At 39.9% G+C, this 71,310-nt stretch overlaps 2 protein-coding genes and 2 long non-coding RNA genes across 5 annotated transcripts; 2 read left to right on the top strand and 2 right to left on the bottom strand.

Annotated features, from left to right (window-relative positions):
• Positions 1 to 14,226: 14,226 nt before the first annotated feature.
• On the top strand, positions 14,227 to 38,618 carry bpnt2 (3'(2'), 5'-bisphosphate nucleotidase 2). Of its 2 annotated transcripts, XR_004564020.1 has the most exons (9): positions 14,227 to 14,707; positions 18,075 to 18,147; positions 19,908 to 20,054; positions 23,419 to 23,578; positions 32,467 to 32,562; positions 32,874 to 33,032; positions 37,193 to 37,327; positions 37,519 to 37,964; positions 37,996 to 38,618. XR_004564020.1 is itself a non-coding variant. In XM_034183017.1 (8 exons), the coding sequence occupies exons 1-8, from the start codon at positions 14,589 to 14,591 to the stop codon at positions 37,659 to 37,661; spliced, it is 1,032 nt and encodes a 343-aa protein (XP_034038908.1). In that variant the 5' UTR covers positions 14,227 to 14,588; the 3' UTR covers positions 37,662 to 38,618. The 2 variants fall into 2 exon arrangements, 1 of the variants encoding a protein (XP_034038908.1); XM_034183017.1 differs by having other exon boundaries at positions 37,519 to 38,618.
• Positions 38,619 to 39,627: 1,009 nt separating this feature from the next.
• LOC117521685 lies at positions 39,628 to 44,327 on the bottom strand. The gene is made up of 2 exons (XR_004564021.1): positions 40,405 to 44,327; positions 39,628 to 40,239 (listed from the first exon to the last, which is right to left on the bottom strand). It is a non-coding gene; the product is annotated as an uncharacterized LOC117521685 (long non-coding RNA).
• A 2,808-nt stretch (positions 44,328 to 47,135) lies between these two features.
• Positions 47,136 to 60,500, bottom strand: LOC117521543. Its single transcript, XR_004563965.1, has 3 exons — positions 59,617 to 60,500; positions 48,106 to 48,111; positions 47,136 to 47,145 (listed from the first exon to the last, which is right to left on the bottom strand). It is a non-coding gene; the product is annotated as an uncharacterized LOC117521543 (long non-coding RNA).
• LOC117521542 (tRNA selenocysteine 1-associated protein 1-like) lies at positions 48,752 to 70,876 on the top strand. The gene is given in 10 exon segments (XM_034182864.1): positions 48,752 to 48,910; positions 54,098 to 54,195; positions 55,938 to 56,037; positions 57,496 to 57,548; positions 58,170 to 58,298; positions 58,741 to 58,815; positions 58,817 to 58,855; positions 64,855 to 65,188; positions 67,285 to 67,330; positions 70,586 to 70,876. Coding segments are annotated over 10 exon segments (1,047 nt in total). The 5' UTR covers positions 48,752 to 48,874; the 3' UTR covers positions 70,723 to 70,876.
• Positions 70,877 to 71,310: the final 434 nt, after the last annotated feature.

The raw sequence follows: 71,310 nt of genomic DNA, 5'->3' as shown, positions 1-71,310 counted from the left end.
TCAGACTACAAGTGAGGAGCATGACACAGTGCCACTACTTAAATTATATTATACTGTGTATTGTATCTGTACTGCACAGATTAATAAACATTATTTTTCTCGACCTCTGTTTGAGGTTGATGTTCTCCAGTCAAATTAATAACTCCTCAGCACATGGAAAGTCCAATTGTTTACCTGAGCTCAGGTGACCCATAAAAAAAACAAGTAGTTAAGCATTCAGTTACAGAGCTTTTCTTGTACAGTGCATCCGGAAACTCACAGCACTTCACTTTTTCCACATTTTGTTATGTTATAGCCTTATTCCAAAATGGAGAAAATTAATTTATTCCCTCAACATTCTACTCACACAACACCCCATAATGACATGAAAAATGTTTTTATTTTTGCAAATTTATTAAAAAGAAAAAAAAAATTACATGTACATAAGTATTCACACCCTTTGTTCAATACTTTGTTGATGCACCTTTGGCAACAGCACAAGCTTGGTACACCTATCTTTGGACAGTTTTGTCCATTCCTCTTTGCAGCACCTCTCAAGCTCCATCAGGTTGGATGGGGAGCGCCGGTGCACAGCCATTTTCAGATCTCTCCAGAGATTGTTCAATCAGATTCAGGTCTGGGCTCTGGCTGGGCCACTCAAAGACATTCACAGAGTTGTCCTGAAGCCACTCCTTTGATATCTTAGCTGGGTGTGTAGGGTCACTGTCCTGCTGAAAAATGAACCGTTGCCCCGGTCTGAGGTCAAGAGTGCTTTGGAACAGGTTTTCATCCAGGATGACTCTGTACATTGTTGCATTCATCTTTACCTCAATCCTGACTAGTCTCCCAATTCCTGCCACTGACAAACATCCCCACAGCATGATGCTGCCACCACCATGCTGCAAACTAGAGGGCTGCATTGGGACTGGGTCCCACAGGACCCAATTCGCTGCATTTGGGAGCGGGCAGTTAAAAAAAAAAAAAAAAAAACACTGTGGAAACAGAAGTAACGGGATGACTCAGTCAACAAAGGAGAATAGTGTAAAATATGCGGTGTCCACACACTGCTTTCATCTTAAATAATTTAACAGGAGTAAAGAACATTAACAGATGCAATCAGAGAGACAGACACAGCAAGTTTGTCTCTCTGTGTCACGGCGGTTCAGTTTCTGCATGCAGTAACTGAACTGTCACATGAAATTGTATCAAAATAAACAATCACATGAATCTCTATAAGCCTCAATGGTGTGTCTTCTCCTGCAAGATGGGAGGAGACACAAAATGAATGCATCTCTTATTGTACGAGTATACAGTTGTATGCTAAAGGTTGGGCACCCTTGATAATTTTCATGATTTTCCTTTATAAATTATTGGTTGTCTGGATCAGAAATTTCAGTTACATATATCATATAGCAGACAAACACACTGATAATTTGAGAAGTGAAATGAAGTTTCTAGTATTTACAGAAAGTGAAATAATTATTTAAACAAAATTGGACAGGTGCATAAATTTGGGCACCCTTGACATTTTATTGATTTGAATACATTGTTGGAACACAAAATTGATTTGGTAAGCTCATTGACCCTTGACCTCCTTACACAGGTGAATCCAATCATGAGAAATGGTATTTAAGGTGGTCATTTACAAATGTTTCCCTTCTTTGAATCTCTTCTAATGCATGGCAATATGGGAGCCTCAATACAACTCTCAAATGACCTGAAAACAAAGATTGTTCAACATCATGGTTTAGGAGAAGGATACAAAAAGCTATCTGAGAGATTTCAGCTGTCAGTTTCCGTTGTGAAGAACATAGAGAAGAAATGGAGGACCACAGGCACAGCACTCGTTAAGGCCCGAAATGGCAGGCCAAGAAAAATCTCAGATAAGCTGAAGCGAAGGATGGTGGGAACAGTCATAGTCAACCCACAGACCTGCTCCAAAGACAACATGATCTTACTGCAGATAGCGTCTCTGTGCATCGTTCAACTATACAGTGCACTTTGCACAAGGAGATGCTGTATGATGTTGTAATGCAGAGGAAACCTTTTCTGCATACACGCCACAAACAGAGTCGCTTGAGGTATGGTAAAGTACATTTGGACAAGTCAGCTTCATTTTGGAATAAGGTGCTGTGGACTGATTAAAACTGAGTTATTTGGACATAACATGGGGCGGTATGCATGGCTGAAAAAGAACACAGCATTCCAAGAAAAACACTTGCTACCTACAGTAAAATTTGGAGGTGGTGCCATCATGCTGTGGGGCTGTGGGGCCAGTGCAGGTACTGGGAATCTTGTTGAAGTTGAGGGTCACATGGATTCCAGTAAATATCAGCAGATTCCTGAAAACAATGTTCAAGAATCAGTGACAAAGTTGAAATTGCACTGGGGCTGGATCTTTCATCAAGACACTGCTCAAAATTTATTAAGGCATTCATGCAGAGGAACAACTACAACGTTCTGGAATGGCCATCTCAGTCCCCAGACCTGAATATTATTGAGAATCTGTGATGTGATTTTAAGCGGGCTGTCCATGCTCGGAAACCAACAAACCTGACTGAACTGGAGATGTTTTGTAAAGAAGAATGGTCCAAAATACCTTCAACCAATCTAGACTCTCATTGGAAGCTATAGGAATCATTTAAAGGCTATTATTTCTGCAAAAGGAGGATCTACTAAATATTGATGTATTTTTTCTGTTGGGCTGCCCAAATTTATGCACCTGCCTAATTTTGTTTAAAGAATTATTGCACACTTTCTGTAAATCCTAGAAACTTCATTTCACTTCTCAAATATCACTGTGTTTGTCTGCTATATGATATATTTAACTGAAGTTGCTGATCCAAACAACCAATGATTTATAAAGGCAAATCATGGAAATCATCAGGGGTGCCCAAACTTTTACATGCAACTGTAAGTTCTCAGCGTGTCACGGTACAGGCAGGACTGGACAGGCACATGGGCGGGAGACGTTGCGGGTGCAGGTGGTCACGGACTGAAATTCAGCAGGGGAGCAGGAGTGGGATGGAGAAATTTGTCCTGCGCAGGGCTCTACTGCAAACCATGCCACCACATATGGGCCTAAAATGGACATTTATTGAACCCCATATGTCATAGGGACAAGATTTGAAGGGTCATCATTATTGTAGACAACACACTGAAAATGAGTACTTACGTAGGATGCCAAACACATGAGGACATTACCAGCAATCCCAAAGTGGTTCTCAAGCCTAACCTGTAGTAGACAGTGATCCACTGTGTCCAACCTTTCGCAGCGATCTAACAGTAGTAACACTGTAATGAAATCAGAGTCCATTACAAAGAGAAGGTCATTCACCACTTAAGTGCTGTTTCCATGGAATGGTGCATTCTAAAAGCAGACTGCAGTGGCTTACAGAGGTTATTCTCAGTATAAATTATAGTATAAATCCAAAAATGATTTGCAGAGGGGATCAGAAGGCTTATTTATATGGATACTGAAGTCACCAACTGTTGTGGGCGTGCCCTGTTAGTCTCTCTGTCCTTTTCTTATGTTATGTGTTAAGGTCATGTCTGTCTCCTATGGCACTGGGTCTGGGTATGTGTGCACTCTTAAACATTGCAGGCTAATTTTGTTATGTTCACTTGCTACATCTCTTTAACATAAAGAGCTCTTACAAGTTTTGGATGTTGAGTTCAACATCCAAAACTTGTAAGAGCTCTTTATATTAAAGTGATGTAGCAAGTGGACAAAACTAAACAAAGCTGCAATGTTTTAAAGTGTATGTCTTGTCTGGATCTCATGTCTGTTTGTCCTTTGTGTGTGTATATGTGGGTGGGCACGGCCCCCAGCCTGCATCTGTGTTTTGGTATGTGGGTGTGTATATGCTTCTCTGTCTGCTTGTTGTCATCTGTGTCCGTGCTGGGTGTTTGTGTATATACGTGTGAGTGTATGTGTGAGCGTGTCTCGGTATGGCTCCCTCCTGCATGTCCCAGTTCCTGCGTGGATGTTCGTGTCTGGTTTCTCATGTGTCTTGTGTCAGTGTGTGTGGATCTATCTGTCAGGTGCATGCGTGGAGTTGTGTCCATGGTGTTTGTGCCCCTGCGTGTGCGCGTGTCTTGTCAGCCGTCTGTGTTTCCAGGCCATTATGTTTTCCCGTCCAGTGGTCTTTTATTTATTTGTGCTATTCTGTTCTTTAGGGACCCTTCACACATAACATGATTGAAGCCGACTGGTGCACGAAGGAGGAATTGCATGCCACTCATGAAAAATCGGAGCCGCCTCAAATGCCTAGTCCAGTTGTCGCCACAACCATTCGCACAAACCAGCGGCCGAGAGACAGCAAGTGCCCTGCGAGTGCTCATTCGACCCCCTCTCGGCAGGTGTCGGCCAAATTCCAGGTGCCACACACGAACATCCAACACCACTTGCTGGGCACTTGTCAGGGTGGGCGGGAGCCCGTCACCAGGAGCAGCTGGACCCGCAATACAGACTCCCAGAATAGACTTAGGTGAGGAAGAAATCATGGTCTTTATTCCAGCATCAGGTTCGGTACACATGTAATCAGTCAACGCGGCAGAGGTACAAGCAGGGTCAGCCTGAGACGCAGTCATAAACAGGCAGGGTTCTGAGGCACGCGCAAACGCCGACATCTGGGATGAGGCAAGAGGCATGGTCAAAGACAACAGAGCAGGATTCGGAACACGGCAAGACAAAATCAGGACTGTGAAAGGCGCTAGAATGTGTACAAGACAACAATCTGGCGGGGAAGTGAAGGACTGTGGGATTTAAATACATGTGGAGAAGTGAGGGACAGGTGGTGTAAATGAGGCGCATGTGAGGAACAATCTAGAAAGGGGAAGGGCTTCTGGATAAAGAGTATGAATGGGGCAAGAGGAAGGGAGTGCGCAAAGTGGAGCGATGAAATAGACAAAGACACGTGAGCAGGTGTGAGAGCAGGAGTGAAATGGAAACACAAAGCAGACAATCAAAGTGAGGGAAAAAAACAAAATGTCAGGTGCAGGGCGTGAAGTGAACATAAATAATTGGGCAGACTAAAACCAAAACTGAAAAGCAAACCAGAAGATAATAAACAGAATAATAGGAAATAAAACACCATGACAAAACTACAAAAACTATACATATAACAGAAATAAGAACAGCAAAAATAGGCAGACAATAACTAAATTATAAACCATAAAAACACAGACTGATTGAACAAAACCAGAATGGAACTGAAACATGACCGAAGTATAAAAGTAACAAAGAAAGAAAGTGACAAAGCAAAAATAGAACATAGAATAACTACATAATGAAAATAACAATTAATAAAACAAAGCTGGGGCAGAAGGAGAAGCACTAAACGAGCCTAGATCAGGGCGGGGCATGACAGCACTTAGAAAAGGTGGAGCTATTCATGCTCCCAGCACGATAGTGGAGTGCAGATGACCACATTTGGGCTGTCTGTGAAAAGTGCCACACTAGTTTGCCGCTACCAAGCAACACACATGGGTGTGACTGTGCCGAACTCCCCCCCCCACACACACACAAATGGCATGTAAGAGTGCAGCTAGTGTCTCCCCAACACAAATGGCTTGTGGAGTGTGCCCCCCCACACACACACACCATGATCCAACATTGTCAGTGCACAGCTGGAACAGCTGACCGCTGGAGGCCATATGTCTCTCCATCAACAACATGAACAACACTCCAGTGCACATGTGTGGGCGGGCTCCCATGCGCTTGTCAGTTCTAGCTGACAGCACGGCTCAGTGCACGACGTGTTAAATTAAAAACACAGAGAACAGGACAACTAAATAAATATATACAATAATAACTACATACATAATTACATAACAAATATTTAACATCAATAATCACATATGTTACCACAGGTAGTACATAGAATGGACCAGAAACAGAATAAAGTTTAACAATATTTATTCTTTACATAGACAAGGAAGCCCACAGTAAGTTACATTTCATCTTGATCTGACCAATCCAAAACCATACATTGAAAACGTGGATTCACAGCAAAACACTACAAACGTAGGTAAACCCGCAGTAACATGCATTAAGATTCACTTTAACCCAAAAACACTGCAGGCAAATGAGGTCGAAAATGGTCAGAACCTGAATAGTGTAGCAAAAAATGGGGAACTGACAAAACAAATACAACCAAGAAAAATAAAATTAAGAAACTGAGTTAGTCCGTTCATATAAACGCTATGTCACAGCAAAACAGATGTCCTACTCTGAACAGACTAACTCGAACCAAAACACCAAACTTAAAAACACAAAAAGACAGCAGGCAGCGGTACCAGTTAAAAATGAAATAACAAAACAGAAGAGACAACATTACAATCAATAAAACTACAAGTTTAATTACACATTAAAATATCAAGCACTGCATACCTGAGTTGTTCTTCCACACCCAGTCATGCATACACACAATCCCTCCAGTCTTCCTCAACAGTAAAAGACCCTATCACACAAAATGTATTTACACCCCGAATCACACCATAAAAACACACAAGAAGTTAAAATCATATTTACCAAATTGTCCAGACAACCTTTTCCACATGTGGGCCCAGAAAACACTCTGGCCACCCCACTGGAAACTGGCATCTCCGTGGCAAATCTACTACTTCCATTTTTGTTGGAAAATACTCAGGGGGAGGGTGACACCTAGTGGTGCCCTACGTTACACATAACAAAGGAAAAGAGAGTGAGGCCTTTGTCTTTGAGCTGAGTTCATTCTATAAGGTGGGCGTGTCCGTGCAAGCCACTGTTGTTGAGATCTGTGTACCTGCAAGTCACAGTGTCACATAGCGTGTTATGACGGACATGACCTTTCAACTCTCCACTGTGAGGCACGTGCGTGTGCAGGCTGTCCTCACATGGAAATACATAAAAACACATACCGCCTTTGCAACGAGCTGGAGTGACAGCACAGCGCGCACATCGGCAGGCTGTGCCAGATGAAAAGGAACATCTGATCATGTGTACACTCAGCTGGTGTTCTGAATGTCACATCACCCAAGCTATGGTCCACATGATGCGGTGTCCTTCGGCGCCCCGAAGGATGTATGTATGTCTATGTATGTCTATGACTATGGATCATATACTATGTCTATGGCTATGGGTCATATACAGAGGAACAGAAGGATCATACTTGTATTGTCTGCTCGATAAAAGGGATTAAATATTAGAAACTGCAATGTGTTCTTTTTGGTGTGTGGTCCCCCCCTAGCATTGGCGCAATGTGGTGCCACACGCTCCTGGTGCTTGCACTGTTTGTGCACGCTCACGAGTGTGCATAAAACTGTCGCTGCGGTATCGTACACACCTGTCCTGTGTGTCCCCCCCGACCGCAGGTGGAATGTTTCGCAGTTCCCCATTTCGTTTTTTTGCTTGCTGTTTTTCGGCCGGTTTTGGCTTCTTTCGCCCAATTTCGTGTTATGTGTGAAGGGGCCCTTATGTAGTTCTCAGGATGCTCTTGTGTCCCTCGTTCTTACCTTGTTACTGTTTAAGTTCCACATTTATTTCTGTGTGTATTCATAACGTGAGGTTTCAGGTCTGTTGCACTGTTCATTATTTTGATCCATGTTTGAGTTATTCATCTGTGATTCAGTTGTCTGTATGTTCCCTGTTTGATGTTGCAGTCATGTGCTCTTTATGTTGTAGTTTGTTTTTTCCTGTCTTGGTTTTATTTTCCACACTCCTCGGGTTGTTTATTTTGGATCTCTGTGTATTCTTTTATTTTCCCCTTGTGTCCCAGTTCTTCCGTCTGCCCTTCTGTTACACCTGTTGTTAATCAGTTGTGTTATTTATGTTGTGAAAGTGTCGTGACACGGACCCACAACAGGGGGCGTTAATGAACGGACAATGGATAAGCCAAAAGTAACAATTTAATGTTGTGAATCGCACAACGACGTACAGACAATAACAATATGGTGGACTGTCAATCATACACCAGGTGACGTGTGGGCAGGCTCGACGATAGAAGACGCCTGGCGAGAGAAGAGCCGGATCCCACACAGCTTCCACCACCAACGGAGCTGAAGAACACCGGAGCTGCCAAGCCTTGCGCCCCAGGTGGCCGCTGTCTTCAGCAGTCAGACCCGGTACTGCTGGCAGAAAACCGAGACAGTCCTGATGAGTGTGAGTTCGCACACTCAGTAATCCCACAGTCAGTGTTTAGTTAGGAGGGAGCACCTCCACCTCCAATCACACACTCGTGCAGCTCCTGTTTCACCACTTATCTGGTTTGGGGTGTGAGGCGAAGCCGTCGCAGATCACACCAAACGCCAATCCCACAGATAAGGACACACCAGGAAAACGGCTGCAAAGAAGTTCAGATTAATACTCAATGTTTTGAGTCAGCAGAGAAAATTACCTGAATGGTAGCTGATTTCTCGGCGAGGAGGTGGAGTTGCAGTCCGGCCTTTATGGTGATGGTGATGAGATGAATGAGTGACAGCTGGTGCTGAGGATGAGTGACAGCTGTCACTCCCAGTGGCTCCGGCGCCCTCTCGTGCTTGAAGCCCGCACTCCAAGCAGGGCGCCATCTGGTGGTGGTGGGCCAGCAGTACCTCCTCTTCAGCGGCCCACACAACAATTTAAGCCTCACCCTCCTCACTGTTGGTTGCCACTTGATTATGTTCAGTAGCTTGTTCCTGTCACCCGTGCTGTCAGTCTCCATTTCATTCAGTTGTCAGCAAGTGTTGCACCCCGCTGTGTTTGTTACACTATCCGGTTTTGGCTATTTCCTCGTTTGGTTTTCACCATTGTCTTTTGTGTTTTTGGATTATTGTTGACGTGGGTCATGGGAGTTCCTGGTCACCACTGTTATATCACCATCACTTTGGATGGATTAAACACCTTGGATTTGTTAAATTTAAACCTTTTGTGTCTTGCTGCCCGCATTCCGGGGTCTAATGCCTGTGCTTCAGTGGCTCCATCCACAACACCAACAATCATAATATCATCAGTACAAGTTGCCAAATCAGAGATAAACTCACCAAATTCATGCAAGAATTTGGTGAGTAACATGTCTGATTTTTTTTTTCTTTTCATGTCTGCATGTGGCAGTCTGAATGGTGCAAAGAGCCAAATGTTCAAATGAGTTATATTTGTGACCCACAATAGTTGTTAAACTAAACCCAGATTTATGAATTAAAGCAACACCTCTGCTTTGCTTAGTATCAAGAGTAACATGACTAAATGTGCACGGGGGCAGGCAGGCTTCATTTAAAGGGAGGAGGGCATTTGTTTCACCCAGGTTTCACATAAGCCAGCCACGTCTCAGTGATGTTGCAGAATTAGTTCATTAATCAGCACTGATCTTGAGCACAGTGACCTTATATTAATGAAACCTAGGTTAAGGACCTTACTAGAGTGGCAATGTGACTGGCAATGTTTGAGGGTGTTTCTGTCCACCTGTTCTGTTTGTATACAAGATGTCTCAGATTAGGTTTATGTTTACAGAACTTCCACACAGGCTGAAGCTAGTAGATGCAGAATTGTATAACACATTACAGAATCAGTTGGTGGGGCATCCCCAGTTATAGTTGTATAGAGGTGATGGTCTAGTGGTTAAAACGTTGGGCTTGAGACCAGAAGATCCTCGGTTCAAATCCTAGCCTGACTGGAAAATCACTAAGGGCCCTTGGGCAAGGAGTTTAATCACCTATTGCTCCTGGTGTGTAGTGAGTGCCTTGTATGACAGCACCCTCATGTCGGGGTGAATGTGAGGCATAATTTGTAAAGCGCTTTCAGCGTCTGATGCAGATGGAAAAGCGCTATATAAATGCAGTCCATTTACCATTTGTTGCTGGTGTGATGGAGGCCAGCAGGAGTCACTGTGCATGTGGTAGTCAATAGGCTTCACTCCCTCAACACCCAAAGGATACACTGGCCACTCAGGCCAGAGACTGGGTTTTAGCCGACTGGTCAGAGCGTCCACCTCCCATGCCTGAGATTGTGAATTCATGTCCAGAGGATGCCAAATGGGAGAAGTATTCAGACGTAATGCAGAAACGAGAGCTTATGAGCCGCTACGTTGGCACAAGTTTTATGCCAGATGCCCTTCCTAACGCAACTCCAGTTTTCCCTGGAGAAACACACAGCCCCTGGTCTTCCAAAGAAATTCGCTAACCAAGGACCACTCTGTTTCACTTCTGAGATCTGACAGGATCAGACTTATTCAGAGCAGACTGGCTCAAGGCATCCCCAGTTATAGTATTATCCAAAATAGTAATGGGCACTAAATTTGAAAATTTGACCCTCCATATGTCTATGGAAGATGATCACATTCTCGATATGAAAAATTTCCCTTCCTGACACATAAACTATACTATCACCATAGTGGTTTTGCTGCCCTAGTTTACAATAAAAATGAAAGGTTTACAGCCTTTGGGTTTTTTTTAGATTTAAGTCATAAAAAGAATTTCATTTGGCACCACAATAATTTTATTTATTATCCTTTAAATAGGGGATTCATAATATGACAATGCCAATGTGACCAAAATGTGTGTTGTCTACAAGAAAATAATAAATAGTTCCCCTGAAGGACAAAATTTCAAAAGAACAGATGGCCTTGAACTACTTACAGTAGTGACCCATACAGGCTATGATAGCGATGTCATAGATCATGTGGGTGCTACCCCCAACTTGCGCATGGGACGTGGGGAAACACAAGGTGACAGCCAATCAGAGTAGAGAAGAACAGTGACATCTGCTGGCTGCTCTAGCTATAAAATAATTCAACATGGGGGAAACGCTCTGAAACACCTTTTCTTATGTATAAATGTAATATATTTTTTTCTACACCCAGAAAATGGATGGATGCATGGATGTGTGTCACAGAAATAAACAATTAAAAGTGTACAGCCATTGGGTTTTTTAAGATTTAAGTTATAAAAGAATTTTCTTTTTAGCACTGATTTTTATTTATTAGCCTTTAAATAAAGGATTCATAATGTGACATTGCCAATATGATCAAAATTCACATTGTATGGAAAAAAATTAATAAACAGATCCCCTGGATTTAAAAAATGAAAGCAAACAGACAGCCTTGAACTGTTTGGTAGTGACCCATACAGTCTATAATAGTGAAAACAGTGGTGTCATCAAGACAGATGCTGGGAAGCACACAGCAACAGCCAATCAGAGTAGAGAGGCTCAGTGATGACAGCTGGGTGCTTGCCAACTAAAGAATGCAAGTCACGGAAAATGCACTGAAACATCTTATTTCTGTTTAAGTCTAATAAGTTACTCATATACTGTGTGAAAGGTATTGGAAAATAAGCACTTCTATAGGTTAAAAAAAATGCTGTTTTTGAAACCAGATAACACCTCTGAAGTGACTGACGTGACATCTTATGGATGTTAGCATGCATGCCCAATGCACATGCATCACGCAAGACCAAAGGTAACTTCTGGTAATTTCAAAACCTCCTGCATGTGCACACGTGCTTCTTCCTAAAGACGCATTTAAAAGAAAAGTAAAATATTCATTATGGAAAATATCTTGCACAAGTTTGAGATTTGGTGACCCAAGTTAAGGTAATGCCCTTGTAACTGTATCAGAACTTTAGGCCAGACAATTTTTGAATCTATAATTCATTTTTTTTTTATTCTATAGACTGCAGATACATAAAGATTTAAACCAACCTACACATTTTGTGGTCACTTATAATCCTGACATTATATTTCACTTCAAAACTATGGAAACAGGCTCATGAATAATAGATATTGATATGATGGACATAAACACATGTGCCTGGGCAGAAGGTCTGGTTGTCCACACGGAACCTGCCAGTTCGGGGGAACCTGCAAGAAGCTCACTCCCAGGTTCGTTGGTCCCTTTCTAACAGCCAAGGTGGTCAACCCGGTTTCCATCCACCTCAAGCTTTCCAGGGCCATGCAGATTCATCCTTCTTTCCACGCCAAGCCAGTCTTATGCAGTCCACTTTTCTCATGCACCTGTTGTATATTTCCTTTGATTATCACTTAATTTAAGCCTCTTGTTTCCCTTCAGTCTCTGCCAGATTGTTTGTGCTTTGTGTAATCCTTCCACGCCTATATAAAGTGAAATCTTGATCCAGAATCTGGATCTGGATCACCTCCAAAATTCAGTGGAGTCTTCCATGCCCTAATATCTATCTGTGGTGCAAATTTGGTGAGAAGCAATGAAGTAATTTTGACATAATCCTTTAAAGCCTATATAAAGTGAAGCCTTGATCCAGAATTCGGATCTGAATCATCTCCAAAATTAAATGGAGTCTTCCATGTGCAGCAGTGCAACAGTTTTGATGTAATCCTGCTAACAGACAGACAAATAACTAAATAAAGGCTGATGATTGTATTGCGTCCTTGATGGACATAATAAACAAGAGTGAAATAAAGAAAAGGAAAATAAATTAAAAAAAACTAAAATAGTAATCGTCTTAAAAAAGTCCATATATTTTCAAAGCTCTCTTTTTATAGCTGATGAAGGATAAAGTTTGATTATATCCATAAACTCACATAAAAATGTTTTAAAGTTTGGTGACTTTTTTGCAAACTTGTCCGGAAGCACATTGCATTCACTGGATTAAATAAATAAATAAATAAAATCCCAAAATAGGGTATCTTTTTTAATCCAGTGAATACAATGTGCTACTGTAAAGTTGCACTTATAATACTTTATTAAGTTTTTGTAATCAATTGAGAAAATTTATTGAAGCTTTATACAGATAAGGAAAATACTTTATTAAGTGATTTAGAACAGATGAGTGACACGTATGTTGATGTGTTGTGTTGCTAACATAGACTGCTTTATTTATTTATTTATAAATAAAATACAAACAAAACAGGTACTGTACAAAATCTTGAAATAGCTGCATATATGAAAAAACATGAGGGGCTTATTGTATATTATTTACAAATATTAAAAGAAAACATTTGCAGATCAAATTTGTCTATAAAAGAAGCTAGTTTTGAGGCATTATTGGATTCAATCAATGATAAAGATTTATAATAAAGTTTTAACTCATTTCTCCAATGAGTAATGTTTAGTTTTGTCTTGAAACAACAACTTTTGTGTATGTAATGTTTGCTTAGTACAGTTATATTACTGATATCAAAGTCATTACAATTATTAACCAAATAGTCCAAATTTCATGTCTGTAATGGTTACATGGCCGAAGGTCAAACCAAAAGCTTTGCACTTTTTTCCCCCAAAACTTTATTTCAACAAATACAACAACAAACAAACGAACAAAACACAAGGCCAAAGAGATTTTTTTTTTTGCACTGTTTCACACAAGAAACTCGATGGTCCAGGTCACTGATCTGTATATATGACTGGATCGCTCATTGCCCCCCCCCCCCCCCACTCTGTACAATCCGCTGAAGCAAACCGGCGGCCATCTTGCCACTCCCAATTTATGCGGACATAGCTTATTCGAACGTCAACAATTTCAAGTAATAACTGATTCTCTCATTTACTTATTTTTGTTCTTCGGATAATGTAAGATTGATACCTTCAATCTGTGCCTGTCATGGTTAGCTATTTGATTTATTTTTTTCTTATTTTTATTTTTATCTTATTTTTATTACTTTGACACTTTCTTCCCTTCTATTCTCACTTACTTGTATCTCACTGGGACAAATACTCAATTCTAAAAATTATCATTGTTTAATCAAAGTTTATACAAGTTTTGTGGAATCATCAGCGAGCTCATATATATATATATATATGTATGTATGTATGTATGTATGTATGTATGTATGTGTGTGTGTGTGTGTGTATAATATGTATAAAAATCTTGTAGCAACAACACTTAAAGCTCCAAAAGTATGCACAAGTAGACCTAATAAATGTCTTAAAATAGTTTGTCCAACACAAAATACATGTGGCTACACGTTGAGTTAATAAGCCACTTATTATTATTATCTTTGCCTATATGCTGGAATAAGGCATAGAACTCTTCAAATTACTGTTTATTACTTCCCATTTCAATCATAGTCACAGGTGAAATGTTCGTCCAGAGCCTTTGATCTGGCGATTTGCGCAGTTTATAGCTGTACTGAAGGTATTTTTAACAAAATTACAAAGAATAAAGTTGCGTGCGCCTCGTTAAAGATCAATAGAAAAGACGTTTCAGGAGCGGACATGGGAGTGGTAATATGGCGGCCGGGTTGCTTCAAAAATATTGGCCAATGAGCGATCCAGTATTATATAGAGATCAGTGGTCAAGGTTTGTTGTTAATGCGACTGTAACCCGGAAGAGGAAGCACGTAGCGAGAAAAAAAATAAGCACAGAAGTATAATTGTTCTGTTTTTGTTGGATTCCGCTGAACACTTCGAGCTCCATCGTATCTTATACAGCGTGTATAACGATCACGGTCAAACTGTTCAAGAACCACAGCCATGGCTTATTCGGTGAATCTCGTTCTGCCTATGCTAACTTTGCTAAATTAGCCTGTTTCATACATGCACAGTCTATGTTTTTTTTTCCCTCCCCGACACTCGATGTATTTATCCGGTAATTAATCGTCGGTCTTGCGTGACTGGTTGCCACGTCAGCTCTCTCTGTGTGAGCAGTGTTTTGACTTCCCCCCTCGAGGGTTTTCTGCGGTCATGTCTCCGATGGGTATCCGGCTGTCGCCGCTCGGTGTAGCGGTGTTCTGTCTGCTTGGAGTCGGTGTCATCTACCATCTGTATGCCGGGGTCATCTCCAACCGCCTATCTGCTTTCAGGTCAGACCAACACTCGACATTTACCCCCACACTCTTTTTCCAAAACCTTTATTATATAACGCAGTGGTGTTGTATTTTATCCACTACTGCTATGTTGTCAGACCAGAAGAACTGACCACTAAAACCCTGAGGCTGGAGATTCTCATTTCAGCCTCACTATGCAGCTGTAGCTAAATATGTAGAAATGCACGTGTTTGGCCTGTACAGTCTGTGATCAACTGTTTTGTCAGATATTGTAAGTTGGCTTACTGTGAGCACACCCGAGTGTCTCGACACCCGGTTTGTTATTCTGGTTCCGCCGGTTGTTCACATTTGTTCTGCTGTCCAGACCGTTTACTTCCCTGTGTCAGTAATGGCATGAATATCAGTGTATGAGTCAAAAGGATTAATCCAACCCAGCAGTAACTAAAAAAATAATTAGTTGTATTATCTTCTACGTCACAAGTTCAAAAGAGCGCAACATGAGTGTGAAGTGATTTGATGGTGGGGTAACTTTGATGTGCTGTTCATTTTCTAAACCCACTTCTTCAAATTAAAGCTCATGGGGAGAGGAGGGAACTGGAACCGATCCCAGCAAGATCATTGGGCGAGAGGCGAGGTACACCCTGGACAGTCCCACCAGTCTAGGGTCAACACATATAGACAGACAAACTTATTCATGCTCTCATCACATTTGTGGAGAATTTCAGAGTACCCAATTCCCTTAACCTGCATGTCTGTGAAAGGAAGCCAGAGAAACCCACGGAAACACGGGGAGAATATGCAAAACAAACCTGGTGCCTTCTTAATGTGAGGCAACACTGATAACCACTACACCACTGTGCTGCCTTTTGACATACCAGATCAGTCACGTTTTTGTTTACTCAGGGTAAAATTTCACAGGTACATCTGTTAACTGCTGTATAGTTTGTGAATGCTTGGATGTGTTGTGATATGTTAGGAACAGCTGTGTTTGAATTTGCATGTAGCTTGTCTGCTGCCTGCTGAGCACTCGGCACACTGGTGCTGTCACAAAAGCTTGTGCCCACTGTGGGTTAATACATTTGAAACTGTAATTAAAGAAAGTATAGAACGCATGGCTGGGAATAATGCCAAAACATTTGATCAATACTGCACATTATGGCAAACTTGAAACACTGTACCCAAATGTTTCTAATTCCTGGTTCACACGGCAAGATAATTATGCCGAATCCTGACCCGATCTTCCTCTTCTGACAATCTCAACCTCAACCTCAACTATCATGATGGCTCTAAAGATAATCTTATCAGATATTCCTGCTGTGTGTGGTGTGTTGAGTGCTCCAGTTTGCTCGGAAGAATGTCGGGTCCGCTCAGACCTCAAATCAGGAATATTCAACATGTTGGATTGTCTTAGCCTGATATCACCGAGCACAAAGCCGTATGCAGCCTGTTGAATGTGATGTGTAGTCAGTCAGAAAGAGAGGTGACAGAAGTATAGAGGAAACCAAAATTGTTTACTCCAGAGTCACCCTTGATCTCAAGACGTTTTGTGAGATTTCTTGGCTGACCTGGGAATGCTCGTGAGTGAAATTTATTCGTGTGTGATGTGTTGTCTTTACCATGTGGCTGCACACCACACATTGTGTGTGGGATCTCTCAGGTAATGAAAACAGACAATTTAAAAATGTTGGCATGTGAACCAGGCGTAAACCTTTACAACATCCATTTTTGAAACATTGTGCTGGAGTCCATATAAGAGAGCTATTAAAATTTGTGAATGATAAAGTCTACATATTAATGTATGTGCCTGTGTGTGTCAACAGAATTAACATTTCAGCAGTGACAACAAATGTAAGCTCTTGTACATTAGCTACTTTTTGTGTTAAGTTCTGTCTCCCTTTAATTTTAATTTCCCTCCATATGATTTGACTTGCTCTGAAAAACATGCATACGCAAGGTCAGATGTATGCAGCAGGTATGGGCATTCTCAGTTCTCATAGCATATTTGTCCTTTATAAATACTACTTCAGTTCATGTATAGGGAAAGGTGTATGGATGGTTTTTGTGTGTGCACTTTGCTTCCAAATGAGATCTACCTGTGTTTGGAAGATATTCAGTATTTTTTTCATATGCCACTTCAAAATAAGTAGCTGGACCAGCCAAACAAGTTACATAAATGCAATTTATAGTCCAGAAAATACTTTTTTGGCGCACATTTGCATTCTTGCAGCTTAATATAGCATGCAATGCTTGTCATATTTAGGGAATATACTTGTTATACTTTTGGCTTAAATTGATAAATGATTTGGTCCACATCTTAGGGCTATTTCTTTGAATAATCTGATTACTTTTTTCTTTAATAGATTAGACTGTTAAGTGGTGAAATATATTTGCATTTTTGTAAGACCACTGAAAAAGTTAAATTTATAGTTGTAGCAGTAGGTCATGCATGTGACAGCAGCTGTTTTGCTGCCCTTCAGCATGCCTCTCCTCCTGACCTTAGGCTATAAATGGGCAATTCCATGAAACTGCCACGTCTGTTCCTGCTTTCTGTGGTCCTGCTGTGATCTAGCTGTCTCAGAGATATCCCCCCCAAATTAGATAATTTTAGTGTTTTGGTGCAATACGAAGAATGTACAGACTTTTGTTTCAGCTGCGCTTTTTATTTTGAGATTTAAAATGATTTAGTAAAACATCCTGAATCCGTAGAGAGATAGGGAAAAATGTTTTCTAATCCACAGTTGTACTTGTATGTGTTGTAAAATGAGTGGCTGGAAGTAACATAACTTGTTCTGCTCAATTTTGTAAGGTGAACCAAATCACAAGAACAATGTATATTTCTGGAATTAGATTAGAACAGGGCGTTAAGATGTTTGTCTTGGCTATTTTAAGAATTTATAATCCACTTGTTCTTAAATGTTTTGGGTTAAGAGCAGTGTTGCCACAGTTACTTTGAAAAGTTGTTTTATTAGTTACTTTATTAACAGCTGCCGACAATTTGCCGGCAGCTGCTAAATGTAACTAATAAGATAACTAGTAATCTAACTTGCTTACACTTAGGAATTCAGCAAAGTAACTAATAGTTACTTTTCTGAGTCCTCAATCTTGGGGAGGTGATGGTCTAGTGGTTAAGCGTTGGGCTTGAGACCAGAGGATCCTTGGTTCAAACCCCAGCCTGACTGGAAAATCACTAAGGGCCCTTGGGCAAGGTCCTTAATCCCCTAGTTGCTCCTGGTGTGTAGCTGAGCGCCTTTCATGGCAGCACCCTGACATCGCTGTGTGAATGTGCTTGTGTGAATATGAGGCATAATTATAAAGTGTTTTGAGCATCTGATGCAAATGGAAAAGCGCTTTAAAAATGCAGTCCATTTCATGTATTTAATCAGTACTGTTCTTCTTTTTTCAGACAGAGGAAAAAAGTGGATCTGCGAGACCTGCTAGCTGTGTCAGTTGAGGCCGCAGTACTAGGTGGAAAAGAGGTAAAAGCCTATTTATTTATTTGTTGGACAGATTGGGGTGGAGGCCAAGCGGTTAAGTGCATTTGTTTTCAGTGTGGAAAGTTCTCGATGTCGCCAACCGAACGGTCCCCCTAAAAATTGGTCCCCCCTGATGACGTGGTTCATGGATTAACACCTCATTTCTGCTTCAAACTGCACACCAGTCATGATCTATCTCAGCGACAGATATCTGAAGCTTTAGTACAACAGTCATTTCCACATAAATTCAGCATTATTTCATCATAAAAGCGTCAAGGAATTTCACCTTGTTTCTGCTTAAAACTGACTTTTTACCTTTATCATCTGATGGTTGATAATCCCATGAATCCATTTGATTGCTTTGGATGAAGAGACTCTGTCTCAGACATGCTGCTGTGGTACAAAATGATGCATGAGCATATGCAAAAGGCGGACCGATTTTTAGGGGCGGACCGTTTGGTCTGCGACACCGGTTCAAGGCCACCCATGCCCATTTTCCATGTAATGTGGCATTGAGTCACAAAGGGCATTCGGTGTAAAACGTGCCAAATCAACATGCAGATCCACCTCGGATCTGCTGTGGTGACCCTGACTAAAACAAAGGAGAAGCCGAAGGGACCTACTACTTATTTATCGGACAGCTTGATTATCAAAATGTAAAAACAGTTTCACAGTATCCCATATTTTTCTCATCACATGCAGTTCTAGCAGTCTCTCTTTAAATATTTTACATATTTAGAATGATTTAGCCATTTTCCACAGTCTGATATTTAAGAGGTCTTATTAATAATTGTTGGGTCATTCTATTAATTTTCACAAATATATGCAAACTTTTTCTTAGGGAACACATTACATATCTGTGCAGATAGCACATTTTGAACTTATAATGAGGTTTTGTTAGATTTGTGCTGTTACTCTTATAAAATGGTTGTAATTGCATAGAAAAGCAATCATTAGCCTTGTCCAGGTTCAAGCCTTATGGAAAAACTAACTAAACATAGTGAAGTTGTGTATTTTACAATGGATATATTAACATTTGTGATTTCACACAAACAAATCAAATCAATTTTATTTATATAGCGCCAAATCACAACAAACAGTCGCCCCAAGGCGCTTTATATTGTAAGGCAAGGCCATACAAACAACATACCTATACCATCCCAATCAAGACGTACTGTACATTTGGGACCTGGTGAGTTGGTATGAGCTGCAGAATGGTGCATCTCAGTGTTTACAAAAAAGGTACTAAAAGTCATGCATCAGCGCCTTTTATCCAAGTCAGCTATAGACCTCAGTGGTTTCTCTTCTACGCCACACTTGACCGGATCACAGAGTTTCAGAATAGTTGGTTGTAGGGTTGGGTGATAAAATGATCAAGATTAGGTAAAAGTAAGTAAGTCCCTTCGGCTAAAATTTATCTAATGATGATGAGCTTTGAATATTTATGCTCAATATGGACAGATCTAATGCAGCATTTATATGTTGGTTGAGTAGTTATGACTTCATTAATTCAAAGCAATTTGTTTGACAAATTATTTTTTGTTTGCGCTGGATACAGCGCAGACATTGATGTGAACCGATTTCTACTGAAGAAATTTATATAGATTTGAGAAAGTATCTATGCATTTTCTTATTTTTTTTTAGTAGCAATTTAATGTTTGAATAAAATGTAGCTTGTGCTCCTTACTGGATGTGCAGCCCAGTAAAGTGATGTGAATGGTTCAAGTAGCCAAATTATTTTTATGGAATGCTTTTCACCCTAGGTCAAAAGAGTGCGTGAAAGTAATGGTCTGAATGAGAAGTCAAAGGGAGAGACTAAAGAAGGAGCCAAAGAGCTTCTGACAATGGGTGACCTGCAGTCTCATAAAAAGATGTATCACCTTATAAAGAACACCTTTCCTGAAATCAAGGTGAGTACAGGTAGCTGTTGTTGTGTTTTCATTAGCACATATTTGTTTTCATTGTTTTAGATTTGTGTAGTAATGGTACGGGATACTTATTGATGAGATGTAGGATAAAGGATCTCTCACATTAGACATTATAAACTGTGAAACCAATGATGTTTAACCTGTAAAACGAAAGCTGGACCTTGAGGAAAGCAAAGTCCACATTGATAAGGTTATTGTCAAAAGTGCTATTTGCATGCAAAGTTATATGTTTACACTAGACTTCAGATCAGTTATATAAAAATTCTCCAATAGTACAATGTCAAAACAAAAAGAAAACTCCTTTCCACTTGTGCTCCATTGATGATCATCAAATGACCACGTTGTTGATCAGTCATCATTTGACAGATGCATCCAACCTAATACTCAACTGCTTTAATCACTCTTCTCTCACTCGTACTGTCATCATCATTTCTATGTTTTGTTACAGCCGACCTTGCAATATAATTGTTGTTGGGTTTTATTTTTTAAACATTTATGTACCTGTTGTCCCACAAGTGAAGGAGATTATAATGCTGATTGATATACTAGTTCACTTACGCTTTTATTAAACGGCAAGAATTTCTGTATACTTGCATTCGTGTGAGTAGTGTCTTCATGGTTTGAGCAGCAGCCTTGTGACTGTGAATTATGACTGGGGTGAAAAGAAATCCACAGATTGAAAGTGAAGAAGACCACTAGTCTCACCATCATTAGCCATCACTGAGGTCTCCTTTATGAGATCCTTAATCACCAAATTGCTCTCAGTGGTACATCTGAGCACCTGTTTTTGTAAGTGTGTGTGTGTGTGAGTGATAATGGTGGCAACATGAGGTATCATTGTAAAGTTTTTGAGCAGCTGCTATAAAAACAGCAACAAAAAAAAAAACACCCTAGAAATGCAGTCCCGTTTATTTTATATGATCTCTTTTTTTGTTTTTGTTCTTCAATCTATGTCCTTTAATATTAAAGAGAAGGGGAACTTCAACATTTTTCAACATGGGTTCTATTTTTAGATGGTTTTTGGCTCATCTCATCACTTTAGATAAAAATAATTTTAATCAGTGCATTATTGATTTAGAAGGTAAACACAGTCACGGGCTAAACAGCTACATAATGTACCTGTATCGGATAACTTAAAAACACTCGCAGTGATGCTTCTTGTTGCCACTCAGTAGGCGAAAATATTAGAAGTGTCTGGTAGCACTGAGAGGATCCCTACGTGTGCATGCTTACTTCACAAAATGTAAAGAAACGTTTTAAAATATTACACAGTTTGCTGCTTATCTTAGCCTCCTGCCCATCTGGCGGCACTGACAAATTGATGCGTGATGAGCTTGTTTGTATAGCAAAATTATACATGTATAAGTACATATACATACACATACACGGCTATAGCTACACTACTGTCTAGAAGTTTTTTAAATGGGGAATTGAATATACGAGGGCTGTCCGTAAAGTATAGGTCCTTTTTAATTTTTTCAAAAACTATATGGATTTCCTTCATATGTTTTTACGTCAGACATGCTTGAACCCTCGTGCACATGCGTGAGTTTTTCCACGCCTGTCGGTGACGTCATTCACCTGTGAGCACTCCTTGTGGGAGGAGTAGTCCAGCCCCTCGTCGGAATTCCTTTGTCTGAGAAGTTACTGAGAGACTGGCGCTTTGTTTGATCAAAATTTTTTCTAAACCTGTGAGACACATCGAAGTGGACATGGTTCGAAAAATTAAGCTGGTTTTCAGTGAAAATTTTAACAGCTGATGAGAGATTTTGAGGTGATTCTGTCACTTTAAGGACTTTTCACGGTGCGAGACGTCGTGCATCGCTCTCAGGCAGCGTCATCAGCCTGTTTCAAGCTTAAAACCTCCACATTTCAGGCTCTGTTACGTCGTGAGAGAACAGAGAAGTTTCAGAAGAAGTCGGTTTCAGCATTTTATCCGGATATTCCACTGTTAAAGGAGATTTTTTTAATGAAAGACGTGCGGGCGGATTGCAGCGTCGGCTCGCAGCCGCCGCGACGCTCCGTCACAGGAAAAACACCTCTGCTGGAAGCCTTAAGGACAAGTTGGAACATCTCCAGCTGATAAACAATTTCTCATATACTCACTCCACTGAAAGCCATCAAAAGCCAACTGGATTTTAACAAATGGTTATCAACACGGAGGTGTTTTTCCTGTGCCGCCGTGCCGCGTCGGCTGCGTCCCGACGCGCGGACCCGTCCGCACGTCTTTCATTAAAAAAATCTCCTTTAACAGTGGAATATCCGGATAAAATGCTGAAACCGACTTCTTCTGAAACATCTCTGTTCTCTCACGACGTCCTGGATCAATAGAGCCTGAAATGTGGAGGTTTTAAGCTTGAAACAGGCTGATGACGCTGCCTGAGAGCGCTGCACGACGTCTCGCACCGTGAAAAGTCCTTAAAGCGACAGAATCACCTCAAAATCTCTCATCAGCTGTTAAAATTTTCACCGAAAACCAGCTTAATTTTTCGAACCATGTCCACTTCGATGTGTCTCACAGGTTTAGAAAAAATTTTGATCAAACAAAGCGCCAGTCTCTCAGCAACTTCTCAGACAAAGGAATTCCGACGAGGGGCTGGACGACTCCTCCCACAAGGAGTGCTCACAGGCGAATGACGTCACCGACAGGCGTGGAAAAACTCACGCATGCGCACGAGGGTTCAAGCATGTCTGACGTAAAAACATATGAATGAAATCCATATAGTTTTTGAAAAAAATAAAAAGGACCTATACTTTACGGACAGCCCTCGTATATGTTATTTGACATTTAAGTTTATATTTAAGTGTTAGTGATTGCTTTTAATAACTATTGTAAATGACTAAACACAGCAACAATAATAATAATAAGAGCAGGAAGCTGAGTGGATAAGGAGCTGGCCTGCCAATATGTGGGTTCGAATCCCGCTTATGCTACCTGACTGTGTCCTTTGACAAGACAATTAATCTGCATTATCCCAGTCAACCTGGTTTAAATGGGTTGGCTGGGGAAGTCACTGGTGTCCCGCTCAGGGGAAGTTGCAGACTTGATGCTACAGGATCTGGTGATGAGCACTGACACCAATGGGTCTTTGGACCTGTATAGGCTTCCTTCTTACACTTATTTTGGAAATTGTAGAACACTTTATTTTGTTGTGGTACTTTATTTTAATGTGTGACATTGATAGAAAATTCTGGTGTTTCCAAACGTTTGAACAGTAATTGGTTTGTGTGTGTATAATATGAAGAAATCATATACACACGTGACGTGAATGAGCCTGCTTGTTTTTGCAGAAGAACCATGCTTTTCCATTTCTTTACATTGTTTTCTCTGGCTGTGTGTTTATAGGTGAACAGTGAGGAACATGACAACTCTGAAGATAAGACAGCAATTTGGAGCCGGGGAATTCCAGCAGACATACTGCAGAAGGTGGAGGCAGGCAGCGATGTTTCTGCTGACAGCATCACTGTGTGGATCGATCCGCTGGATGCTACGCAGGAATATACTGGTGTGCCTTAGTTATCACGATTCCCATGAATGCTATATTTAACATGCCATACTGTGTATTGAATATATTAAGTTGTATACAGTATAACAAATATAGACACCATATGACAATCGTTTGCGATATATGTGAGAGGTAGGGTCTCTAGAAAAATACGTGATGAGGAGGAGATGCGACCACCCTCGCCAGCGTCCCAAGCTAAATAAGTAAAAATGCAAGAAATCTGGCTTAAGAAAGAGGCGTTGAGTTAATTCAGAATTTAGCAGACCTGCCAGCTATTGAGCATTTTGTGTGTCTGGTAAGGATTTGTCACTCCGACTGGGGCATGAGAGCCCAAAACATAAGCAGAAGCTATCAAATTGTAAGCTGTTGCAGACAGTTGTGCTGTTTTCTGTTAGAAGTTTTGTTCACACTTGGGCTGAATGCTGTGTGTCCTCTGTCAGTATTCTGCTCTGGTATTGTATGTGTGAATAAAAGGCAGAGAGATTGATGCAGAATAGTTATACAGATCTATATTTCTGGCCACTGTTGACCTAATAATATTTAGAATTCTTCCACATGAAGTGTTAGAAAAAAAGTCTCTTTTTTTTTTTTTTTTTTTTTTTTTTAAGCTGTAAACAACTTTGATATCATGTTTACAAGCTGTTCTCTCTGGGATTTGTCCTCCCACTGAGCAGGCGGGCCACTATCTCTCATTCCATCTCAATGATGGTAAAAATAATTTTGTCCCATTGTGCAAGCTTCTTAATTAATATTTTCATTTATGTTTCAAGATGCAGGGGGCAGAGAGGAACTGATATGTTTGTAATCACATGATTTCAGAGAGTAGGACTGTAAAAATAGTGAGACAGAATATCTGCATAACAAATGGCTGCTGTTGCCTGGTTGATTATATTTGCATAGATGCATCATATCAGTGTTTCTTATAAGTAAATATATTTGCTAAAAAAAAAATTTAACTTTGTAAAACAAAGTTGAGAAGTAGTGATGCAGAAGCACAGTTGCAGCATAATTTGGAAAAAGTTTGCATCTGAAGCCCTCCCTGACCTTGTTTTGCATAGCCCCCCACCCCCACCCCTTTTTCAGTGCTGATAGGTCTGATGCCACTTTAGTGTTATCAGAATATTAGACTATCAGATTATCAAAACCCTTAAAGTCATTATGGTAGACGCCTGTTTTATTACCTGAGTCCAAAGTACGGCTATCGGAGACTTTGCGTGCGTCAGTCTGTCTGTCTGTGCTCAGCATAAGCCCAGTCCTATTACTGCCAGGGTCTTCAAATTTACAGGGAGCGTTCTTGGGATACAGACCTTTGACATGTTCAAAGATGGCTAACCTTGACCTATTCTAAGGGGTCAAAAGGTCATATTCTTTCTACACACAGCATTGCGTTATATTTTTCCAACTGTCAGTACTTTGGGGGAAAAAATTTTTTTTTCCTCAATGACTTCTTGATCAGCACATTCTAGCTGTTGTGCAGTGATCACTGCTTCTATCTACCAATAAGATGCATCCATTGTAGGTCAGACCTACCTCACTACTCAGTGCTACATCAGGCAACCAGTGTTTTTATCTGTACATGGCTAGCAAAGTTCTTCGACCTAACTAACTGAGAAAGTAAGAATGCACTGGATTCAACTGCTGAGAATAGGTGCTTGTGTACATGCATGTGTGTGTCAGTCTGTCTGCCCCCCCCCCCCCCCCCAAAAAAAAAAGTAATAATGCTGCAATGGCTCCTTCCAGCCATAGTGATTAACCCATAATGAGGTTGACCTTGTATTGCTGTTCTTGAATAAGAAAATAGAGTTATTGGAACTACTTTGACAGGCCTGAATATTTAAATTTAAAAATGGATGTTGGTGGTTCTGGCTCACTGGCGGGGTGGTGTTCAAGTGGATAGTGCACTTGGCTTCAGTGCATAAGGTTCCCAGTTCAAACCCCATCTTTGCTCATTTGTCTATGTAATGCAGAGATGAGTCAGGAACGGCATCTGGTGTAAAATTTGTGCCAGATCAACATGCAGATCCATCTCTGATCTGCTGTGGCGACCCAAAAATCAAAACAAGAGAGCAGTTGAAGGGACTTAATTTTTATGGTTCTGGCTCACTCTGTACAGCCTAATGTATCCTGAAATATCAGATTTGCAGATTTATTTGCAAAAGCTATTTGTTAAAGCTTCATTTTGAAAGCTGACAACCAACGCTTCTTTGTAGCAAAACCCCTTCCAGATCGAAGCCCTTATTATGTGCAAGAATGTGGGAGAGGTTGCCCATTTGGCACAAGAATTGTAATTACCTCTGCCAATGAAACTGGAGGAGGTTATGTTTTCACCCCTGTTTGTTTGTTTGTTTGTTTTTGTTTGTGACCAGCCTGGAGCCCACATTGTTTCATATATCGTTATTAAATTTTTACTTAAGATTCATATCCTAATGGACAAGAACTGATTAAATTTTCAAGGTCAAAGTCAGGAAAAATCTTGAAAAATTGGAAAAATCCTTATCTTTAATATTGAGCGAATCTTCAAAAATTCATAACTCTGTTAAAAAGATTACATTTCTTTGATATTTGAGAGCATTACATGGGATGGTATCCTTTATCGACTGACAAAGTTTGATATGGATCTGGTCCAGGTTACAGATTTTTTTTGTGTCCATTTAAATGTAACATTGAAAACCCCATTTAATGTATACTTTAATCAAATGTATGCCAATCACTCTCATATTTGAAAGTGAGGTGCAGACTGGCACTCACTGTCACCTGACAAAGTTGGATCCGGATCTGACCTGGAATGTGGATTTTGTGTACATTCGATTTTAATATTGAAAAGCCCATTTGGTGTACATTTTGCATTATATCTCAATCAGAAGTGCCTCAATCACTCTCATTTTTCTGTTATGGATTTACCTACACCACCAAAATTGGATGGAGGTTCCAATTTTATGCCTGTTTGTCTGTCTTCCAGTTATCGGTCCGAAACCAAGTGCCAGAAAGCAGTGACAAATTGTGCATATCAGATATAACCAATGTTCTGTGAAAATGATCTGAAAAAGAATTCAGAAACTGAAAAAGCTGAGAAAAAAAACTAAAAAAAAAAACTGATTCAACTGCGTGAATCCTGACATTTGATCACATTTAATTTAGCTTATGAAAATCCACTTCTATCAGGACTTTGACCTTGAAAATTTTCCAAGGTAAAATTTTGTGGAATTGGAAAGTAGTGTTGGCGGGGGTTTGCGCTCTATGAGCGCAGTGTTCTACTTCATTAAAGGATTTTCTGATGCTTGTCCAGGTCACGGTGGCAGTAGATCGAACAGCTAAACTCAAACATCCTTTTCCTTGGCCAAGTCCTCTAAATCAGGGGTGGCCAAGTTCGGTCCTCGAGAGCCACATTCCTGACACTCTTAGTTGTCTCCCTGCTCCAACACACCTGAATCCAATGAAAGGCTCATTAAAAGTCTGCTAACGAGTCTTTCATTGGATTCAGGTGTGTTGGAGCAGGGAGACAACTAAGAGTGTCAGGAATGTGGCTCTCGAGGACCGAACTTGGCCACCCCTGCTCTAAATACTCTTCTTGGGGGATCCCAAGGTGTTCTCAAGACATCTGGAAAATACAATCTCTCCAGTGTTTCCTGGACGTGCCTTGAAGATCTTGCTAGGGAGATGACAAAACCAACCTCAGCTGGCTCCTTTCAGTGTGAAGAAGCAGTGGTTCTGCTCAAAGTCCCTCCAGTATATTATAGTTATAATAATATTTACGTATTTGTACAGTGCTTTCATGACATTTGCTACCAACTGCTTCAAAAATAGTAAAAACAAATAAAAGATACCCAATACACAACAATATGAAAACTTCTGTTAAAAATAACATGGCCTCATTAAAACAACATAAATATCAAAAGAACTAACAAAAATATTAATTAATGTGAATATAGCCTCTATGGTGGTGTTGGGGGTGCAGAAAATCAAAGAATTAAAGGAGCAGAATTGAAAACCCATTTTGGGTTTTGAGTGGAAACCTGATTTGTGAAAAAATGTCACATTGGCCTCTACTGGTGGTTGGCTCTCACTGCGGTATTGTATCACTTCCTGTTCCGGAGCACAGCGGCGTTTTGCTGTATCTGTTAGCTGTTTAATCTGCGCAGTTAGATTGATCTAGTTACCTAGATAACGATTTGTTTCACAGTGTTATCTTCACGTGCCTTAACTAAAGCACTCCCTCTGCTGAATCACCTCTAAATTATTTACACGTTATTCACTTTGCGTGTTTTTAGGAATCCGCTAGCTTAGCGCAGCTACTAGCTCTTAGCCGGTTTAGCATGGCGGCTTCTCCTGTCTCTCCCGCACTTTTCTGCTCTGGGTGTGAAATGTTTAGTTATTCCTCGGCCTCCTTTAGCAGTAATGGTACTTTTAATAAGTGTAGCTTATTCGTAGCTTTGGAGGCCAGGCTGGGCGAATTGGAGACTCGGCTCCGCACCGTGGAAAATTCTACAGCTAGCCAGGCCCCTCTAGTTGGTGCTGACCAAGGTAGCTTAGCCGCCGTTAGTTTCCCTATGGCAGATCCCGAGCAGCCCGGAAAGCAGGCCGACTGGGTGACTGTGAGGAGGAAGCATAGTCCTAAACAGAAGCCCCGTGTACACCGCCAACCCGTTCACATTTCTGACCGTTTTTCCCCACTCGACGACACACCCGCCGAGGATCAAACTCTGGTTATTGGCGACTCTGTTTTGAGAAATGTGAAGGTAGCGACACCAGCAACCATAGTCAATTGTCTTCCGGGGGCCAGAGCAGGCGACATTGAAGGAAATTTGAAACTGCTGGCTAAGGCTAAGCGTAAATTTGGTAAGATTGTAATTCACGTCGGCAGTAATGACACCCGGTTACGCCAATCGGAGGTCACTAAAATTAACATTGAATCGGTGTGTAACTTTGCAAAAACAATGTCGGACTCTGTAGTTTTCTCTGGGCCCCACCCCAATCGGACCGGGAGTGGCATGTTCTCCTTGAATTGCTGGCTGTCTGAGTGGTGTCCAAAAAATGAGGTGGGCTTCATAGATAATTGGCAAAGCTTCTGGGGAAAACCTGGTCTTGTTAGGAGAGACGGCATCCATCCCACTTTGGATGGAGCAGCTCTCATTTCTAGAAATCTGGCCAATTTTCTTAAATCCTCCAAACCGTGACTATCCAGGGTTGGGACCAAGAAGCAGAGTTGTAGCCTTACACACCTCTCTGCAGCTTCTCTCCCTCATTACCCCATCCCCGTAGAGACGGTGCCTACTCCCAGACTACCAATAACCAGCAAAAATCTATTTAAGCATAAAAATTCAAAAAGAAAAAATAATATAGCACCTTCAACTGCACCACAGACTAAAACAGTTAAATGTGGTCTATTAAACATTAGGTCTCTCTCTTCTAAGTCCCTGTTAGTAAATGATATAATAATTGATCAACATATTGATTTATTCTGCCTTACAGAAACCTGGTTACAGCAGGATGAATATGTTAGTTTAAATGAGTCAACACCCCCGAGTCACACTAACTGTCAGAATGCTCGTAGCACGGGCCGAGGCGGAGGATTAGCAGCAATCTTCCATTCCAGCTTATTAATTAATCAAAAACCCAGACAGAGCTTTAATTCATTTGAAAGCTTGACTCTTAGTCTTGTCCATCCAATTGAAAGTCCCAAAAACCAGTTTTATTTGTTGTTATCTATCGTCCTCCTGGTCGTTACTGTGAGTTTCTCTGTGAATTTTCAGAACTTTTGTCTGACTTAGTATTTAGCTCAGATAAGATAATTATAGTGGGCGATTTTAACATCCACACAGATGCTGAGAATGACAGCCTCAACACTGCATTTAATCTATTATTAGACTCAATTGGCTTTGCTCAAAATGTAAATGAGTCTACCCACCACTTTAATCATATCTTAGATCTTGTTCTGACTTATGGTATGGAAATTGAAGACTTAACAGTATTCCCTGAAAACTCCCTTCTGTCTGATCATTTCTTAATAACATTTACATTTACTCTGATGGACTACCCAGAAGTGGGGAATAAGTTTCATTACACTAGAAGTCTTTCAGAAAGCGCTGTAACTAGGTTTAAGGATATGTTTCCTTCTTTATGTTCCCTAATGCCATATACCAACACAGTGCAGAGTAGCTACTTAAACTCTGTAAGTGAGATAGAGTATCTCGTCAATAGTTTTACATCCTCATTGAAGACAACTTTGGATGCTGTAGCTCCTCTGAAAAAGAGAGCTTTAAATCAAAAGTGCCTGACTCCGTGGTATAACTCACAAACTCGCAGCTTAAAGCAGATAACCCGTAAGTTGGAGAGGAAATGGCGTCTCACTAATTGAGAAGATCTTCACTTAGCCTGGAAAAAGAGTCTGTTGCTCTATAAAAAAGCCCTCCGTAAAGCTAGGACATCTTACTACTCATCACTAATTGAAGAAAATAAGAACAACCCCAGGTTTCTTTTCAGCACTGTAGCCAGGCTGACAAAGAGTCAGAGCTCTATTGAGCCGAGTATTCCTTTAACTTTAACTAGTAATGACTTCATGACTTTCTTTGCTAATAAAATTTTAACTATTACAGAAAAAATTACTCGTAACCATCCCAAAGACGTATCGTTATCTTTGGCTGCTTTCAGTGATGCTGGTATTTGGTTAGACTCTTTCTCTGATTGTTCTGTCTGAGTTATTTTCATTAGTTACTTCATCCAAACCATCAACATGTCTATTAGACCCCATTCCTACCAGGCTGCTCAAGGAAGCCCTACCATTATTTAATGCTTCGATCTTAAATATGATCAATCTATCTTTATTAGTTGGCTATGTACCACAGGCTTTTAAGGTGGCAGTAATTAAACCATTACTTAAAAAGCCATCACTTGACCCAGCTATCTTAGCTAATTATAGGCCAATCTCCAACCTTCCTTTTCTCTCAAAAATTCTTGAAAGGGTAGTTGTAAAACAGCTAACTGATCATCTGCAGAGGAATGGTCTATTTGAAGAGTTTCAGTCAGGTTTTAGAATTCATCATAGTACAGAAACAGCATTAGTGAAGGTTACAAATGATCTTCTTATGGCCTCAGACAGTGGACTCATCTCTGTGCTTGTTCTGTTAGACCTCAAGTGCTGCTTTTGATACTGTTGACCATAAATTTTTATTACAGAGATTAGAGCATGCCATAGGTATTAAAGGCACTGCGCTGCGGTGGTTTGAATCATATTTATCTAATAGATTACAATTTGTTCATGTAAATGGGGAATCTTCTTCACAGACTAAGGTTAATTATGGAGTTCCACAAGGTTCTGTGCTAGGACCAATTTTATTCACTTTATACATGCTTCCCTTAGGCAGTATTATTAGACGGCATTGCTTAAATTTTCATTGTTACACAGATGATACCCAGCTTTATCTATCCATGAAGCCAGAGGACACACACCAATTAGCTAAACTGCAGGATTGTCTTACAGACATAAGGACATGGATGACCTCTAATTTCCTGCTTTTAAACTCAGATAAAACTGAAGTTATTGTACTTGGCCCCACAAATCTTAGAAACATGGTGTCTAACCAGATCCTTACTCTGGATGGCATTACCCTGACCTCTAGTAATACTGTGAGAAATCTTGGAGTCATTTTTGATCAGGATATGTCATTCAAAGCGCATATTAAACAAATATGTAAGACTGCTTTTTTGCATTTACGCAATATCTCTAAAATTAGAAAGGTCTTGTCTCAGAGTGATGCTGAAAAACTAATTCATGCATTTATTTCCTCTAGGCTGGACTATTGTAATTCATTATTATCAGGTTGTCCTAAAAGTTCCCTGAAAAGCCTTCAGTTAATTCAAAATACTGCAGCTAGAGTACTGACGGGGACTAGAAGGAGAGAGCATATCTCACCCATATTGGCCTCTCTTCATTGGCTTCCTGTTAATTCTAGAATAGAATTTAAAATTCTTCTTCTTACTTATAAGGTTTTGAATAATCAGGTCCCTTCTTATCTTAGGGACCTCATAGTACCATATCACCCCAATAGAGCGCTTCGCTCTCAGACTGCAGGCTTACTTGTAGTTCCTAGGGTTTGTAAGAGTAGAATGGGAGGCAGAGCCTTCAGCTTTCAGGCTCCTCTCCTGTGGAACCAGCTCCCAATTCAGATCAGGGAGACAGACACCCTCCCTACTTTTAAGATTAGGCTTAAAACTTTCCTTTTTGCTAAAGCTTATAGTTAGGGCTGGATCAGGTGACCCTGAACCATCCCTTAGTTATGCTGCTATAGACTTAGACTGCTGGGGGGTTCCCATAATGCACTGAGTGTTTCTTTCTCTTTTTGCTCTGTATGCACCACTCTGCATTTAATCATTAGTGATTGATCTCTGCTCCCCTCCACAGCATGTCTTTTTCCTGGTTCTCTCCCTCAGCCCCAACCAGTCCCAGCAGAAGACTGCCCCTCCCTGAGCCTGGTTCTGCTGGAGGTTTCTTCCTGTTAAAAGGGAGTTTTTCCTTCCCACTGTCGCCAAGTGCTTGCTCACAGGGGGTCGTTTTGACCGTTGGGGTTTTTACGTAATTATTGTATGGCTTTGCCTTACAATATAAAGCGCCTTGGGGCAACTGTTTGTTGTGATTTGGCGCTATATAAATAAAATTGATTGAAATTGATTGATTGACATGAAGTATAATGGCTTAAAGTACATTAAGTAATGTACAGAAAAGATGTTCCCCATGGTTGTCTTTCAGACTGTTCCTTCGTGTTGCTTTATTTTCTTCATGTCTCCCCTATTCTTGCTCTGTGTGATCAGTATTTTCATTTGTCCTATGGATTTTTCCGATGCCCTTTCTATGTTTTTCTGACCATCCTTCCTCTCTGCTTGCTTCTTCACAGAATACTTGGTTCATTATGTGACCACTATGGTTTGTGTAGCTATTAATGGTAAACCAGTTATTGGGGTCATACACAAGCCATTCACTGGGTTTACTGGTAAGTGTTTGTATTGATACACATTCGTCATTTCTTGGTTTATATATACACGTGTGTGTGTGTATATATATGTATGTATATATATATATATATATATATATATATGTATATATATATGTATATATATATATATATATATATATATATAATAAAACACATTGTGTGGTTACTGAAATCCAGTTTTCTTAAAGCTGCCATTTAATGTAAGCAAACTATAAAATTGTTGCTTATAATGTTTAAAAGATAAAAAAGGTGATCAAAATAATGTATTAAACATCTTTTTGACATAATTGTTTGTTTCTCTCTACCAGCCTGGGCATTTGTGGGTCACAGTTCAAACGTTAAACCTCGGTCATCCTACAATATGAACTCCCCAAAGGTCATTGTATCACGGTCCCATGCTGGAAAAGTAAAAAATTACATTAATACTGCATTTGGAAACACAACGATCATACCAGCAGGTGGAGCAGGTGAGTAGTGAATAATTTAATATTTAATTCTCTTGTCTGCTTTGATGGTTGCAAGTGTGGTGGATGCAGCAATGCACAGCATCAACATACAGTCGGCTTTCTGACCCATTTATTTGTCGTCCTTGGGATATATGTCATTACTGATATTCACAATGACAACTTCTCATGGACTCGATCAATATTGAATACAAGCCGTTACTGTTTTAAGCACGAAGACTTATTACACCATCTGTCCTTCCTTGTGTCCATAAGTCTTTTAAGTGCAGCATTGCACAATGATTGCCACCGCAACACAGCAACACTGCATACAGTGATTTCAAATCTGTCCAGAGTTAGGTTTTTCACTTTTGCAAAAGTCAAACAAACTTAAAATGGACAGAATGTTGGAGGCGGTCTGGCTCGACACTGCACGTGACAGAACAACAAACAAACAAAGCACTTAAGGCATTCCACAGTAAATTCATTGAATGCGAATGACAAGAGATGTAATCCAATTCAAAAATGTTTAATGAAAAAAGAATGTTCACATTCACACGTTGTCTCGCAGTACTAAAGTGCCTGATCTCTGTTGCTCACAGATTAAAGCTTCTGTATAAAGGTTTGGAGAATTTACAAAAACTGAACTTATAGCAAAACATGATGTCTAAACCGAGGTGTGAACCCAACCGAACCATGACTTTTGTGTACTGTGACACCTTGTGATTGTACAAACTTTGATGTGTGGTGTATATTCAAATTAGCAGTACTGTACATAAGTTATTTAAAGCTCCCCATCCTCCAGCAACTGTATTCGCTTTATTTTCCATTTAGAACATTTGAAAAAAATATGCTGGGGCCCAGGAAAAACACTCTACATCAGTGGTGTCCAACGTATTCCAGAAAGGGCCAAGAGGGTGCAGGTTTTTTTTTTTTTTTTTTTTTGCAGCCACTGACTCCAGCAGGTGATTTCACTGGTGAATTCACCCCATCTGCTCAAAGTGATGTTAATCAGTCAGATCACCTGCTGGAGTCAGTGGCTACAAAGAAAACCTGCACCCTCTTGGTCCTTTCTGGAATACGTTGGACACCACTGCTCTACATGGACATGGGGCCTTATGGTGTGGTTGGGGACTAACTTGATTCTCCTGCCAGTGGGCAGGAAACAGAAGTGTGGCAGTGCGGGGTGACTGGAATCTGCCATGATGCACTTTGTCTTTCTGGACTAGTATGAGATGTAAATGTCCTTTATTGTTGAGACTGGTGTGCCATTGATCTGGGCCATTTTCACTGTCCTGTGCAACTGCCATACCAGGATGTAATACACCCTGTGAAGATGGAATCACTCCTCTGCACAGTTGTTGAGGGCGATGATGGCCAGGTGGACAATCATTACTTGCAATTACAATCTGGCGCTGGTGGGCTTTGATGGTGACAGCTGCTGTATGCTCTGTCCACTTGAGATAGACTGACAGTAATCTCGAGGAATGTGAAGCTTGAACCAGGGAGATAGTGTCTGGATTTGTTTGTTGTGGATCAACACATCCAGGCTTTCAGTGACATCCTGGACTCATCAGAAGTGTATCTGTGTGTGGTGAAAATTGTTGATCATGTCACTTACCTCTGCAATGACATTCATGTTTCTGGGTCCTCGGTCTTTAAGGTCGAGATGTCTGGCAAGAGCTTGTGGATTTATACTGATATGTGTGCAGGAGAACAAAGGTCCAGGTGTCTAGGGTCCTAGTGTTTCTTACCTCACTGTATCAATTCAAGACTCAACCAGTGACCTAAACTGAGGACTCCTTGTCTTTGGTACCAGGTGTCATCAGAGAATCCTTGGGTACTGCTGGAATGACTTTGTGTCAAACATACAGTTACTATGCATCCAACTCTCCCAAAGTATCATTAACTGTGTCCCCCCCCCCTTGTTTTCCAGAGCACCCCGGGTCACATTTCAGGGATGCATTTGCCAAAACAATGTATTGTTTGCAAAAATCTATTTTAAATGTGTCCATAGTGTAGCCATAGTGGTTATGAAGTCTAGTGTTGCCAAGTCTTCATCACAAAAACCTCTGAGACTGAAAAAAAAAATGCAAATAACAATCCTTTTTTTTTTTTTTTTTTTTTTTTTTTTTGAGAGCCACTGATGGTGCAGGCAGCAGCCAGTGATAGACATCATTAAAGATTTTATCGCGAAGTCCGTGGTGTTCTGAAAACAAACCGGATTGTGTTGAAACAACAAAGCAAATCAAGGATGGAAAAGTTGTTCTGCGGCGGGGAGAAGATGTAAGGTGCAACAGTTACATCAAGAATAATTTTAAGTTTGCCTGTTTAGAAGAGGACCAAAGCAGCTAATTCTTATTTTTATTGATTTTTTGTAATAATCATATGTTTTATATATATGAAAAATTAACACCCTCTGTTAAATCTTTTATGACTGCACACATTATATTGTATTGTTGATGGCACAGCCAGCAATATTCTCTCTGAATTCATTGTCAGTTGACATGGCAAAAGTTATTTCACAGTACAAATCTGTCTTTGGGATGAATTTGCTTTTAACTGTCTGCATGCAAACTAGATATGTTTATGTTATGACCAAGCATTTAAAATCTGCATTTTGTGGCTACTTCTGTTACATGAGTGAATCAAAAAGACACACATATCCAGAACATGTAAAGAGGCATGCTGAATTAAAGTGAAACAAAAATTTTTAGAGCAAAAGTCTGCACAGCCTGAGCACTCCCATGCAAAAAAAACTTTATTCAGGACACCAGTGACATTTCGGGCACTGCCATATGTCTGAAGAAGGGCAGCGCCTGAAACATCACTGGTGTCCTGAATAATAAATAACATTGAACATGCTGGTCGAAGTCAAATATTGATGTGAAAAATTTGATTTGACATTTTGCACCACACATAAATTGTAAGTAGTCCAGAAATGCTTACATCAGCAATGGGCTGAAAAATCTGTGTTCAGTTCAATTTATTTTATTTATATAGGGCCAAATCACAACAAAGTTGCCTCAAGGCGCTTTACACGAGTAAGGTCTAACCTTAGGCCATTTTAACAGTTACAAGGTTTTTACATTTTCCCAACTGAAGAAACAGGAAACAGAAAAAAACAAAATAGCATAAAAAATAGTGTATTACTGAGGTGAGTACACAGTCACTGGTAGGGTGTTGTGAGATCAGTCCGGCGCCCTGGGGTGTGGGGCCAGCGTCCATCCATCGCCTCGTCAGTTTCACTTTAATAAAAGCTGTTATTCCCTTTCCCATTTATCTAAGCGAACAAGAATCAATTCTAAGCCCAAATCATTGTTGAGAACTAAGTGACATTAGTGACTATTAATGAATGGTAGGTACAGCTTTGCTTCGATCAGATTTTATTGTATTCATGTCTAGACACTATCATTTGTGTTATAAAAGCACAATTTGCTGAAGTCAAATGTTTAGATAAATGCTAGAACAGAAACAATTCAAATGCAATTATGTCGTTTTATGCAATAGTAATAATATCATATTTTAATCCATGTGTCAGACTGTGTGTTATAGGCCCATCATCTTGCCAATATGGGAAAATATGCTTTTTATGACTAAAAGGAGCAAGAAAATGGGACTGAGAAATAGCTTTCATTTAGCATATGAATTGCATATAATATTTTAAAATTTTATGGGGGAAGTGCCCGAGACCCACTTCTAAGCACTGTGGGCCTTGTGAGGCCATGAACAAAGTTTTCAAGGTCCTCCCCATGGTCACTCACTGCACTGAGTGAAGAAATTTCAGTGATGACTTTTTGAACATGTGGGGGCCCTAGCAAATGTAAAAGTCCAAGGGGTTGCCCAAGTTTCACCTGGCTTGGGTAAGTAAATGACTACTTTTGAGAAGTAGGGATGGGCCACCTCTCCACCTGGGGGGTGGCTTTTCAGGTTGTAGGGACGTTCCCTGATGTGGAGGATATAGCATTTGGTCACAGACCTGACCTCTCCAAAACAAGATTAATATTCCATTTACATTTCAGTAGGATGTACAGTATTCACCACAGGTCCAGCAAGATCCTTGTAAAATGTAGCATTCTATGCTAAATGCATTATTCAATACATGAACTAGATTTGTCAAAACTAGCAAAATGTTTACTTCTGGCTTCCAGTCTTCTAAGTTGTGCTTACATTCTCTCTTCCAGGATATAAGGTACTGGCACTCCTGGAGCCTCTTCCAGGTGACACAGAGTCTAAAGAACAGGCAGATGTTTACATCCACGTCACCCTAATTAAGAAATGGGATATCTGTGCTGGTGCAGCACTACTAAATGCACTGGGTAACTTAATATTCCTCATTAGGTTGTATAATATTGTATGTGAGCTTCTAGATGGCTATTTAGATTTTTAATGAGACAAAAGAATGTTTTTAGTAATTGATTTTTAGTAGTTTTTAGTACTAGTTTTAGTTTTTAGTAGTTGAGTCTTGAATTGCCAGTTAAATGTGTAATGTGGTTTGCCAATATTGTAGGAGGCTACATGACAAATCTGAAGGGAGAAGACATTGACTACAGTGGAAAAGCAGAGAACACGGGTGGACTGGTGGCCAGCGTCAATGTAGACCACAAGGCATTAGTGAAGAGACTACCAAGTTGGAACCCTGACGAGCAGTGAGACCCACACACGGAGCTATTGGTAGTTTGGTCATCTTTGACTACAGAGACTTTGATGCAAACATAACCAGGCCTGTGTGATGTCATCATTGTCAGATGCCACACATCCATCAGTCAGATGATTGGAGGCACTCTTCACGTGTCACAGAACAGGATTGGGGAACCAACCTGGATGTCTCTGTAAACTGCTACAGCAGGACACAGTGGCTCTGATTGATTCCCCATACATGTGTACATACTTATGTCCAGGAAAAATATTCCATCTTTCTCTCCATGCGCATTAATGCACAAACGCATGCTCACGGTGAACACTGGACAACACTTCTACTTCCTAGATCTCATCCTGCACCTTCAAACACCAACAGAGTGGCTCCAGTGTAATAAATTCAACTATGAATGAAGGTTGCAAAGCGGGACAATACAAGGAAACTGGATGGCATTCTTCTTAAATTCACATTAATAATATAATGGGAGCATCTTTGTGGGGGTTTTTTCTGTTTGTTTGTTTTGGTTTTTAAATCATGGTGAAAAACAAAATCACAGAAGACTATGCTGACGATGAGTGATTGGATTGAACTGTATGCATATTGATACCTGAGACACAGCAAAGACTTGACCTGAGAGGGAATTCTAAACTTTGGCACCACAGTGATTTGCCATTGTTTATCACTAAATGGTACACCAACACAGATGGACATAAAATAATCAGCCAACCCTTGTTCACCAGCACCCTTTTACAAAACACATTCAGTCTGTCTTCAAAAAGATGGTTCCTGCTACAACAGTAAAGGACTATTACAATAGATTGTCAAAATGCTACGAACATGGAATTTATAGCTACATTTTCAGAATTTCCTCTTCTTGGCTGATCTCTTTGGTTTTGATCTGTTGTTTTATAAGCTGTGAGTTAAGACCTATAATATTTATGAAAGTTGATCTTGATCTGATTTGTTTAACTCAAGAGATGATGGTTAAACCTACTCTCAATAGTATTTTTTGTTTTTAATGTCCCTCTGATCCCAAAAGTAATGCAATATGCTTAATGGAAAATATATTAATAACCAGAATTCATCTGGATATAAACTTATTCTACTGTGTTCAAGGCAAGGCCAACAGTAATTTGATAGTAAAATACCTTTCTGTGAAATAAATAAATGTCACAACTGAGCCAGGAAACACCCACACAGTCATATTGTTTCATGTCTGCTTTACATAGCACCTGGGAGGATTGCAGGTGGTTACAGATTGTGACTGAGCCGTGTTCTGTAGTTTGAGTTATAGGATTTTCAGTCGTACAGCATAACTGTGGTGAATATATCAACAGTTGATGGAATACACAGAGAGGAGTAAAGGCACCTTGACACTTGCACAAACTGCGCAGCTGCGTGCCAGTGTGCAAAGAAAATTTTGAAATGTTCAAAACTTCTGGCACACATTAATTTTGTGACCTAGTCGTGAACATTGCACAACCTATTAAAAAACACTGCATGTCAGTGCGTGTCATTCCGTGCAGTGCATCTGAAATTGAAATTATGATGTGATGTCACATATATAATAAACATAACTTTACAGATACATTATCTAACTCATAAGAAGTAATGAAATTGCAGATGTTTTACACACACATATATATATATATATATATATATATATATATATATATATATATATATATATATATATATATATATATATATATATATATATATATATATATATATATATATATATATATATATATCTATATATATATATATATATATATATATATATATATATATATATATATATATATATATATATATATATATATATATACACACACACACACACCTTTGATACAAGATTCCAAATGCGTTCTCCACCATACAATGTGCATGAGGATGCTATATGGCCCACTGTCAGAGTAATGTGAAAAATTATTACACCATTAGATTTGTTCCACTGCATAAAGTGCAACTGACATGTTTTTCTGATTCATATTACTTTGTGATAGTATGTGTTTTGTTCGGTTGGAAAAAAAAATTTGAATGACACATTAGTTTGGCAAAATATTACCCCTGCGGCAACGCTGTTTGGTCTCATGAGGCGAAAAGGAGCTGAAACACAGCATCACAGCAGAGGTACATTAGCAGGCAAGTGCCTCCAGTATATGAAAACAATGTTTAGTCTCACAAGCAGCTCCGAGGAAAACACTATATCTTCCCTATCTGAAAGCTCATAGGAGACAAACGGGAACAGAGAAGATAATGTGGCAGTTATATTTGGTGATCAGAGGACATGTTTCAGCCAAATTAATCTGAAGCAGCTGACAAAGGAAGCAAATGTAACAGACTGATGGGATGTAAGTGACAGGAACATAATTCACCATGATTTACTACAACTAATGTTATATAGTCAAATTATATTTTTTTTACATGTAAAATCTCAGGATTTTGCCAACAAGTATCACGAGACTGAGCTGTACGCACACAGAGTTTTTATCCCCTGCTGGCAAAAGGACTGAAGGGGGATTATGTTGTGGCTTTTTCTATCCGTTTGTCTGTCCAAAAAGGGTGCCTACATTCTGAAGTCAACTCCTCACATTTTAGGAGGAATTTCGTGAAACATTGTTATAGGTTGTTAATATGCATATTGTCATATCGGTCAAGTTGGGCTCATTTTTACCAGAGTTATGGCTCTTGATTAGCAAATCTAGGCACTGCAAGATTCGTGAGTTCATACCTGTATTCTGAAGTCAACACCTCTCACATTTTTAGGAGAAATTTTGTTAAACTTGGTGCAAGTCCTTGAAATGTTATCAGAATGTAGCCAGCACTTATACCAAAGCAGCATTTGCCAGCGGGGAATATTGTGCTCTCAGAGCACTCTTGTATTTCTCAAACAAGGATTTTCACCTTGATTCTTCAACAGATGGTTGAGGTGCATAAAGAGGGAACGAACTGGGGTCAAGCCATCCTGGTCTAGGCCAGTGTCTCCAAACGGGTCTCTGCTAGCCCTAGTGGCACGCGTGTGTCCGGTTCTACTTGGGGATGACATGACCCGGTATATGTGTTCAGTGCAGGTACTTGGAGATCAGAGAGCCTGCTCCAGAGGGGATAGTCTGTGCTGAAGGCAACAGCTGGCACGCTTCATCACTGTGAACAAAATGCAGTTTGCTGTGTATCAAATGTGGCTGGCAGTGGCCAGTAGGCTGATATTTATCCACATGAAAGTCACAGTACAGCATGCATGTCTGGATCGGTCCTCAATCATTTGTCTCTCTCGCTCTCACACTCTCCCAACAGAATATGCATAATAAAATAAAAAACAAAACACAGACTTACCTGTAATTTACTTCTCTAAGATGTTATTTCATTAGAATCATCAGGACACATTTTTGCGCAGGCTTTAACACTTGTTTTCACGTCATGTTTATTCCCATTTGAGATGAAAGCTTGGACCTTTCCATGAAGCAATTATTAGAAAAATTCACACTTCAAATATAGATGCAGTTCCTAGCTCTCCCACAATCTGTGTAAGGCTCATGCACATTCTGCTGTCAACTCATTGGAGCGCTCTGCTATGAAACACAACATAGTTCCACGATGAACAAAGCCTTATCAATATCAGAGGTGCTGCTTCTGTCTTTTCAAGCTGGACTGAAGAGAAGACTTCCTGGAGTGACATCACGTACACCTTGCTGTTTCAATGGAAGTCAGTAGCCTGAATTCGCATGGGAAATTTTCAGTCTTATCAAATCCTCAAATTGTCAATTAATAGCACTTTTATTTGGGACTTAGTATATTATGTAAAGCGTAACAAACCATGTCAGTTGTACGTTAAGTCAGTAGAACTCCCAGTTGTTGAACTTAATACAAGGTGTTTGATGACCTCACATTTCATGGTGTAATGTGGCTCAGCTTCAGGCTGACCAGATGTCCAAACATTAAAGATAATTGATTTGGGAGCAATGGATGAAGCTCCAAGTGCAGGTCATATGGAAACCAGCCACAAGACCTTCTGTGAGGTCTCTGCTTAGGTTTGCAGTCCTAATGTCTCTTTTATAGCTTAAATACTTTGCAGCAAATATTGAGAAAAAAGTAGTCTGTCAAATCATCGGTTGCTGAAAAGAAATGTACAATAGCTTCACTAATGGACTGTTAAAAAAAAAAAAATTTAGAAAGCAAAGGCAGGACTACTGAAGAAATGTGGACTGAAACATTGATGTGCTGCAGCAGTGCTGTTCTGTTCCAAACATTAAATGAAGCACTGCAGTGTGGACTCTGGCCCTGCATGACTGATGCCAAAATAACACACAGTTATTGCAGTTTCTAACATCTTCTGTGCTTAGTACATTTTCTTGCATGATTTGTTTAATTTGTTGTTCTCTTTTGATGCATTTTTCTTTTAAATTGAGAATTTCAATGGGTTGATTGATTTTTATTTAATTTTTTTTTAATAGTTGTAAGCTCAGTCCTGTAGTAGTATCTACCATAAGTGTTGATCTGTTTCAAATAACACATTTCTACTTTGTGCGGAATGTCAAAAAACAACTTGAATTTAGATTTTGCTGTGAAATTTTAAATAACACCAGCAAAATAAAAGCTGGTCGGTGTGTTTAACTTGACCTCTTGACTGTATAAATATATAATCTTTTATATATTCACTTGCCTTTTTTGCCATCTTTGTATAGAAAAATGTACATAGATGTAAACAACAAAAAAGATCATGCTTTAACAGATAAATTAACGACTTGGGTCATTAATATGAGAACTAGAACTACTAATTTCAGTTGTATGATTACAGCGGATGATATATTTCAGAGATAAGTGATGGTCACAGTGGTCAGCATGTGTAATGCAGATCTTACTGTGTTAATGAGAGTGATATGCAAACTGCAGTACTGTGATGGTAATGTGCATGGTTTGATGTGATAATCATGTAGAGACTTACTTTTACTTGGGAAGGTATATGAAATTGTGTGTCGCCTTCTGCTTTTGCTCCTTGTGTGTGAAATGACAACAAAAACGGTTGCTAGTTAAAGTAAGATGCAACAGGCTGTGAAGCTATGAATTGAGGAAACAATATTGTTTTGTTTTTTTCTTTCATTATCATTCTTCCTCTATAATGTCAAAAAGATTCATCATGTAGCACATGATGCCTGAATCCAAACCAGCCTTGGAGTTCCACTGTTATAATTTAGTGTTTGCAAGAATTCTGCCTTCAATGACAAGGCTATTTTTTTTTTTTTTTTACAACTTTAGTCATATTAAAATATTGTTAGCACTCCTGAGTGTTCGACTCACCTTTGACATGAAAGAAATCCCTTTTAAAACTGCTGAAAAGGAACCAATGTCAGTAGGGTGTTCACAGTAGGGCTCTAAATAAACTGGAACCATGTTTTCTTGAACCTTAAATGTAGCTGGTGTAGTTGATACATTCTTGTATTTTAGGTTTTATTTTCAACATTTTTTTTTGCTGGTGGTGATGAATTTCTACAGGGAGTTTTTACTGAGAGCTACATCCTGTGTTTAAAAAAAAAAAAAAAACCTAACTTCTACGTATACAAAATACATGCTGGCCATATATCTAAAGACAGTTTGTTGCCAATAATGTTTTGACGGTTAAACAAATTGTAGGTTCTTGCCATTAGCTTATTGCTATTATATGGCTCTTAAATTCTCGATGACTACAATGTTCCCTAAATTAAATTCCCAAATGAATTAAAAAAAAGACTTATTGCAAATAAAGCAAAGGTCAAAAGTGAGTACAACATTCAAAGACTAGATGGTTAATGAAGCTTCAATGTGATTAAGGTTATAAAGAAATGGAACTTTACCTTTAAAGTCTCCTCATTTGTGCACACAGGCTAAACTGAGGGAAAAAAAAAAATCACAGTTCTGCTAGTACGCCTGCATTGGTTAGCAAGGCTAATAACTGCTGGCTGTTATTTACTCAGACTTATTGCTCTTATATCAGCCCTTCTAGTTGGTTTTTGTTTTGCAAACTGATATTTGGAAACTACATCAGATGCACACATTGCCATATACTTCTGATGGAGGTTTAGGCAAAAACAAATTTTTAGTTGAGCCAGAAGAGTTTCATTTTATTCTGATGCTGCATAATTTGAGGATCGTGGTGACAACACTGAACCTCTGGCCTCTGGTTCATGTCCCAACTGGGATGAGCACCTGATGCACCTTTCTCTTATTTCTCTGTGTGTGGAGTGTTGAATTACTAATGATTAGACACAGGTAAATGTCAGCTTCTTAAAGCAATAATGCAATACAAGATTCCTTTCCATGTCTAAGTGAAATGGAACCATCTTGATAAAACTCTTCTCCAGAGCTTGCCAAATTATGTGTTCTCGTGATAGCAAGGGGCGTATGTGTCAAAAGAAACATCTGGAGCAGAGCAGTGAAGAACCGTAGGGATCTTACAAATGTGCATGGGGTGGAAGATAAGGTTTATTCCCTATAGAATGCAGGTTACCCTGTGTTGGTTGATTACTGTGCTAACCATGTTGTACAGCTGCACTCTCTCATTCTGTTTCTGCTGTGAATTTCCATTAAAACTTTGAGTATGAGCTGAGCTGTCAATACTTTGGTCTTAACAGCCTGAAATGTTAACACAGGTCTTCATTTGAACTTTTTCTACCTGACATTTAAATGACTGTGAGAAAGAAGGAAGCTGAGCTTTAATAATGTCACGACAAAGTAGGCAGGTTGTGGTGATATATGGCAGAACCAGTAGATGCTAAATTATTGCAAAGTTAATCTCATCCGACAGCTTTGACAGTAATCATTATTCAAATAATGGAATATGTGGACCAACACTATTTTTTTTTTTGTTTGTTTGTTTGCTTTGTTTTTTAAGTGATGTGTATAGTATTTAATTTTAGAGGGATTATTTTGCATTTTGTGTCAGTAGCATGGCCCAAGCAGAGGGTCACCCCTTTGAGTCTAGTCTGCTTGAGGTTTCTTCCTAAAATCATCAGAGGGAATTTTTCCGTACCACTGTCGCCTGTGTGTTTGCTCTGGGGGGTTGGTAAGGTTAGACCTTACTTGTGTGAGGCACCTTGAGGCAACTTTGTTGTGATTTGGTGCTATATAAATGAAAAAATGAATTGAAATTGATTATTCATGTTGTCACAGGTGCATCTCAATAAATTAGGATATTGTGGAAAAAGTTCAATATTTTTTACTTGGGTATATCAGAGAGTGAAAATGTTACATGTTCTAGTTTCAATGCATATAAACCAAAATGTTTCTCACTTTTTAAATTTTGATCATTTAGCCTCCTGCTAGGCAACATAGAAAAGGCATATCTCAGAATATTAGACTATTTCAAGTCACTATCCTAATACATCCTTTTTTTAAAAAACTGATCGGTTGAAATATTCTAATATTTTGAGATATGCATTTTCTATTTTTTGAAGCAGGAGGCTGTAATTATCAAAATAAAATGAAAAAGACAAACATTTTAGTTTCTTTGTACTGAAACTAGAATATGTATTAAAAAAAAAAAAAAAAACTGAAATACCTGACAAAAAAATATTGAACTTTTCCATGATATTCAAATTTTTTTGAGATGCATCTGTACACTCGGACATACTGTACTAACTATGGCACCGTCAGGGTTTTTTTTTTAATCCTCAGCACGTACTGTGTATCATAAGCAGCTTGATTAAAGGAGCCACTCGGGATAAAACTGTGCTTATCTAACTTTTATAGTTGAATGTGGTTGTGGTCTCATGCTAAACATCCTCAATGTGCCACTATTATGTCTGTGCATGTCAACGCCATTCTATCACAAGTAAAATTTAGGCCAGTGGTAAAATTTCTTTGTCAGCACTTAATAAAAGCTAGAAGTATGCACTTTAAGCTCATTTGCTTTAAACTCTAACATTCTGTGGTTGAGATGTAAAAAATGTTTTGTGTTGAAGAAGTAGTTACTTGGGGAGACTCTGATGAGGAGCATCAGCTTCAACATTTTGACCATGTGACATGTTTCTCTGCATGATCCAGCAGGCAGGTACCTGGGTATGGAAGATCCCAGTGGCTGAAGAAAACCAAAGGGATGCCCCCATTTCACCTGTTTGCAGCAGATGGAGGGTTACTTTCGAGAGGAGATGATAGGACAGGTGTCTGCCTGGGTGGTTGTCATCCACGACCCAAGACGGTTCTGTGGTGTCATAACACCACCACATGCTTCCAGACTTTTGTTGATATCCAAAATAACAAAAACCTTGACAGTTTTGAAATTTAGCACTAAATGTGGTATTTAAGTTAAAGTAATCCATTGAAGGACATTTGGTGGAACACAGCTCAGGTCTGGGAGCATGCGCAGATCGGTGCCCTGCATCACCACATCCACCAGACCATGGAGCCAACTTGGGTCTTGGACGGCAGTCACTCAGACAGACAACTGGTCCATCTCCTCTTCTCAAACGTAAACATCTATCTGATGTTGCCAGGTAAAATACATGGACAAAATATCATGGCTGATGTTCCTTCACATTGCAAGAAATACTCCCCATCGTACTCTGCCGAAGTAAACTCTTGTTTGACACAAACTCATTCCAGTAGCATCTAAGGACCTCTCAGCAAAAGATATCCAGTCATCATCTTAGGTTATTGGTTAGAAGTCTCACAACCATACAGTAAGAGGGGAAACATCTATAGACCCTAAAGTCTTGGGCTTGCATTATCCTGGAAAGATAGTGGCATCACCAGATACCTCTGTCAATTTAAAGTACCTCATGACCTTATAAGCTTTCCCCAGATGTCTCCTGATCTCAAAGACTGAGGAACCAGAGACGAAAATCACTGCTGAGATAAATGAAGTTTGACACTTTCATCACATACGAGGTCTGTTAGAAAAGTATCCGACCTTTTTATTTTTTCAAAAACCTGATGGATTTGAATCACGTGTGCTTGCATGAGCCAACCTTGAACCTTCGTGTGCATACGTGATTTTTTTCACGCCTGTCGGTTGCGTCATTTGCTGGTAAGCAGCCTTTGTGTGAGGATGGGTGTAGTCTGTCGTCGTTTTTTCTTTGCAAGGAAATGGCGGAACGACTGGAGCAGCGCGACTGCATCAAATTTTGCCACAAACTGGGCAACAGCCAGGTGGAAACCATGCGGATTATTCAGACGGCTTTCGGTGACGATCCTCTGGGCATCACACAGATTAAGGAGCGGTACAACCGGTTTAAAGATGGTCACACAATGGTGGAGAGCGCGCCGCGCTCCGGTCGGCCATCAACATGCTGAAACGACCAGATCATTTCCAAAGTGAACGCTGTGGTGATGTGGGACCGTCGTGTGATTATCTGAGAAATTGTGGAAGAGGTGGACATCAGCACTTTTTCTGCACATTCCACTGTGACAGAAGATTTTGCCATGAAAAGAGTGGCGGCGAAATTCATCAGCACGAAGCTGATGGCGGAACAAAAGCACCACCGTGTTGAAGCGTCACAGGACATGTTGTGACATGCCCAGCTCGTCAACCATTCGGAAGATTCAGACGGCTTTCGGTGGCTTTTCAGTCGTGTGATTATCCGAGAAATTGTGGACAAGCTGGACATGTCAGGGCATGTCCTGTGAGACTTCATCACGGAGGCGCTGTTGCTGCGCCATCAGCTTTGTGCCGATGAATTTCGCTGCAACTCTTTTCATGGCAAAATCTTTGACAGTGGAATGTGCCAAAAAAGTGCTGATGTCCACCTCTTCTGCAATTTCTCGGATAATCACACGATGGTCCCACATCACCACAGCGTTCACTTTAGAATGATCCGTTCATTTCAGCATGTTGATGCCGACCGGAGCGCAGCGCGCCCTCCACCGTTGTGTGGACGTCTTTAAACCGGTTGTACTGCTCCTTAATCTGTGTGATGCCCAGAGGGTCCTCACCGAAAGCCCTCTGAATAATCCGAATGGTTTCCACCTGGCTATTGCGCAGTTTCTGTCAAAATTTGATGCAGTTGCACTCCTCCAGTCGTTCCGCCTTTTCCTTGCAAAGAAAAAAAACGATGAGAGACTACACCCATCCTCACACAAAGGCTGCTTACAAGCAAATGACGCAACCGACAGGCGTGAAAAAAATCACGCATGCGCACGAAGGTTCAAGGTTTGCTCATGCAAGCACACGTGATTCAAATCCATCAGGTTTTGAAAAAAATAAAAAGGTCGGATACTTTTCTAACAGACCTCGTACAAATAGATTTCTGATGGCGCAGTCCAGAAAGTAATTGAAAGCCCGGAGCTTGACCCAGGATGATTGTAGCATTTGAGAAGCTGAGTTTGCAATCAGGATATACACTAGTTCTGCGAACATCACAGCATTATCTACAAAATCAAAGTCAGCAAACATTTCCTAGCCAAAAGAAGACAGTAAAGCCACTCGTTTCCACTACCCTACCCAACACCCATGCTACTATTGAGCAGTGTATGATCCAGAACACATCTCTGAGGAAAGTGAGGAGAAGCTTTGCACCACTCCAACGACACTGTGACTTTATTCAACTTGATACAATACCAGTTTCAGAGTGGGTAGCTCATAAGGAGCTGGTCTGTTGATATGTAGACTTGAGTTCGAATCCTGCTCATACCTATCTGTGCTCTTGGACAAGACTCTCATTGGTTGGGGAAGTCAATTTGAGACGTCATTGTAAAGCACTTAATAAAAATGCACTCTTTTTTATTTAACAGTGCATTTCAATATTTAATCCACTGATTTAATATAATGGCAAGTTTAAATTTCATGTAATTGTATGTTTTTGAATACAAAATTAGCTTCTTTTGACGTCTTTCTATTTTAGTTTACCGTGCAATGTATAATGTTCGAGGACATTGGCTGGCACATGAAATAATGTCTTATAATGTGCCATCAGAATGGCATACTTCCTCTGTTGATATTAAGAACACAATTTTATAACTTGCACTTTTATTAAATGGAAATTTGCCAGAGGGCCACGAGCCCTGTGCGACGTTGTCAAAGTCGCTACGGCTTCGTTCTAAGTAATGCTAATAATACTAATACTAATAATACTACTAATGATGATGATGATAATAATATGCGCGCGCGTCACTTACCGGATGTGTTAACTTTGAGGCGGAAGTGGAACGCCGAGTTGACTTGTTTTATGCGATCGTCGGAAGACTTTTAACAGCAAATAAATTTGCTTTTGTATAAAAGGCTTCACGTTACATTTCGATTTTCTCAGTCAAAATGTTTAACAGACAGACAAGTTTGTGGATGGGTGATGTAAGTGTGATGTTTTCCTTGTGTACCGTTTGCTAGCGGCTAGGTTATTTAGCTCCGTGACTCTGACCTGATACCACAGTAACTATTATTAAGTGTCTTCTACACCATTAAATGTGGCATAAATCTCTAAAATAACTGCTCTTAGCGATATCGCACGATTCGTAGTTGCCCATTAACAGTCTTTAAGATAACGTAAACCTGTTAGCTAAGACGTGACGTAGCTAGTGCTAGTTAACGCTAGCTCAGTGTTCTTATTACTCGTCAGGGCGTTGAACACTAGGACTCATACGTCTCAGGGTTAACTAACAAACACAATAAATAAACACCGGAATGTTAAAGCTTTGTGAGGGAGTAAAATAAATAAATAAATCAGATTCAGCGATATTATTCCTTCAAAGTTGTCATTTTTGTCTTGGTGGCTTCCCTCAGGTTTTGAGAATTGCTTCCTCCAAACATTTATCATACTGAACCATACTGTTTGTATATCTTAAAGACTAATGTAATTGAAGTTTAAGACACATTTAGAGACTTGGAAATGCTCATGTTTCTGTCCTCATATGTTAAAAGAAAACTGGCTGTGAAAGTGATTTATGTTCTATTTAGTTTGTCCAGTTACTAATGCCCAAGGGATGTAACAATGCATCGTGACTCATGATAATCAGATTGTGAAGCCTGTATCAAATCATATAAATTACTGTTGTGATAACATGAAAGGTCAACTAAGGCATGGAAGAAATAATGTCCTTTTTCTGAAGAATCATAAAATAAGAAACAAGTGGCATCAAGGATTGTAATTTAGATTGCAGAATGTTTCTTTAAAGTTAAACATTCATCACAGATTTCTTTCTACGTAACACCCCTATTCCACAGGACACCATTCTATTAACGATCCCCCACGTTCCAGAAAAAGTTCAAAAACGGGATGAAATGGCTTACTTCTGCATGCCTCCTATCAGGCTGTCTTATAAAGTTCAAACCTGGCAAACTGCTAAAAAACAAAAGTAAAGCTGCACCCTGCTGCATTCTCAGCCAGAACTGCAACAAATGCTACTTTTGCTTCAACGTTTTACCCCGTTGGAGCACAATCAAACAAGTATCAAGCTGTATTCACTAATACCCTGTTCAAAGATGATAGAACATGATTGAAGCTGTTAAGCCTACGAACACTCGGAAGTGGCCGCGTAATGATGCCGATTTGCCAAATCGTGATGAAATTTCTGAACAGTTTGAAATTTTACCCCATTTCAAAACTGTTGCAGATGATGACCGTAACTACTGTGTATACCAAGTTTGTTCAAGATTGACAAAAGATGGATCAAGGAATTACTATGATGCTTCAAACCACGCCCCGATTTGCTATTTGGGATGAAATGACGCTCTGTGGAATATTGGTGTAAGTGAGAACAGTGATGTAATTATATAATGAACAAACTCATTTTTATATTGTCCCTGTCATTTAAACCTCCAGTTTTTTGCTGTTATGCTTGAAATTATTATGGTGCCAAAAGGTAAAACTGAAATGAAATTTCTTTTATGGCATCTTTATTTTCAGATCTGGAAGTCTGAAATATAAGTGATACCCCCAAAATATGAGTTCTCAAAATGTTTTAAAGTCTTGAAAGCATCATTGAGATGAAGAACTGCGTCATGTTTTACTACTGTTAAGATCAATTTTCAAGCTTTGTCTTAATGCATAAGGAACAGTAAGTCACTACATGTTACTATGAACCTGTGGCTGTTCTGAATCTGTGTGCTCCAGATGTGAACCTTCTACTCCTGCTTTAGCTATTGTCCGGTTCAACAGTACACCGTGTCAGAGCTTATGATTGGATGAGGTGCAGGAATTTCTTGTTATGAAAACAAAGCCCCCCAAAAAACCTTTCTTCTATCATTATGATGCTGTATGCCATTTCAATTCAAACTAGGACTGCAAGCAGTCATATACGGGCCCTCGTGCCATGCGACCGCCTACCCAGGCCAGCACGTTACCTTGTGACTAGATGTGGGCAGGTGTATATAGGGGCGGACCCTAAACACACAGTTCAAGTTTCAAGCAAATCAGAAATGCATGAGAGTTATGACATGTTGATGGTTCATCCACTAGGGGGTGCTCAGAGCACAAAGAGAGGGGCCAGGTGTGTTCAGGGGCCAACCCTCATCACATGTGAAGTTTCAAGTTAATTAGGCAAAGCATGAAGGAGTTGTCATGACTTGATGTTCCATGGTGAAGGTTCAAAATGGCAGCACCATAGCGGCCACACCCTTTGACATAGAGAAAAGCTTTCAATAACTTTTGATCAGTATTGTCTGTGGATGATCTGAAAGAAATTTGAAGTGCATTGGACAAAATTCCTAGGAGGAATTTGTTCACATACAACATGTGGAAATCACACCAAATTTACACAAAAATTCAAAATGGCTGACTTCCTGTTTGGAGGAGACCAATGGTGCAGGAGACTTTTTTGTACATCTATGCAAGTCACGTGTACCAATTTTCATCTCCCTACTCCAAAAAAAAAAAAAAAAACCCTATGGGGAGGGGTTTCTGAAGGTTGCAAGGGGGCGCTATTGAGGCATTTTGCCCCGCCCATGGGCGACGCCCCTAGGAATTGTAAGAGGTTGTCGTGCTCGACCTGTGTATCAGTTTTCATGATATATGACAAAATTAAAGCTGTCAAAAGGAATAACGTAATTTCATGACAAAGGTTCGATATTCGGCACGCCGCCACACGGACGCCATTACTCGTAACAACACGGTGATCATTGCCTATGTTCACTAACTTGTTCTGCATGTTTTAGAAGTGGAATGAAGTTGATGGGGTTAACTATGTGACATCAGTACCTGTTAAAGTAAAAATAGGACATTTCCTGTTACTACCGGGGGGCGCTATGCATTAGGTAGGAAGTTAATATATGCAGACATTCAGGGCGGAGCCCTCATCATGTCCAGGAAATTTGAAGGATCTATATGAAGTATGTGGGCGTGACAGCTATTCGAAGTGAAACGGCGTGCTCCGAAACACTCGCCAGACTTTGACGAACCCTAGCAGCCTAGACCTACAGAAATTCTTTTTATAACTTTTGATCAGCATGGGGTCATGATGATGATGACCAAATTTAAAGACGATTGGATGAAATTCCTAGGACGAGTTCGTTTAAATGTTAAGTTGTGGAAATGGCCAAAAACGCAAAAAATTACCTCAAAATCGAAACTTAAAATCTAAATGGTTGACTTCTTGTTGACATTTCACCATGACATTTACAGACTTTTTTGTGCATCCCAGCATGGTAAATATGTGTACCGAATTTTGTGAGGCTACAAAAAAAAAAAAAAAAAAAAAACAGTGCGGAGGGTTTTTTGAAAATTTCTAGGAGGTGCCATTTCGCCATTTCGGTGCGACCATGTGCAAGACCTCCAAAATATCAAATTTCAGATCCGGCTGGACGACTTTGCAAAGTTTGGTGAGTTTTTGAGCATGGGAAAAGGCCGAAATTGGGGCTTGAAAAGTGGCAATAATAATAAATAATAATAATAAACAGCGCAATTACAATAGGGTCCTTTTAGGACGTTGTCCTACTCGGGCCCTATCATATTGAATTGTGTGTTGGAATTGTCACTACATGCAGATATTTCTGCACCATGTAAAAAAACAAAACAAAATAAAACATAGGGTTTAAACTGCAACTAACAATTATTTTTGTCATTGATTTTCTATCACCTACATAAAACCTGTGCCAGATAAACACAGAGATTCATGTCAGATCTGCTGAAGTGACGCAGAGCAGAAAAAGACAGAAATGAAAAACAAAACATATTTCACAAGGCTACGACTAATGATTGTTAATGATCAATGTTGATTATTTTACTGAGCAATGCATTGGTTCTTGGTCCAAAAAATGCCAGAAAATGGTGAAAAATATACTCAACAAAAATATAAACGCAACACTTTTGGTTTTGCTCCCATTTTGTATGAGATGAACTCAAAGATCTAAAACTTTTTCCACATACACAATATCACCATTTCCCTCAAATATTGTTCACAAACCAGTTGAAATCTGTGATAGTGAGCACTTCTCCTTTGCTGAGATAATCCATCCCACCTCACAGGTGTGCCATACCAAGATGCTGATTAGACACCATGATTAGTGCACAGGTGTGCCTTAGACTGCCCACAATAAAAGGCCACTCTGAAAGGTGCAGTTTTGTTTTATTGGGGGGGGATACCAGTCAGTATCTGGTGTGACCACCATTTGCCTCATGCAGTGCAACACATCTCCTTCGCATCATCTGTGAAGAGAACACCTCTCCAACGTGCCAAACGCCAACGAATGTGAGCATTTGCCCACTCAGGTCGGTTACGACGACGAACTGGAGTCAGGTCGAGACCCCGATGAGGACGACGAGCATGCAGATGAGCTTCCCTGAGACGTTTCTGACAGTTTGTGCAGAAATTCTTTGGTTATGCAAACCGATTGTTTCAGCAGCTGTCCGAGTGGCTGGTCTCAGACGATCTTGGAGGTGAACATGCTGGATGTGGAGGTCCTGGGCTGGTGTGGTTACACGTGGTCTGCGGTTGTGAGGCTGGTTGGATGTACTGCCAAATTCTCTGAAACGACTTTGGAGACGGCTTATGGTAGAGACATGAACATTCAATACACGAGCAACAGCTCTGATTGACATTCCTGCTGTCAGCATGCCAACTGCACGCTCCCTCAAATCTTGCAACATCTGTGGCATTGTGCTGTGTGATAAAACTGCACCTTTCAGAGTGGCCTTTTATTGTGGGCAGTCTAAGGCACACCTGTGCACTAATCATGGTGTCTAATCAGCATCTTGATATGGCACACCTCTGAGGTGGGATGGATTATCTCAGCAAAGGAGAAGTGCTCACTATCACAGATTTAGACTGGTTTGTGAACAATATTTGAGGGAAATGGTGATATTGTGTATGTGGAAAAAGTTTTAGATCTTTGAGTTCATCTCATACAAAATGGGAGCAAAACCAAAAGTGTTGCGTTTATATTTTTGTTGAGTGTATAAACTTTTCACAAAGCCCAAGATGACAGGTCACAGAATTTGGACATGCAAGGATTATTGATTACCAAAGTAGTTGATGATTAATTGAATAACTGATCAATTGTTGAAGCTTCAAATGTAATGCAATTTATTTGGCTCTGTGTGTTCAGTTGGACCCATATATGGATGAGGCCTTCATTAAACAAGCCTTTACCGCTATGGGAGAATCACCATTTGGAGTCAAAATCATCACTCACAGGATAACAGGGTAAGAAATATTCAGAAACACTAAGAATAGTGTGTCTAAAATGTAGGCACCCTAGAATTTAACATACACAAACACAAAATCACATTTGAAATGTCCAGGTGTTCTTATTTTATATATATATATATATATATATATATATATACAGTGAGGAAAATAAGTATTTGAACATCCTGCGGTTGTTCTCCCACTTAGAAATCATGGAGGGGTCTGAAATTTTCATCTTAGGTGCTGTGAGAGACATAATCTAAAAACAAAAAAAATCCTGAAATCACAATGTATGATTTTTTTTTAATAATTTATTTGTATGTTACTGCTGCAAATAAGTATTTGATCCCCTACCAACCAGCAAGAATTCTGGCTCACACAGACCTGTTAATTTTTCTTTAAGAAGCCCTCTTATTCTGCACTCTTTACCTGTAATAATTGCACCTGTTTGAACTTGTTACCTGTATAAAAGACACCTGTTCACACAATCAATCACACTCAAACCTGTCCACCATAGCCAAGACCAAAGAGCTGTCAAAGGACACCAGGGACAAAACTGTAGACCTGCACAAGGCTGGCATGGACTACAGGACAACAGGCAAGCAGCTTGGTAGAAGACAACAACTGTTATGATTATTTATTAGAAAGTGGAAGAAACACAAGATGACTGTCAATCTCCCTCGGTCTGGGATTCCATGCAAGATCTCACTTTGTGGGGTAAGGATGATTCTGAGAAAGCTCAGAACTACACAGGAGGACCTGGTCAATGACCTGAAGACAGCTGGGACCACAGTCACAAAGATTACATTAGTAACACATGATGCTGTCATGGCTTGAAACCCTGCAGGGCAGCAAGGTCCCCCTGCTCAAGCCAGCACATGTCCAGGCCCGTTTGAAGTTCACCAGTGACCATCTTGATGATCCAGAGGAGGCATGGGAGAAGGTCATGTTGTCAGATGAGACCAGAATAGAGCTTTTTGGAATCAGCTCCACTTACCATGTTTAGAGGATGAGAACAACCCCAAGAAAACCATCCCAACTGTGAAGCATGAGGGTGGAAACATCATACTCTGGGGGTGCTCTTTTGCAAAGGGGACACGACGACTGCACCGTATTGAAGGGAGGATGGATGGGGTCATGTATTGCAAGATTTTGGCAAACAACCTCCTTCCCTCAGTAAGAGCATTGAAGATGGGTCATGGCTGGATCTTACAGCATGACAATGACCCCAAACACACAGCCAGGGCAGCTAAGGAGGGGCTCCGTAAGAAGCATTTCAAGGTCCTGGAGTGGCCTGGCCAGTCTCCAGACCTGAACTCAATAGAAAATCTTTGGAGGGAGCTGAAACTCCAAACCTGAAAGATTTGGAGAAGATCTGTATGGAGGAGTATGTGTATGCTGTATGTATCTGTATGCTGCAGTGTGTGAAAACTTGGTCAAGAACGACAGGAAATGTTTGACCTCTGTAATTGCAAACAAAGGCTACTGTACCAAACATTAACATTGATTTTCACAGGTGTTGAAATACTTATTTGCAGCAGTAACATACAAATAAATTATTAAAAATCATACATTGTGATTTGTGGAATTTTTTTTATTTTTTTTAGATTGTCTCTCACAGTGGACATGCACCTAAACTGAAAATTTCAGACATATATATATATATATATATATATATATATATATATATATATTAAATCAGGATTTACTTTGGTTGTCTTTTCTTTCTATTGTAATATTTCTGTCTGCGTCTCCAGTGGCTCAGCAGGTTACTGCTTTGTGGAGCTGGCTGATGAAGCAAGTGTTGACCGCTGTGTCCAAAAACTCAATGGAAAACTGGTTCCTGGATCAAACCCGGTCAGTTCTCTGGTGTTACTGCAAAACATTTGCTCATATTGCAAACACTGTAACATAATTGTTTTTCTACAAATATGGTAACCGTTGAATACCACCTTCCTTTTTGTGTATATACTTTTCTTTTTAATAAGTGACGCCTATTTTGTTGACTTGAATGTGGATGGTGGAGCTCAAATAGTCTTGGTCCTCATTTATTTTTTGACAGTAATGCTATAGCATGTTTATAAATCAGAACAATATCATATACCTGATACCTCTGTTAATGGAGTAGTGGAGTAGTGTGTGCAATGTTATTTTGCTTTATGATTTGCTTTCAACTACCATTTAAAACATGGTTTTCAGGGGTAGACATTGAGTTTTTGTTCTCTGGCCCAGGAGGCTAGTTACATTTTCCGGCCTTCCTTCAGATTTGCTAGTTACCATTTATCTGGTGGTTGGAAAATATTCAAAACATCTTGTAGAATGCTGTGAACACAAGCACGTAAACAGGATATGTACAGTTTAACTTGTATTGTTTTTGCCAATATGCTTTTTTGCACTTCCTTTTGTTGGTGTTTTTGGGTTTAGTTTATGTGGGTTTAAAAGACATTCAACCATTTTCAGATAATTTGTTCAACTTCAAAATTGCCAAGCATTCAACTTTGCTGTAAATGTGAATGTGAGCAGGTCTGATGCCTATGTGTCACACGTCTTCAAGCCTGGACATCTGTAGCTGTGTCATTGCCTCAAGTGGTGGACTGATCCAAGTGTATGTGTAAATTGCAGTATTCGTAGAAGTTGACATGTCACCCATTGCACTGACAAATATTCAAAAGATTAATATTTCCAAACTCACTGTCTGTTCAGTGCGTTTAAAATTCACATTGGCCTCAGTGTTATAGTACCCCCCCCCCCCCCCCCAATTGCTTTACTCAAACACAGGAGAAAGTCATTCACCAGGCCAGTGTTAATGTGCACACCTGAGTTTTACAAGGCACAGCTAAAAAATAGTAATAGACACTAATAGGTGAAAATACATTCTGTATTTAGTAACACTGCTGTAGCAACATGACAAATACAGGGTCTGGTGACATGAAATCAAAATCTTTCTGCCAACCTGAAATTATTGTTAGTCCTGAGTGGCGTCTGTTGTTGTGAGCTATAGCTGTAGTTACAATGTTTGGCCTATGAGCTGGCCAAGCTACCGGGCTCCCCATCCACTGACCTGTACCTGCTGCTGAAGGTGGTTGAGAGGCTCCTTGTACATGAATGTACTTTGTTTGAAGCTGGAGAATAGAGACTCTGGTAGGAACTAACTGAGGAATGGGCTAAAGACTGTTCTGGGTGGTGGAGGTATGTAAACTCAGTTAACAACCATAATAACTCTGTGCTCTATTTCCAGCAATATCAGTGATATACTACACATATTGTTTTTGGTGTGAGCTTTGCTTAGCATGTGTATTTTCTCTCTCTCTGTAGCCCCGGAAGTTTAAGCTAAACTTTGCCACCTATGGCAAACGGCCAGAAGCAGGGTAAGTAAGACATGATTTACATTCTTCTCTATTTAATGAAAGTGACAATTATTATTTAAAATAGCTACCAAATTTTAGTGAAGATTTATAGTACATTATCAGCATGGTGTCTCTTTGTTGAAGGCAAAAAAACAAACAAACACTTAATTGGGATCTCCCTAATTGGTGGGGATATGACTGTATTGGCTCAAACGTAAGATAGCTCTAATTAAGATGTAGTTTTGGAAAAAATACTTTCTGAAGACTATATCTTTATTTCACTTATTTATTTAAGAAAATGCCTTTAGTTGACAGTAAAACTAATACCATTGCCTTCAACAAAGTGGTGCCTAATGCCAAAGTGGTGCCTAACTCCTCAGATTATCATGTCATTTAGTCAATTAATTCCCCACAAGTGGAACTTCCTGCCCATGCTTTGTGCAGGTGCAAGGATGAGGGATGTGGATGGATGTGGGATCAAATGCTACTGTTTCTGAAACTAGCATGTGTTCCCACATTGACCATATACTCTCAGCTTCATCAAACTGAATAGAAAATGAATGGAAGTACAAAATTACTCAGGATGTCACGTTTACTCTGAAGTTGCTTAAAGGAGTTGCCTTCTTGTTCTGCTTCCCTCAGACCAGAGTTCTCAGTGTTTGTTGGTGACTTGGCCTCTGAAGTTGATGATTTCCAGCTGCACCAAGTTTTTAAGAAATACACTTCCTGCAAGGGAGCCAAAGTAGTCACAGACCAATATGGCTACTCCAGGTATAGTAGCTCATAGAGGTTAATGAGAAAGTATTTTATATAAGCTGGTGTTTTAAACTGTGCTGCATTTTCATTTCATTTGTATGTACAAATGTTTGGAGCATTACTGTAAGCAAAACACAATAACATACTGAATTTCATTGAAGTGTTTAGCAGTACTATGGACGTTGACCACCAGTGCATCTACATCTATTTTCGAAAAAGGCTGAAGAAATGTTTTCTTGCCATTTTATGCTAAAACTATTGTTTTCCCCATATAGGCTAAGCAAGAGCAACTCACAATTCAAGTGATGCTACCTCATGTTAAAAGTAAAACAACAAGTTTCAGTTCTACCATAATAATACCCATTATATTCAGCTTATATTGCAAGTGGCTATTTATTGCCAAGTATGGAGTGTGTTGTGGAAGGGAGAGGAGGTGTAACTCTTGTTTCAATCACAGAGGCTACGGCTTTGTGAAATTTGGGGAGGAGAACGAGCAGAAGAAAGCGATCGAGGAGTGCCAGGGTACAATGCTGGAGGAAACCATTGAGGCTCAGCGTCGCTGTTGCAAAAAGGTAAAACACAAACAAGGGAGCATCTGTACATCTACAAATAAATGCTGCCTGTCACTACTTTACACTGTGCACCTGCTGTAGCTAGGTCTATAGGTAATTGGACAGTGACATCAATTGCCATCTCATTTCTCCCACCGCATATAGGTAGTTACGTAGGAGCGCACTTATTGTTTATTCCTGAATTTTGTGAGGTTTGCCGGCAACCACATTTCTGTCTCTGACTCCTTTGTAATCTGCAGTGTGAAACAAGAAAGCTAGCACTAATGTATCAAAGCGTGCTGTTTGTTTATTTTTGTGTTTAAGAAGACAGATTATGGTTATTTTTTTCACGAGTTAGCATTATGGTTTACTTCTGTGAGGGTTCCCTCTGCTGGTCACATGATGCAAAGAAGAAAAATGGCCTAAAATATCTGTGCATGAAGAACATTACTCGGTTATAGTTCCCTAAAGGCTGCAAAAGGAAAAAGCTGCTGCGCAGTAAGGACGACCAAGAACGTGCGCTTATGTTCGATGCAGAACAGTTAAATGCAGCTAGAATTGCTGCTAGTGAACCAAAATATATCTTTTGGAACAGTTACGGATTAGGAGGAGTGAACTTTGTTGGCATTAGACGGGAAGAAACACTGTGGCACAGCTCTTGATCACCCGGGAGGATCCTGGAAGAAACTCCATGGCACAGCTCCCAGTCACCTGGGAAACGCTGTGGCACAGCTCTCGATCGTCAAGGAGACTCCGGGGTGCTCTTTGCTGGTTTGGAGCACATGCAGGCACAAACAGAGCTGGTCCCTGCCAGACTTGAGGAGCCTGTTGGTGGTCGTAGGTTTCTCATTTTACCACCACCATTGTTCAGTTTATTGGCTTGTTTGTGTTTGTATGTTGGAAATAAACAAGATAATTTTGAAGGATTTTAAATTATAAATTAATTTTATTTGTTAAATACTACTTATTGCAAGAATTTTTTTTTTGCACACCTCCAGTACAACAGACTTTGAACTAATGCATGTGAAAGTAACAGTAAACAAATGCTAAAAAAGTTTTAAAAATAAGCACATTAGCCAGGTATGACAAAGTGAAACAAAAAAAAATCCAGAGGTTGACATGCAATGCATTTTAGGTCGATTTGTTTTTCCTGTATGCAGTACAGAGAATTGAATAGTGTTCCACATTATTAACATTATTAACATTCACATCGATGTGACCACCGTTGTGTATAGATGTCAAAGCACTATGACTAACATTTATTCCATTGATGCCAATCTTTAACATGAAAACTTTAAAAGAAAATGATGCATAAGGAACACAACTTATAAGAGGTTGAGATCCAAATGTACAGCTGAAGTGATGGCTGGATTTTTTTTTTTTTTTTTTTCCATTCGACTCCTCCAGTTTGTTTGGGGTTGCCAAAGCAGGTCATCCATCTTCACTTTGGAACTCCCATTTTTATGATTGTAATATTGATTTGGCACAAGTTTTAGATTGGATGCTCTTCCTGACACCACTTCAGATCTACAAGGACAAAGAACCTGCATGTTGTGATACTGGGAGGAACCTGAACAGCCAGAGTGAACTTTGGCAGGCACACAGAGAACATACAAAGTCAACACAGAAAGGAAGTTCAAAATACTGTGAACAGAGCGGACCTGATCAAAGAAGAAGCAAAATTATATATATATATATATATATATATATATATATATATATATATATATATTATTTATTATTTTACGCTGCTTTTGAACATGCCTGTATTATGTTCTATCTGGCAACATTTGCGATTATGCTCGTGTAATGGTCACCGGTTATTCACACTTTTCTCTGGTAGTGGCTGGCTTTGGAACATTTTTGAAGAAAACAGCCTTCAAATAATCTCTGTCTGCATATAGTGAGTTACTGTTACATGTTGTGTAACAGCAGTTCTTACATAACACCTTCTCCATGCTGCTATCAGGTTAATATGTTTTTGTTTAAAAAAAGAAAAAAGTTAAGCTGTAATAGAATAACGCTTTTTAAAGCACCTGTAGTTTGCACGCTGTGAAATTGACTTTCGATATGCTGATGTATTTGTCCTAACGACTGTTACATGGCCTAGATCATGAGCTAAAAATAAAACCTCTGCGGAGCACTGTTGAAATCAAACAGGACAAGTGGAGACTTTCAGCTTTAATTTTGAGCTATTAATATCCAGATAGAATGGAAGATGAAAGAATTTCCACAATTTTGACAAGCTATAAATTTATTGACTGTGAAAAAATAATGCTTAAAATGTTTTAAATGATCATTTTTAATCCCTTGCTGGTCATAGAAATGCACGCCATCAGACTCTGCATCCGTTACACTCACTTAGCTTAAACAAAATTTATCGAACTGTCACCATATTTGAATTGAACATCCAAAATGATTGGCTCTCAGAAGAGGTCAAATTTGAGCATGATCAACTGTTACCATGACCGTGTAAGGACTGCCCACCATACTGTACAGGGTATTGATTTGTGCAATTTATTATCCCGTGACCGTTGTAGGGTTTTTGGTTTTTTGTCACCATCGTCTCACAAGACGGAAGGAGCCTACTATATTATCCCATGACAGTTGTAGGTTTTTTTTTTTTTTTCCTGCAGTAGCTGGTTTTCTCATTTTCATATCGCTACCTTAAACAATTGGCTACAGAAATGCACCAGTATTTGCTCTACTCCCAGCTTTAAAATTTGAAAGTCTGGAACACAGGTAGTTGTTTTAATTTCAAAATACAGTATCGGAACATAAGACATGCTTCAGTAAATGTCTCTTGATTTGTCTATCAAACAGATAGAGCCACCGCTAAGTTAACTGAATGCTGGGGTACAAATCACCAGCAGAAGATGCTCTGTGGAGGAGTGTGTGTTCTTTTCTTTTCTGAATTGAAGCTTTTATTGGTAGACTCGAGGTCAGTAAATATACATATGAAACAGGACAGATAAAACAGAATATGAAAAACTTAAAAAATAAATCAGTGTAAAGACATACGTTTCAACCAGTACAATCTGAGCCTGGACTACTGGTGTGGACAGCTCACAGTGGGATTTGAAAGTGTCACAGTGGGATTTGAAAGTGCAACAGTGACCCTATTTTCAGACTTACAGTAGTGTTCAGAATAATAGTAGTGCTGTGTGACTAAAAAGAATAATCCAGGTTTTGAATATATTTCTTATTGTTACATGGGAAACAAGGTACCAGTAGATTCAGTAGATTCTCACAAATCCAACAAGACCAAGCATTCATGATATGCACACTCGTAAGGCTATGAAATTGGGCTATTAGTAAAAAAAAAAGTTGAAAAGGGGGCAGTCACAATAATAGTAGTGTGTCATTCAGTCAGTGAGTTCCTCAGCTTTGTGGAACAAACAGGTGTGAATCAGGTGTCCCCTATGTAAGGATGAAGCCAGCACCTGTTGAACATGTTTTTCTCTTTGAAAGCCTGCGGAAAATGGGACGTTCAAGACATTGTTCAGAAGAACGGCGTAGTTTGATTAAAAGTTGATTGGAGAGGGGAAAACTTATGCGCAGGTGCAAAAAATTATAGGCTGTTCATCTACAATGATCTTCAAAGCTTTAAAATGGACAAAAAATCCAGAGATGTGTGGACGAAAACAGAAAACAACCATCAAAATGGATAGAAGAATAACCAGAATGGCAAAGGCTCACCCATTGATCATCTCTAGGATGATCAAAGACAGTCTGGAGTTACCTGTAAGTGCTGTAACAGTTAGAAGACGCCTGTGTGAAGCTAATTTATTTGCAAGAATCCCCAGCAAAGTCCCTCTGTTAAATAAAAGATGTGCAGAAGAGGTTACAATTTGCCAAAGAACACATCAACTGGATCAGTTTGGATATGTCAAAATACTTGAAGAGGTCATGTTGCCTTATGCTGAAGAGGACATGCCCTTGAAATGGGTGTTTCAACAAGACAATGACCCCAAGCACACTAGTAAATGAGCAAAATCTTGGTTCCAAACCAACAAAATTAATGCCTCGCATATGTGAAGAAATCATGGAAAACTGTGGTTATACAACTAAATACTAGTTTAGTGATTCACAGGATTGGTTAAAAAAAAAAAAAAAAAAAAACAGTTTGAACATAGTTTTGAGTTTGTAGTATCAACAGCAGATGCTACTATTATTGTGAACACCCCCTTTTCTACTTTTTTTTACTAATAGCCAAATTTCATATCCTTACGATGTGCATATCATGAATGCTTGGTCTTGTTGGATTTGTGAGAATCTACTGAATCTACTGGTACCTTGCTTCCCATGTAACAATAGTGGGGGAGGTGATGGTCTAGTGGTTAAGGTATTGGGCTTGAGTCCAGAAGATCATGGGTTCAAATCCCCGCCTGACTGGAAAATCACTAAGGGCCCTTGGGCAAGGCCTTTAATCCCCTATTGCTCCCGGTGTGTAGTGAGCGCCATGTATGGCAGCACCCTGACATTGGGGTGAATGTGAGGCATAATTGTAAAGCGCTTTGTGCATCTGATGCAGATGGAAAAGCACTATATAAATGCAGTCCATTTACCATTTAACAATAAGAAATATACTCAAAACCTGGATTAATCTTTTTAGTCACATAGCTCTACTATTATTCTGAACACTACTGTATCCAAGCAGTCCATAAACTTAAACATTAGATTATTTGAAAGTGCACGCTCCTCAAGTGACAAATATCTGACCGGCACTCCCCCATCTGTGGACTCGAAGAAGGATTCTCATGGCATCAACTTGCAACCTGTGTGTGTTTGTGTGTGTGTGTTGTTTTTAACCACAGATGGGCCGTGTGCAGTGTGCTTTAAACTGAACCACTGTCACTTGAGTTGAACAGAGACTAAACAGTGGTATTTGCCTGAGCAGGCAGCTTCATCATTAATTTGATCGGTAAAATTACCAAGGTATTTAATCCTTTTACAGACTTCAAGACAATTGGTGGACAATTTGAATGCTCACGTACTGGGCCTTGCCTATGTCTTCCAGCCAAAGCTTATAGCGCTCCATTTGTTTCCAAGGTGTGCAGTGGCTTAAGCATATTGTTTTTTTGTTTTTTTTTTTATCTTAATGACACACACTTGATATTGTTTATTATATTTTAGGAAATAGAACAAGTTAACATTGAAAACTGGGTTATGTAAACAATTACCTTTCCGCTATGTTGCTAGTAACTGATGCTTTTTGACACATTCAGTGTTCACACAAGCTGACTTTGCTGAAGTAAAATGTGTAGCACTGGTGCTATGTCGCACTTGCAGAGAGTCCAACTGTTATTTTGACATCAGTTTCAAACATGTCTACTTTTTAATCACTTGTAGGACCTGCACCTTCAAATTCCTGACAGGGATCCCATATTTAATTCTACATGATATATAGCTGTTTGTCATGTGTCTGCATCACACACAGCACATGACCTTCTCCCATCCCTCCTCTGGATCATCCAGATGGTCATTGGCGAACTTCAAATGACGGTGTAATCTTTGTGACTGTAGTCTCAGCTCTCTTCAGGTCAGGAAGAGGAAAAGATTGAGTCATCTTGTGTTACTTCCATTTTCTAATAATTACGCCAACAGTTGTTGCCTTCTCACCAAGCTGCTTGCTTATTGGCCTGTAGTCCATCCCATCCTTGTGCAGGTCTGCAGTTTTGTGCCTGGTGTCCTTATACAGCTCTTTGGTCTTGGCCATGGTGGATAGGTTGGATTGTGATTGATTGAGTTTGTGGACAGGTGTCTTATACAGGTAATGAGTTCAAACAGGTGCAGTTAATGCAGGTAGAGAGTGTAGAATACTTCTTAAAGAAAAACTAACAGGTCTGAAAGCCAGAATTCTTGATGGTTGGTAGGTGACAATTTGTTTAGCTGTTCCATTTTACTAGGACAAACTACATATTTTTGCATTTTCTTTCACCCCAGCTTTCATAACTTTTATTTTTTGTAATTGTTTTAAATAAATTTCTTCAAATAAATTGGCTTTTGTTGTGTTACAGCCAGAAGATGACCAGCTACAGTGCGGGCCAGGGCCAGAGTTACAACAACAACAACAATAACTACAATCAGACGCAGACCAGTTACTATGGTAGCCATAGCGGTGGGGGTCAAGGGGGATATTACTCACAGTGGGGGGGCTATGATCAGTACAGCGGCTACAACACCGGCTATAACAGCGGTTATAACAGCAGCTATAACAGTGGCTACAATAGTGGGTACAACTACAACTACAACTATGGGCCCTATGGATACCCCCCACCAGGACATATGATGGGACCGCCCCCTCCCGTGGGAATGCCACCCATGTCCACTGACATGTCAGGAGCCGTGGAGGTAAGTTGTGTTCAGAGTCTCCCACCGACACTCTTAAAGAAACACACCAAACGTGTGTGTGTGTGTGTGTGTGTGTGTGTGTAATCTTCAAAATGCAGCGTTTCATCAAACTGCAGAAAACACATGATCAGCTTTGTCTTCTCTTAACTTTGTTAAATTAAACCGCAGTAAATGACAAACACATTAACATCCTTCAGTTAGCTGCTGTGTTGTTCCTGCAAAACTTCACAAAAGCCTCGATTCCACTGAGTGGTCAGCGGCGGTATGGTACGGGTCGGAACAATTAAGTCTAGCTTGGCTTGCGTTACCACTGCCAGCGGTATGCTTTTGTTTGGAAGGCACAGCATGTCGATATTGATGTGCACGTCATCGAGAGCACGTGCACTGTCGCGCGGCCTCGCCCCCTCCAAACAGAGTAATTTACCTTTTTTAATTGAATTACCTCCACCAGTGAAGGTGGTGGAACTTGTGTTTTTCCCGTTTGTTTGTGAACAGCTTGGAACCCACAATTTTCCATATATCATTGTGACTATTTATAGACTATTCATATCATGATAGGCAAGAACTGATTCAATTTTCAAGATCAAAGTCAGGAAAAATCTTGGAAAAATCACTATCCTTTAACATTGAACAAATTTTCAGAAATTCATAACTGTCAAAAAAGATTTCTTTCATATTTGATTGTGTCCTTTATTGACTGACGAAGTTTGATCGAGATTACAGAAGTTGTGGCCATTTAAATTTAACATTGAAAACCCCATTTAATGTATAATTAATCAAACGTGCCCCAATCACTCTCATATTTGAAAGTGAGGTGCAGACTGGCACTCACTATAAGAATCTGATCCAGGTTGTAGATTTTCTGGACATTTGAATTTACTATTGAAAAGCCCATTTGGTGTACATTTTGCATTATATCTCAATCAGAAGTGCCTCACTCCCTCTCATTTTTCTGTTATGGATTTACCTACACCACCAAAATTGGATGGAGGTTCCAATTTTATGCCCGTTTGTCTGTCTTCCAGTTATCAGTCGGAAACCAAGTGCCAAAAAGCAACGACAAATTGCATAGCAAAGATAACCAATGTTCTTTGAAAATTATCTGAAAAATAATTCAGAACCTGAAAAGTTGAAGGGGAAAAAACGAAACAAAACCTGACAATACCACAGAAAACTTTGATTCAAGTGCATGAAGTATATGCATACTCCTGACATTTGATCCCATCTAATTTAACTTGTGAAAAGCCACTTCTAACAGGACTTCGACCTTGGAAATTTTTTTCAGAGGTAAAAATCTGTGAAATTGCAAACTACTGTTGGTAAAGGTTTGCCCTCTGAGTGCAGTGCTCTCATTTCATTTTTGTGTTTGTGGATTGTGGGATTTATTTTTATCGTGTGCAGAATGCTGAAGAGATGACATGTCTATGATAAATGCTGATGTGAACGAATGAGGCGCTGTGACTCTTTCTTTTAAAATAAGTTAATTTTGTTGTTGTGAGACAAATCGCCGGCGTTTTCTGGTTCAGGCTGAGAAACAGACCGGGAGCAGACAAACACAGAGGAACTTCTTTAAAAAATGCTGCGTTTCTTCAGCTGCAATAAGGAACTAAAGTATTTTCTCTCAAGTATAAGGACGTTTTATTTGGATAAGCTTTTGTCAGGCTGATGAATCAGACTGAAACAGTGTAACGGGTAAGATTAAGGCTTTATATTTGTTCAGTGTGTGAATAGTTTTAATATTTGAAACAGTCTGAGCTGTTTGTATGACGACTGCAGCTTTCACTTTAGCTGTTGAGCCAATCCATGCACAGCAGCAGGTTAGCACCTCCCTTTTGTAACTGGTCCATAATTTTCTGACCCCAGCCACAGGGTATTGAAAAGGTGGTACGGTACGGGTCGGTTATTTTAGTGCCCATTCCTAAATCTGGATGACTCAGTCCACTTGGTGGAAACGACGCTAAACATTTCCTGAGCCCACTTGCTATTGTTACTTAGAAGGATGATAGACTGTCATTATCACTGTCCCACTGCTTTTCACCTGCTATACAATGATTTGTGGTATTTGAGAAATAATTTGTGGTTTGTTGTCTCCTCAGGGAAACCAGGAGGAAACTGAGGATATTGAGGAGCATAATGCAGAAGGTGACTTTTTAAATTTCCATCCATGGTTGTCATATGGAGTTTTACAAGTACTTGTTTAACTGGATCTTCAGACTCTGAAATTGTGTAAAACTGAGTTTGATTTATTTCAGCTTATTTTTTTCTATGAGAAGAGAAAGATGCTCAATATCAGAAGAGTCTGCTTTATTTTTCTAGCCAAAATATTAAAAGATGCAGTTAAATTGTTAATTTTATGAGACCCAAACCTGCCGTTGAGCTACATTTCCAACAGCTTCCAAAACCCCATGTTTATTGTTCAAGAAAGCAGAAACTTTGATGTGCACGGATTTAAAATAAAACAAAAATGTCGCTAGCTTTGCTATGTATGCTTGCATAATTTACTGATAAAGTTAGTTTGCTAACTGCTACACCAGATTTTGATGAAACTATGCATGCATACATTTATGTATTCAGGGGTTTGCTGCTCACACGTCACAAACATTTCAGTCGCACAGATAATTTCTGGCAGCAGTCACAGGTCTGCACTCATGTTGCACTCTTGTCACTTGTTCACTTTACTTTTTGGCTTATGCTCATTCTTGCAGTTTTGTTTCTCGTCACTTATTTCATTCCATGAGAAGTCAAATATACAGGAAAATATTTTGTGTATACAAAAACTGCTGTAATTGTTAAAACTTTTCAGGTAAGATGCATGTACGTACACCATGATGTGGTAGATGGCAATAGTAATATAAATTTGTCAGTGCCCCCAATTCCCCCCCCCCCCCCCCCCCCCCCCCCAAAAAAAAAACACTGGGTAATATTACTTTCAGTCAAATCTGTAACAAGCGTGACTGTGATGTTTGGCGACACCGGCTGCAGTAGCAAAAATATACCAGCCACTTAAAAATATATCAGCCACTTAAAGATATATCAGCCACTTAAAAACAGGAGTGGAGCAAAGGGATGTGATTGAGACGAGCCCTCTCTCAGCGGTAGTCAGAAAGGAGTTTTTATTACTCTCATCTTGCTGTTGTAGCTCAGTGGTCATGATTCATAGATGAAATACTTCAAGCTAGAAAATGTCATGAGGAATCGAGAGAGCTCTACAGAGTTTGCTGCAGTCATGAAAATGTTACATGTAAGACAGAAAGGCAGGCTTTATTTTTGCTTGTCTACAATAGTATGTTAGTGTAAATAAAAGCATGAATTTTAGCCCAGAGGGTTACTAGATTCTACTGCTTTTGTGCTGGGTTCTCTAGCTTTAAGAGACCAAAAATTGGGATGTATGGAGCTGAATGAGCAGACAAGCTGAAGCTCTGTGTGCACGTTGGCCTCAAGATGCTTTGGTAGATGGCTTAAAGAAAACCCACACGTGCCCAAATATTTATGGACCTCACTTTCAGCTTTTATTGATGTCATTTAGAATCCAGTGGAACCATGAAATGAGATTCTTTGCTGAATTTGGTGACCCAGGGCAGGCCTGCAACAACACATTTGGTGTTTTTTGTTTAAACAAACCAGATAAGTACTCAGTGAAGTTGCATCATTCTGAGCAAAATATTTACTCCAGTTTTCACCTGATCATGCTGCCAAACGCACAGAGATATGGATGGAGGTAATCGCTGTCCAGTTGTGTGTAGGGCTGCAGTGAGTCCCTTCAGCTGCTCCCTTGTTTTTGCACTCGGGGTCGCCACAGCAAATCCAAGTTGGATCTGCATGTTGAATTGGCACAGGTTTTACGCCGGATGCCCTTCCTGACGCAACTCCACATTACATGGAGAAATGTGGCAGGGGTGGGATTTGAACCCGGAACCTTCTGCACTGAAACCAAGCGCATTAAGCACTTTGCTGCCACCCCTGCTGTGTGTACGGCTGCAGCTATTGATTATTTTAGTAATCGAGTTAGTTATTCTGGCGATTAATCAAATAATTGGATAAAAAGTACTTTTCCGTTTTTAAACAGCAGCAGTCCAGGGCTATCCCTAAGCAATGTCACTACGCCATCACGCAGATTGTCAAATTTATTGTATCCCTTTCTGTTTTCCTGAGTAATTATTATTTTTCACATCTTTACACGTTTTGGATCTTTCCCGGTGTCCGGAGCTCAGCACTCCCCCTGACATCGGACCATAAGTGCAGGCGGTCAGTGAAATCCTCAGTCAGTCAGGCTGCACGTGAACGTGAGCACAGCCTGTGAAAAACTGGGCTGGAGTGCAGCTTTTCCACATAAGCCACACTGATAAATCCGCTCTGTACCCTGTTCATGAAAACTTGACTTAAAGTGCACGTAGAGGGCCGAGTCTATTCGCCTGGCGGCCGAGGATGCAAAGCCATGTCAAAATGTCTATTCGCCCAGTCGTTGGCTGAATAAGGCACAAATAGTCTATTCGCCCCATCATGGTTGGGCCAAAGTCTTGACATTTTGCTGAAATGGTGATGGGATGCAGGTTTTTTATTTTTTCTTGTTTTTTAAAGGTTGGTGGACTGGGTCCCTGCGTGAATTTTTTTTTTTCTTTCTCTGCAATTCAGCAGATGCATTTCAGCTGGAGGTTGAACATGCAAGCCTTGCAGTCACTGTATCTTTTTTTTCTAAATTTAAGTTACTATGTTTGTTACCATGAAGCGTTGTGTGTTGCCCAAAAAAGCGAAAATTAAAAAGTGAAACACTCAGTGCGACTATGAGCCAAACACAGAAGAAAGAGGACTTCTGCTGAGAGGATCTTCTTTCACAGACTGTGGCCGGGGATGGAGCTGTGACTCAGCCAGTGTGAGGGGAGTGCTGAGAGCCCCTCACACCGGGCAGAGAGAAACAGCAGGCGGCTGACGGGCGAATAGCTAACTTTGACTGTGGGTACCCGGCCGCCGGGTCAATAGTCACTTCCCACGTAGAGCGGAGAGCAGCCAGCGGATTAAACCATGTGTTTTTAAAAAGCAAACACACTGCTTCACTTTAAATGTGCAGTAAGCTGTTTCAGATGATCAGAGTGGACCCTCTTTCTCTTAAAAAGCTTAATTTTACTCTGTGTGTTGCGTTGGAAAGCTATAGTTTTAGGTGCTACATTGATTAGCTCTTACGCAGCTTTTGCGCATCCTGTAGTCTTCTGTTTCTTTGGGGGGGGGGGATTTACAGCACCACACACAGGCCTGGCTATGTACTACAATGTTAAACAGAGCGAGGCAACAGAATTTGCCTCGAACATTTTTTGTAATCGAATTATACAAGTTACTCTACTAATCGTTTCAGCCTAGTTGTGTGTATGTGTATGTAAACGTGACGTGTGTGTTTGTTTCCAGAGCCGATCCCAGAGTGTGACGTGGAGGCGTGGAACAAAGACTCATGCAAGCGCAGTGAGGAGCTCTATGACGCCTTGATGAGCTGTCACTGGGAGCCGCTCGACTCGATCACCTCCTCCATCCCTTCATTTTCTTGATGACCTGATTATTTCTTCTTCTGTGTAATCCTTAATTTTTTTTTTGGGGGGGGGGCCAATTTTATACATAAGCATGTCCGCATCACAGTAATACCTTAAAAAGCAGCACGTCAGTGGTTATCCCATTAAAGGCTGATGGTTCATTTATAAAAAAGAATCTGCTCATAATACTCACTGAGTTGATTTTACCATAACATAAAGTTGTACACTAAGTTAATATTTGGTCCATACTGTTCCTCTGGACAGACGAGTTTGTAGACACGGTGCTGATGTTCTGTGTTGTTCATTGGCTGCTTGAATCTCTAGCAATTCAAAGTTAATGATCTCACATTTTCAGCTTGTTTGTTTGCTGCTGGGAATCAAACGTGTCCCAAAACTGACAGTCACACCAGCATCATAACATTGTGTCCTTAATTACTGTGATGTTCTTTTGTTTACTTTGACCCTATTTAAGACAAATGTTCAAATACTGCTTTGTCATGTGCCATTTGTCCTTTATATTTATAGTTTGTATCAATAGTTTGTTTTTATTGGACAGTTTGATTAAATACCTCTTTTTTCATCCCGTTTTTTAAAAAAATAGAGATT

The sequence above is a fragment of the Thalassophryne amazonica genome, chromosome 12 (assembly GCF_902500255.1).
Source record: "Thalassophryne amazonica chromosome 12, fThaAma1.1, whole genome shotgun sequence".
NCBI classification, from domain to species: Eukaryota; Metazoa; Chordata; class Actinopteri; order Batrachoidiformes; family Batrachoididae; genus Thalassophryne; species Thalassophryne amazonica.
This window is presented reverse-complemented; position numbering and strand designations above follow the sequence as displayed.

Coding starts and splice junctions, on each gene's coding strand:
- bpnt2 (XM_034183017.1), top strand. CDS start 14,589: ATGTCTCCGATGGGTATCCGGCTGTCGCCGCTCGGTGTAGCGGTGTTC. Junction 18,148..19,907: donor CAGTACTAGGTGGAAAAGAG/GTAAAAGCCTAT, acceptor TTTTCACCCTAG/GTCAAAAGAGTGCGTGAAAG. Junction 32,563..32,873: donor GCCATTCACTGGGTTTACTG/GTAAGTGTTTGT, acceptor TCTCTCTACCAG/CCTGGGCATTTGTGGGTCAC.